The sequence below is a fragment of the Zingiber officinale genome, chromosome 8B (genome assembly GCF_018446385.1).
Source record: "Zingiber officinale cultivar Zhangliang chromosome 8B, Zo_v1.1, whole genome shotgun sequence".
NCBI classification, from domain to species: Eukaryota; Viridiplantae; Streptophyta; class Magnoliopsida; order Zingiberales; family Zingiberaceae; genus Zingiber; species Zingiber officinale.
The window spans coordinates 91,283,186-91,355,274 of record NC_056001.1 but is presented as its reverse complement, the minus strand read 5'-3'; positions in this window follow the sequence as shown (position 1 = coordinate 91,355,274).

Genomic DNA, 72,089 nt, shown 5'->3' with positions numbered 1-72,089 from the left:
CCCACTACGACGAGGCACTGTCTATGGTTGTGTATCATGTGTGACACGTGTTGCAGTCTCTTGTGGTACTTCATCTTGTACTGTTGGTACTAAATTTGACGTGTCCTCTCTTAGTTCTTCTAAAATAACTTTACTACTAGGCTTGTGATCCATTATATAGTCTTCTTCTAAAAACTGCGCATTGGTGCTAACAATGACCTTCTGGTCTTTAGGACTATAAAATAAACCACCTTTCGTTCCTTTGGGATATCCTACAAACACGCGAACTTCTGTACGAGATTCTAACTTATCAGCATCTGGTTTCAGCACATGTGCTGGACTACCCCAAATCCGAATATGTCTTAGACTGGACTTTCGCCCATTCCACAATTCTATGGGAGTAGAAGAAACTGATTTAGAAGGTACTAAGTTCAGAATGTACACTGCTGTTTCCAGAGCATATCCCCAAAACGAATTTGGTAATTCTGAATAACTCATCATCGATCTAACCATCTCCATAAGAGTCCTATTCGTTCGTTCTTCCACACCATTCTGTTGGGGTGTATCAGGTGCAGACAGTTGGGATTGAATCCCAGGCTCTAATAAGTAATTCCTAAACTCTCCTAAGAGGTATTCACCACCACGATCAAATCGTAGTGTCTTGATACTTTTACCTAATCATTTTTCCACATCAGCCTTGTACTCTTTGAACTTATCAAAGCACTCGGACTTGCGGCGCATTAGGTAAATATATCCGTATCTTGAATAATCATCTATAAAAGAGACAAAATATTCAAAACCTCCTCTTGCCTGGACAGACATAGGACCACACAAATCAGAATGAACCAATTCCAACACTTCTTTGGCTCTATACCCCTTGGCCTTGAACGACCTCTTGGTCATTTTACCTTCCAAGCAAGATTCACAAGTTGAAAAATTTTCCAACTCTAACGAACTCAAAAGTCCATCAGCTATAAGCCTCTGAATCCTACTTAAGTTAATATGACCAAGCCTTAGATGCCAAAGATATGCTTGGTTCATTTTCGAAGGTTCTTTTCTTTTATTAGAGTTAGAAGATGAGTTATAAATTTCCATATTTTGCCTTGTGGAAGAAATTGGATTTAAAGTATACAAATTGCCAACTAATGCACCAGAATAGATAATCACTTTATTTCTTTTAATAACTACATCGTTACTGAAAGAAACTGAATATCCATCTAAAAACAGTTTAGAAACTGAAATTAAATTCTTTCTAAAACTGGGTACATAAAGACAATTTCTTAAAACCAAATTTCTATTTCTACTAAAAGATAAGTAGACGTCTCCCAATAGCCGCCACCTTAGTAGCATTGCCCATGTAGACGGTAATCTCTCCTTCAATTAGTCGTCGGGTTTCCTGGAACCCCAGGAATTGCAGACATGATCAATGGCTCTCGTATCTACACACCAGGTCTGGTAGATAACACCGCTAAACATGTTTCAACAACTAGAGCATGAGATATACTTTTGTTGTTCCGATTCCTATGAGGACAAGCCTTCCAATGCCCTGACTGCTTGCGGATGAAGCACTTGCCCTTGGCTTCTTCACTCCGACTTTAAATCACGTACTGAGTTTTATTCACTTTCTTTCTTTGAGCCGACTTGTTTCTTCTTCTTCTTTCCTCTCGGTTTAGAAGTAGAACCATTTTCAGCATAGTGAATTTGAGAATTGTGATGAAATAATCCTTCTGCTGCTTGAAGTTCTGTCAGTAGTTCCGCTAATGAATAAATCCTCTTATTCATATTATAGTTCTGGCAGAACTGCTCAAAACTTCTAGGTAGCGTTTGGAGGATCATATCGATCTGGGTTTCCCCATCAATTTCTCCTCCAAGGATCTGTATCTCATTCAGATAAGCCATCATCTTTAGGATATGATCCCTCACAGAAGTACCCTCTTGCATGGTGGCTGTCATTATCTTTCTCATGGCTTCTTGCCTAGAAGCCCTATCCTGATGACCAAAGAGTTCCTTGAGATTGTTCATAATATCATAGGCTATTGATAAATCTTGATGTTGATGTTGCAATACATTTGACATTGAAGCCAAAATGTAACACCGCGCCATCTCATCTGCTTTTACCCATTTCCTACAATATTCAATCTCTTCTTGGGTAGATTCACCAGTAGGTGCTTCAGGGCACGGCTCAGTCAGAACAAATTCTTATTTTGTAGGCATCAAAGGATCTTAGATTTGGATCTATTTGGACCGAAATTGGGCTCGAATCAGAGTCCAAACAAGAAGATCAAGCTTTGAAGCATTATGGACCGTTCATCAAGAATAGGACAGATCTGAACCATCCGTTGAAGATCTGGCCGATCCAACCTAATGGGGAGCAGATCTAAGCCATTGATGAAGATCCAGAAGTTTTGATCCAAATCTGAGTTCATCCAGCCATTGATCCAGCCGGATTAATCTGGACCGTTCAATGAAGACTGTGCAGATCCGGGCCATCCAGTGATGATCTAATCGATCCGACCTACGGGAGGGTAGATCCAGACCCTAGATCAACATCAGTATAATAAGATCAGAATTTGGATGACTTTTCACCGTTAATTTAGCCCGGAATCATCTTAGCCGTCCATTTCAGATCCAGTTCTGATTTAAATCTGAGAAGCTACAGTGAGCTTCTTCATCGATCCCCTTCGCGCAGCTCAGTCCCGGCGCGCATCTTCCAGCAGATTTCGGCCCCGATTCTTCCAACAATCAATCTATCAAGCTTCAACTTCATTGTAGAGCTTCACGGCAGCTCATCCCAATCATCTGGAGCCTCCGGCGGGTGTTCCCTCCGGCGAATTCTGCGTTTCTGTCCTTCTCTGTTCCTCCAATTGGCGACTCCGATTCCCATCAGCGACGTTCGGCGGTGGTCCTCCGACGTTCCTGAGCTCCATCCGACATCACACCAACATTCATAGCATCATTCCAGATTCAGAGTTGGGAGGTTGCAGAAATCCAGATTTTCGGCCATTCTTGGGGTTTTGGGTTGTTTTAGCTCCCTGGGGGTGGTCCGTCGGTGTAGCTGAGCATTCCTTGAGCTGATACGCTGCTGAAGTTCTCCACTGAGGTCCAAAGTTGGGTGGTCTCAACTTTGGCACTCTTGTGTGATGGCAAGAGTGTGAAACTTGTATGGATTGGTTGTGAGTTGGATTGGTTAGGATTTATTTCGTTTTATTAGTGTTTTATTAGTGTTCTTATCATTGCAATTTAGCATTTCTTTGTTTTGTTGAAGTTTAATTCATGTTTGGTAGTTGTTTAATTCTTGTTTGATGCTTTGTAAAATACCGGAAAATAGGCGAATATTAATAAGGGAATTTTCAGGAATTTTTGGAAATTTTTTGGGAATTTTTCGGAGCTCGTATGGATGAGTTAACGGGGATGAAAACGGGGCCCGGGGAAAAGCCTGTTTAGGCTACCCATTTATGTGAGGAAAAGTTTATTTTCTTTTCTTTTTCTAATTCTTTTTCTTTTTATTCTTTTTCTGAATTCTCTTTCGTTTCAATCTCCTCGCGCGCGCCGAGCCTTCTTCCTCACGCGCGATCTCTGTGCCCTAACCGCCGGCCCGGCGGTTTCTTCCTCGCCGAAGCCTTAAACCCCTCGGCCACTTCCTCTTCTTGTTCTTCCTTTCCCCGAGCCGAACTTCTCTCCTCTTTGCCCTAGCGTCGGCCCGCCGTCGAGCCGCTCTCTGCCAATTTCCCTACTCTGCCCTAGACGCATCTTGCTGCTGTCGAACGGAGCAGCGCCGACCGCGATTTCCTTTCTTCTTCGGCCTCCTTTACACGGCAGAGCACCCAGCAGAACGCCCCCTCTTCTGATCAGGAAATCGTGCCCTACTCTTCCTTCTCACCGCGAGCCCCCGCCGGCTACCAGATCTGATTTAGTGCTGCCGCCACCCGTGCCTTAGCATCACCAGCATCTGATCACCAGGTTCTGCCAAGTACTCAGTCTCACCTCCCGTGCCCTAGACTCATCACCGGGATGACCTTTTTGTCCACTGGTTGCCGGCAAAAGGGAACGAGAGGCACCAATTCAGTGCCGACAATAGATTTGTGGCAACAAAATCTTCCGGTTAGCATTGTCCCACATCTGTATCTCCTGGCAGTGTGTCCACAGGGACGACATTGTACTAGGTAAGGGTTGTAAATTGTATTCTGATTTAGCAAAAACAAATTAATGTTGTATGGTATGGGATAATTGACTCAGATTGAGGTAATTAAGGTTAAAATGTGGGATCTAACTTAAGTTCAAGTTAGATCCGACTTATGATGTTAACAAGAGGGATTAGCTAATCAATTAGTTATTATTTTAGAAATAGTATTTCAGTTTAGCTATTTAGTTATAATAGAACTTAGGTAAACTGTATGATTTATTTCAGGACTGTGACTCGAGACGAGCATCTCGACGTTCGAGTTGGACCGGACTGATCTTATTTTCCTATTGGAGGCGGGTACTTTGACTTATGTCTTTTGATATGCATAATAAAGTGTTTAACATATAGCAATGATTGTGTTATCCTTTTGATTCGGATGGTCACTACATGATCTGTTACATGTTATTTGTTTATTTATTATGCACTGCATGTTATTATTGACCTGACCATACATGCTTTCGGTAGTGACCCAACCATGTGATACATCATGTTCAGGACCTAGGGTTTGTATGATACCCTATCTGTTTGTGTACCTTCCATCCGATACATTGACTTGTGGTACATCTTTTATTTATGTATGGATCTTGCTATGCTATTCATGAGATTTCCATGCTTAGTATCATGCATCATGTTTGCATGCTGTGCGATTGTCGGCTCCACTATGGTTGAGCCCATCGCCAGTTACATGTACTGCACACACCACCACCCATGGATTAGTGGTATATCAGACAGGTGTGTGGCGGTTCTGCTGTTTGGCTCCGTTAGTCAAGACTCAGGCGTGGTGTGTTGCAGCAGTTGCTCTGTCAAGGGCTCCGTTGGTCCACTCATGGGTTAGTGTGACTCAGCGTGGTAGCCAGAAGGATTCCTCCCGTCATTGTGTACCGGGAGATGAGAGCATTGAGCTCCCCCATTTATGATTTGGGGCCAGAGGAAAGGAGTACTCCGACAGCATTCCGTCCACTCAATCTTTGTCAGGAGCAGTGATGTCCGAGTGCACGGTCACCATATGCATTTATTGCATTTTATTGTTGTGATTGCTGCACTTATATGCTGCATTTGTATGGATGCATTTGATTGACATGCATACAGGATTATGATTTCTTCGGTCTGACGACCTGTTACCTTTGTACCTTGATTCCGGTTAGTACAGTTATCTCCTGATTTCGTTTCAGTTGCATTTATTCATTCTCGTATTCAGGAGATTGTACGCATGATTAGTGTTGTCTGTTATTTGTTTTATTTTGCATATCAGTTGTACCTGCTGAGTGTTGGACTCACCTTGCCTCCATTGTTGATATTTTCAGGTTGAAGCTGTCCGGAGGAGTTCCAGTCACTGGCCCCCCATCTGCACGTAGAGCCAGTTCTCTACTAGTTCGTTATTTGTTTTTATTTGGCCTTTTTCTATATCAGACTTTGTTTTAGTATTGTCTTTGGATTTTTCCTATGGATATTGTATGGAGTGATACCTTTTGATGGATTTTTGATATGATATTGGATTTCATTCTACTACGTGATGGCAGAAGAGGTGAGTTCGTTGGATTTGAGCTTTACGAGTGTAGTGGAGTAGGGTGGATTTCGAGTCAGAGTCCTATTGTTATTGATTACTATTATTAACTGCATGGTTGTGATAGCCAGAGGCTGAATATCTTTATAAACTGCGTGGTGTTTGTTTTTATTTTTGTTATCATTCCAGCCGCTTGTGGCTGATGTATATGTGATATGTAGAAAGTTTCATATTGTCCGCCGTACAGGGGAGATGCTGCCGGAATTTCTTCGGACAGAGACTCCTCTAGGGCGTGACAATTTAGTGGTATCAGAGCAGGTATACGATACTTGCTGTGTGTTCTGGATTTATATGATCTTTGTTTTCGTATTATGGATACTTTGAATAATCTGATATCAGTATATTGGGTATCAGTGCGCCAAAGTTTGGCGATATTTATTTGATTTCCGTGTGTTGGATTTTTGAGATTTATCTGATACCAATTTATTGGTATCAGAGCAGGGTGTGATACCTGCTTTTAGTATTTTGGACATTTTTATACTAGCCCTAGTTGCGAGACAGATTAGTCTGGGCAGTTATTTTGGGTTGCACGGATTTTCCGTTTCGATTTTGTTATGGATTTCCGTTATTGATTTATATGGATTTCCAGTGTTTGTTTTCTCGTACGGAATTTCGAGGTCATTTTGGGGGCTGGACAATGATGGAACATCTCCAGACAGCAATTAGGTATGGTGTCATTTTGGTAATTGTTTATACCTGTAGTAATATCTGTAATATAATTTAACAGATATGAGGCGATCTACGCGTATTGATGCGAGACGTGGTGCTGGACGAGCACGTGCGAGGACTGCAGGATCTCTGGATATACCAGAGATGCCTACCGAGGCTGAGCCTGTCGGTCAGGGACAGACTCAGCATACTGCGAGTGCGGCGGGCCTTCAGACTCCGATGGCTCCCTTAGAGGTGCCTACCTCAGTTGCACCGACAGTATCCACTGCTCCTGTATTTCCGGTACCACCAGGGATACCATTAGCATATCCGACACCAGCTCCAGCTCAGTCTATTGCGTACTCGGCACCACCGCCACCTGGGCCTACAGTGTACCCGGCATCAGCGGCGCCTGTGCCCCCAGTACCTATCGTGTACGCAACAGCTCTGGCATTAGGGATACCGGTTGCTTCACATCCGGTACCAGTGCCTACTGTATCTCCAGCCGAGGCCACCTACATTCACCCTACAGTGCCACCGACAGTATATGCTCCCGGTTACCCAGCAGCACCGGGAGTACCTCCTCCGGTTCATGCAGCGGTACCACTGGTAGCACCAGCTCCAGTGTTTCCGCCCGTCCCGACAGCCGTTCCGACACACCTCACTGATATTGCCGCGGCACGAGCCAGGATTCCAGTATTGGCAGAATCGATGAAGAGTCGATTCACACTCTTCCGAGGAGACAGAGATCCGAGTGTGGCTTTGTCTTGGATTGAGACTATGGAGCGGACTTTCTTTTATATTGCTTGCTCCGAGTGGGAGAAAGCAGAGCTGGCTGCTTTTCACTTACGGGACGCGGCCGACACTTGGTGGCTTACCCAGCGTTCTATCATCGGTGAGCAGAACATCACTTGGGCCAGATTCAGAGAGGCTTTTGAGAGCCGTTTCTTTCCACGAGCTTATCAGATGGCTCGCCGGCAGGATTTCCTGAGTTTGCGACAGAATAATCGGACAGTGACTGAGTATAATGCAGAGTTTGACAGATTGGCCAGGTTTTGTTCAGGATAGTTCACCTATGCAGCAGTTCATTCAAGGGCTGGATGGACATTTGCAACTAAGACTTGTCGGTCTTGGTATCACATCTTATGCGGAGATGTTGGACAGAGCCCTCATTATTGAGTCAGCTCAGCAGAGAGTTTTTCCGGATAGGAAAAGGAAGCAGCCGAGTCAGACATCTGGACAGATCCAGCAGCCTCAGCAGAGAAGGCGTAGTCGATCAGATCAGGGTACATCTGGGGTATCACGTAAACCTCAGAAATCAGGGCAGTCTTCTTCAGGACGTTTTCGGTCTTCCCAGCAGAGCCAGAAACAACCCGCCAGTGACATTCGCTGTTTCATATGTGGGTCCAGAGATCATGTCACTTCAGCCTATTCTTTGGGACAGTCAGTTTGCTTTCATTGCAAACTGCCTGGGCACCAAAGTCGAGATTGTCCGCAGAAGACTCAGCATATGACTTCCGGAGGGTCTGATCATGGAGGACAGTGTCGATCCAGTACTTATCGAGGAGGGCGTAGAGCCCAAACTTTGCCGGTAGTGCTTCACTGCGGCATTTGGTATGCTTGGGCAGAGTACTCGATGCTTCCATAGGAGTTAAATTGTATTATCCGAGCGATGTCGAATCGACCTCGGCCTATAGGTCGATGCAGACTCGGTCGGCCAGTACCTGATGTCGATCGTCGTCCTCGGTCTTCTCTAGCGCGTTATCCGGCACATCCTCGGTGGCGAGCTTACCGGCCGTGGCGTACCTCCTCCTCCTCACTTGAGACCGGGCGTTCATGCGATGACCGAGAGGATGCGTGGCCGTGATCCGTTTTCCAGCGGTATGATTTCTATTTATACCTTATCTGCAGATATACTGATAGATACTGGTAGCTCGCATTCATTTATATCTCGCACTTTTATACGGGAGGTTGGTAGATTACCCACTTGCAGACCCCAGCGATTGATCGTCTCCCTACCGTCCGGTGATTCATTGGATGTCACCCAGGAGGTCCGAGGTTGCCCGTTAGATTTTGACAACCTAATACTTGCAGTGGATCTTTTAGTATTAGAAATGGTCGATTTTGATATTATTCTTGGCATGGACTGTTTGTCAGCATATCATGCCACAGTTGATTGCCAGACAAGGGTGGTCACATTCCGGCCTCGAACCAACCCTCGTGGGATTTCAGCATCAAAGACAACGGCTTATCGATCATTTCATCTGAGCTCGAGGTTCTTGTCACATGGTATCGGGTTTCTGTTATCTTTGATCGATCGAGGGCGATTCGCGACTCTCAAGCGTTCTGTAGTTGGGAGTATCCGATGTATTTCGGTGCCGGGTTTGCCTCGGAAGGCCGGTGAAGTTCGCTATTGAGTTGATTCCGGGATTCCCAGCTCCTTATCGTATGGCACCAAAGGAGTTGAATGAGTGAAGGTTCAACTCCGGAGCTTTTGGATAGGGATTCATTCGCCTAGTGTTTCTCCATGGGGTTCTCTGTTGTTGTCAAGAAAAGGACGGCACCATGAGGTTATGTATTGACTACGGGCAGCTGTGACCGTCAGAAATAAATATCCTTTACCACGGATCGAGGATTTGTTTGATCAGCTCAGAGGTACATCGATGTATTCTAAGATTGATCTGCGATCCGGATATCATCAGTGAGAGTCGAGACTCGGATATTCAGAAGACGCTTTCCGTACTCGATACGGTCATTATGAGTTTTTGGTAATGTCATTTGGGCTTACCAATGCTCCAGCGGTGTTTATGGATTTGATGAACCGCATATTTCTGGAGTATCTTGATCAGTTTGTTATCATTTTCATTGATGACATATTGGTCTACTCTCATTCCGAGGAGGAGCACGCACAGCATCTTCGCATAGTCTTGGAGATTCTTCGACGACATCATTGTCTGTGAAGTTCGGCAAGTGTGCGTTACGCTATCCTCGATCGGTTTTCTGGGACACGTGGTTTCTAGTAGAGGTATTTCAGTTGATCCTCAGAAGATCGAGGCTGTCACCAGTTGGGAGCAGCCGAAGTCAGTTCAGGAGATCCGCAGTTTTCTGGGATTGGCCGGATATTACCGACATTTTGTCGAGAGTTTCTCGCGTATTGCTATGCCACTGACACGCCTTACCAGGAAAGGGGTGAAGTTTACGTGGACCGAGGATTGCGAGACCAGCTTTCAAGAGCTGAAGCGGAGATTAGTGTCGGCTCCAGTTTTGGTTTTACCTTCTGGAGAGGATGGATTTGTACTTTACACCGACGCATCTCTTCAGGGTTTGGGCGCTGTTCTGATGCAGCACGGCAGAGTAGTCTCTTATGCTTCTTTTCAGTTGAAGGAGCATGAGAAGAACTACCCAGTTCATGACTTGGAGTTAGCTGCCATCATTTTTGCTCTGAAGCTTTAGCGACATCATTTATATGGTATCACATTTGAGATTCTCACTGATCATAAGAGTCTCAAATATATTTTCACTCAGAAGGAGCTTAATCTCCGACAGAGGAGATGGATGGAGTTCCTGAAGGACTACGATTGTACCATTAGCTACCACCCAGGGAAAGCTAATGTGGTTGCCGATACACTCAGCAGGAAGTCCAGAGCGACTTTGGCTTGCCACCGGACTTCAGTCACGGACTTGATTCAGAGTTTTTCTGAGTTAGACTTGGAGGAGCAGGGATCTACAGAGCAGGGTATTTTGGTTACCATGGTTGCTCAGTAGTCGATCAGGACGAAGATCCGAGAGGCTCAGGCTGGTGATCAGCATTGTCAATTCATTGGCAGTCAGATAGCTTCCGGGCAGCAGACCGAGTTTACACGAGACGAGGAGGGTGTTATATATTTCCAAGGCAGATTATGCGTACCTCAGTCTCATCCGGTCTTACAGGAGGCTCACCGATCTCGATTTACGATCCATCCAGGCGGGACCCGTATGTATCGAGACTTGAGACGTTCCTACTGGTGGAACGGCATGAAGAAAGACATCGCGGATTTCGTAGCTAGATGTCTTGTCTGTCAGCAGGTGAAGGCTGAGCATCAGAGACCTGCAGGATTACTTCCTATTCCCGAGTGGAAGTGGGATCACATTACCATGGACTTTGTGGTAGGATTGCCGAGGACACGACGAGGCCATGATTTGGGTAATCGTTGATCGATTAACCAAATCTGCGCATTTCTTAGCGATTCGAGGACTGATCCCTGGATCGATTGGCGGATCTATATTGTCGGGAGATCATCGACTACATGGTGTTCGTTGAGTATCATTTCGGATAGAGATCCACGGTTTACGTCTCGTTTCTGGCAGAGTCTGCAGCAGGCCTTGGGCACACAGCTCCGTTTCAGTACAACCTTCCTTCCACAGACAGATGGACAGTCAGAGCGGACCATTCAGACTCTAGAGGACCTGCTGAGGTCATGTGTTATGGATTTTGGAGGCAGTTGGGAGGACCATCTGCCGTTGGTAGAGTTTGCTTACAACAACAGCTTTCATTCGGCTATCCAGATAGCACCGTTTGAAGCGTTGTATGGTAGACCTTGTCGGACACCCGTCCTCTGGGATGAGGTTGGAGAGGCCCAGTTGTTGGGACCTCATAGAGTTCAGCAGGATGCAGAGTTGATCTGTACTATCAGACGGAGGATGTCAGAGGCGCAGGACCGTCAGAAGAGTTATGCTGATCGGAGACGCAGACCACTAGAGTTCTCTGTTGGTGACCATGTATTTCTACGAGTTTCACCCACGAAAGGGGTGAAGAGATTTGGCATCAAAGGTAAGCTAGCTCCGCGGTATATTGGCCCTTTCGAGATTTTGGAGAGGATCGGAGCAGTAGCTTACCGACTGGCACTACCACCGTCCCTGTCAGGCGTCCACGATGTATTTCACGTATCTATGCTGAGGAGATACGTACCTGATCCGACGCATGTGCTGACAGATATTCTAGTTCCAGTTCAGCCTGACATTACTTATGAGGAGGTTCCGGTACGGATTCTCGACCGGAAGGAGCGTCAGTTGCGGAACAAGACTATCCAGCTGGTTAAAGTCGGATGGCAGCATCATTCAGACGAGGAGGCTACTTGGGAGCTTGAGGATACGATCCGAGCTCGATATCCCCATCTTTTCACTTGAGGTATGTGATTTGTTTATCGTTCAGCATTTATACTTTCTGTCTATTGTTAGTACTTGCTGATGGTAGATAACGAAATTTGGGGACCAAATTTTTATTAGTGGAGGAGAATGTAAAATACCGGAAAATAGGCGAATATTAATAAGGAAATTTTCAGGAATTTTTGAAAATTTTTCGGGAATTTTTCGGAGCTCGTATGGATGAGTTAACGGGGATGAAAACGGGGCCCGGGGAAAAGCATGTTTAGGCTACCCATTTATGTGAGGAAAAGTTTATTTTCTTTTCTTTTTCTAATTCTTTTTCTTTTTATTCTTTTTCTGAATTCTCTTTCGTTTCCATCTCCTCGCGCGCGCCGAGCCTTCTTCCTCACGCGCGATCTCTGTGCCCTAACCGCCGGCCCGGCAGTTTCTTCCTCGCCGAAGCCTTAAACCCCTCGGCCACTTCCTCTTCTTGTTCTTCCTTTCCCCGAGCCGAACTTCTCTCCTCTTTGCCCTAGCGTCGGCCCGCCGTCGAGCCGCTCTCTGCCGATTTCCCTACTCTGCCCTAGACGCATCTTGCTGCTGTCGAACGGAGCAGCGCCGACCGCGATTTCCTTTCTTCTTCGGCCTCCTATACACGACAGAGCACCCAGCAGAACGCCCCCTCTTCTGATCAGGAAATCGTGCCCTACTCTTCCTTCTCACCGCGAGCCCCCGCCGGATACCAGATCTGATTTAGTGCTGCCGCCGCCCGTGCCTTAGCATCACCAGCATCTGATCACCAGGTTCTGCCAAGTACTCAGTCTCACCTCCCGTGCCCTAGACTCATCACCGGGATGACCTTTTTGTCCACTGGTTGCCGGCAAAAGGGAACGAGAGGCACCAATTTAGTGCCGACAATAGATTTGTGGCAACAAAATCTTCCGGTTAGCATTGTCCCACATCTGTATCTCCTGGCAGTGTGTCCACAGGGACGACATTGTACTAGGTAAGGGTTGGAAATTGTATTCTGATTTAGCAAAAACAAATTAATGTTGTATGGTATGGGATAATTGACTCAGATTGAGGTAATTAAGGTTAAAATGTGGGATCTAACTTAAGTTCAAGTTAGATCCGACTTATGATGTTAACAAGAGGGATTAGCTAATCAATTAGTTATTATTTTAGAAATAGTATTTCAGTTTAGCTATTTAGTTATAATAGAACTTAGGTAAACTGTATGATTTATTTCAGGACTCTGATTCGAGACGAGCATCTCGACGTTCGAGTTGGACCGGACTGATCTTATTTTCCTATTGGAGGCGGGTATTTTGACTTATGTCTTTTGATATGCATAATAAAGTGTTTAACATATAGCAATGATTGTGTTATCCTTTTGATTCGGTTGGTCACTACATGATCTGTTACATGTTGTTTGTTTATTTATTATGCACTGCATGTTATTATTGACCTGACCATACATGCTTTCGGTAGTGACCCAACCATGTGATACATCATGTTCAGGACCTAGGGTTTGTATGATACCCTATCTGTTTGTGTACCTTCCATCCGATACATTGACTTGTGGTACATCTTTTATTTATGTATGGATCTTGCTATGCTATTCATGAGATTGCCATGCTTAGTATCATGCATCATGTTTGCATGCTGTGCGATTGTCGGCTCCACTATGGTTGAGCCCATCGCCAGTTACATGTACTGCACACACCACCACCCATGGATTAGTGGTATATCAGACAGGTGTGTAGCGGTTCTACTGTTTGGCTCCGTTGGTCTAAGGACTCAGCGTGGTAGCCGTGATGGTCTCTCCGCTGCTCATTGGCATTTAGTGTAGAATGCTAGGCAGACGGTGGACTCTGTTGGCTCCGTTGGTCGGAGACTCGGTTGTAGCCGCAGAGATTTCCTCCCGTCATTGTGTACTGGGAGATGAGAGCATTGAGCTCCCCATTTATGATTTGGGGCGGAGGGGGAGTACTCAAGACATTCCGCCCACTCGATCCTTTGTCGGGAGCGGTGATGTCAGAGTCGCAGTCACCATATGCATTTATTGCATTTTATTGTTGTGATTGTTGCACTTATATGCTGCATTGTATGGATGCATTTGATTGACATGCATACTGGATTATGATTTCTTGATCCGACGACCTGTTACCTTTGTACCTTGATTCCGGTTAGTACAGTTATCTGATTTCGTTTCAGTTGCATTTATTCATTCTCGTATTCAGGAGACTGTACGATTAGTAGATCATTATTTGTTTTATTTTGCATATCAGTTGTACTGCTGTGTTCGACTCACCCGCCTCCATTGTTGATATTTTCGGGTTGAAGCTTCCAGTCGCTGGCCCCCATCTGCACGTAGAGCCAGTTCTCTACTAGTTCGTTATTTGTTTTTATTTGGCCTTTTTCTATATCAGACTTTGTTTTAGTATTGTCTTTGGATTTTTCCTATGGATATTGTATGGAGTGATACCTTTTGATGGATTTTTGATATGATATTGGATTTCATTCTACTACGTGCCTGCCTGGACGGCAGAAGAGGTGAGTTCGTTGGATTTGAGCTTTACGAGTGTAGTGGAGTAGGGTGGATTTCGAGTCAGAGTCCTATTGTTATTGATTACTATTATTAACTGCGTGGTTGTGACAGTCAGAGGCTGAATATCTTTATAAACTGCGTGGTGTTTGTCTTTTATTTTTGTTATCATTCCAGCCGCTTGTGGCTGATGTATATGTGATATGTAGAAAGTTTCATATTGTCCGCCGTACAGGGGAGATGCTGCCGGAATTTCTTCGGACAGAGACTCCTCTGGGGCGTGACATGCTTAGTTAATTGTTTAGTGTTTAAGTTCTAAGTTAGGGTTTAAATTCTGCTTAGATTAGATTTTATTTCTGTCTTGTTATTTCATATTTAGTTTAAGTGTGTTGATGGATTTATCACAACGTAGTGTGACAATGCGTAATGATTTGTTCATTGGCACATAGTTAGGTTTTAGTTATGCTTTAGATTAATTTCTTTACCGCTGTACTTTTCATTTGTTAGATTTAAATTCAAGTTTAATTCCCCCCAATTCCATTTTTATATCGAAAACCCCAAAAATAGGAAATAAAGACAATCCTAAATTACATTCTACCGTTGGTTCCTCGGATCGATCCTGGGCTCGTTACTACAACATTATTGTGAAATTAAGGGGTTCAGTGAATATAATACATTTACTAATTTGATTAGCGGATGTGACAGATTTGCTATATCAAATTTTGGCGCCGTTGCCGGGGAAATTGTAATATGCAATGTTTAGTAATTTTAGGATTGTTGTTTTGATTGCTTTCATGATTATATATTCATGTGTTGATTTTATTTGTTCCTGAGTCTTCTGATTTTATTTGCTAGTGTTTCAGTGTAAGAACAGGAAATTCATGTGACCATGGATCCATATCATCAGTATTTTGGAGATGGGATGGAGAATCATTATTATCAGCCTTAGACTGAGATTTATGCGCCTGAATATCAGTCCTACCTACCTATGGAGCAACGAAATAGGTATGAGGATGCACAAGAACAAATTGAAGAATCAATGTGGAAATGCAATGAAGTTATGCAACAAATGAGAGAGCATCAAGAGCAGCAATTTGCAAGGATACAGAATATACAGAGTCAGTTAGATCAGATAGCATCATCTATTAATCAGTTACAAAAACAAAGAGCTAGTGAAGAGGTGGATTGTGGAGATCTTGTCAGGCCTGACACTACTTCTATTTCTTCACAAGAATTTTCTAATATTATTTTTGATGATGATGTAATTGTTCAAATTGTTGATTCTACTGATGTTGTTGCTTTAGATGATGTGAATGATGCAGGTATTGTTGCAGAAGATGATTTAAGTGTAAGGGAATGCTTACTGGAAGCATTACCTCAAGAATCACCAAGAATAGAGGATGTAAGTGTAGGGACTTGTGTTATGGAGCCAAGCACCCAAGAATCACTACATGAAGTTGAACATTCACCTGAACTGGAGTCTGAGCATTTATTTGATGAGAAAGAGGTAATAAACACCACTCCAGGTACCTTTCTAGATGACAAGGTGAGTATTTTGTGTGATTTTTCAGAAAATTTTATAGAGGTACCATTTATTGATTTTATTAGTTGTGATTCATTTCTTGATATACTTTCTACTCACACTAATATTCTCCTATTTTATTTTTACCCCACATGCGTGTGGGAGGTATTTTCTTTTATTGATGTGGTAGGAGAACATGAGCTTCCGGAGTGGGTATTAAAACTGAACCGCCTACGACCTCCGGAGAGAATTTTAAAAGGAAAAATGAGTAATAAGACGAATTTGTGTGGAACTATGATTACTCCACTTCTGGGGTGGATTGTACTTCTAAACCTTCTTCAACCACCGGGAATGAAAGGGGAGTTGGTTCTAATTTAGCTTTCTCTTGCATTTTAATTCATATCTTGTTAATAAATTCTTTATACGTTTCTTTAGTTTCATACTTTGCATTTTGCATTTTACTTTCATACTTTGCATTTAGTTTGGTATACATAGCATGTCATTTGAATAAAAGTCTCCATGAATTGTTTAGTAATATTTTTAAGATGGTAAAAGTGCCTTAAATTTGATCATCAATTTTAGGTCACTTGGCATGATTGGATGCTTTTCTTACATGATATTGGTTAAAATGGTGGTGGATTCCAATTTGATTAATTAAGTTAGATTGCATGAAAATTACCTAGAGAGGACCACTTTAAGCCTATACACTATTATTTTCTCTTGTGTGGCATGCACTCATAGCAATTGAAACTCTAGAACTTGCTTAGTTTCTTTTCAAAGTCACAATAGTATTGGTGTGCATGGAAATTGAGGATTTTGTCAATTTTGTTCCCCTTCATACTTTCCAATTCCTTTCCTCACAATTTTCTTTATACATTCTCATCTAGCATTTTAATTCTTGATAATCCTTGCTTGTCACTCTTTAATTGAGTGTTGGTTGAATTCTTGATGAGTTAAATTGTGTAAGATGACAAAGTTTTAAGTGTGGGGGAGATGTATAGAGCTTTTGAATGCTTGGATTCATTTATTAATGGATAGGATTCAAATTCAAGCCAAAGATGAAGTTTTGGGAAGATGTAATGGAGTTAAATGTTTAAGGTTTTTTAAGTTGGGATGCTACTGTGCTAGAAAAGAAAATGCTGAAGATATTGACATGAATGAAGTACTCTTAAGATTGTATGCTAAATGAATTCATTTCTTGAGTTTTATCATGTCAAGAGCAAGTTACAATTGCTTTGAATTTTAAGACTTGATACTTTGTGATACATTCAAGACTATGTGGCAAGAAAGTTTTGGAAATGCTGAAATCTTGACTACTGTAGGAGTTGCTGATCAAAAGCAAGGATCTGGTTCACCTTGTCATGTTGAATTTGCACATTTTGTCGTGTTCAGAAAGTTCAATTGCAATCCTCAAATTCTGATTTCACTTGAATTTATATTGTGACTCATTTCTGCATTTAGAATTTAAGAATTCAGAAATTTAAGTTAATTGCAGCAACAGATTCCAATTAAACTGCAGGCTAGAATCACTTTAGCTATAGCTTTGATTTCAAAAAAATCTCAATTTGGAATTCAAGCTACTAGAATTAACAACCAGCAAGTTCTTTATCAGATTTTACTGTAATTTCAATTGGAAGTTTTGTGTGCCAATTGCAATTTAATACTTCAAAATTCTGTCCAGAATTCAATCAAGTTCATTTCCTTAATCTCAAGGCAATTCCACACCAAATCCTTAAGATGAGATCTGTGATGGCACATTTAAATCTGCTACACTGAATTTGGCAGTGGCTACTAATTAGAACTTAGCATCAATATGCATAAGTGGAGTTTGAATGGATTCTGAAATGCTGAGCTTGTGTCCTCTTTATTGCCTGTCTTCACCTTGCTGTGGTTGCTTTAGAGGATGTTTAAATGGAAATTAAATGCTCAACATATGTGGCATTTCAAAACTTCTTTAATTCAAAAGTCTCTACTGAAATTTCTAAGTATGGAAGGGAACGAGAACCACTGAAATTGCTGTTTATGTGGAAGCTGAATGCTGAGGTTTTTTTTTTTTTTGTACCAAGCTTTTGATCAGTAAGGTCCAATCTCAGTTGTGCTAGAAGTTGCAGAGATTAAATCCATGTAGAGACCTCTTAATTGATGATGGTAACATTGCTGAAATTTTGAAACAACAAGGTAACATTGCTAAAATTCTGAAACTAAGGGAAGCACACGGAATGAAGACTGATTTCAGTAATGAAATTCTGAAGGAGAGAATATGATTGCCACTTCAGAAATCAATTTTAAAATCTGTAGGGAATTGGATGTGTTGAAGTGAGGGAATGAAAATGGTTTTTAAAGCGCTGGAATTTCAAAGAATGTGCAGTGGTGTATCAGTTGTGTGTCAGATTTTGTTATAAGCATTTGGTTTGTAAAAGTTCAAGTAAGCAGGTTCTTGATGTTGGTGCAACCTTAGATCAAGGATGACCTGGTTGACCAGACTCGAGTTGACTTGACTCGAGTTGTGTTTTGATGTTTGACGAGTTATGTTTGACAATGTTTGACGTGAACAGAAAAGTTGTATCTTGATGTTTTACAAGGATACAAGCTTGGGAGATTGTGGGTGCAACCCGTGGTCAAGGTTGACCTGGTTGACCCGAGGTGAGTTGACCTGACTCAGAAAAGTCCAAGCAGGGAGCTTGGCATGGGAAAAGTCCAAGCAGGGAGTTTGGCATGGTGAAAAGTCCAAGCAGGGAGCTTGGCACGGGAAAAGTCCAAGTATGGAGACTTGGCACGGAGAAGTCCAAGTATGGAAGCTTGGCACATGAGAAGTCGGAGAGGGCTCGGTAGCTCGTTCTCCGAACTGTGGTCAGAGAGGGCTCGGTAGCTCGTTCTCTGGACCAGATGTGGAAAGTCCTGGTGAGTGAAGCCAGGCAGATGGATAAGTCCTGGTGAGTGAAGCCAGGCAGTGTGAAAGTCCTGGTGAGTGAAGCCAGACAGTGGGAAAGTCCTGGTGAGTGAAGCCAGGCAGTGGGAAAGTCCTGGTGAGTGAAGCCAGGCAGTTGGAAAGTCCTGGTGAGTGAAGCCGGGCAGATTGGAAATCCTGGTGAGTGAAGCCAGGTGAAAACCCTAGTGAGTGAAGCTAGGTGAAAGTCCTGGTGAGTGAAGCCGGGCAAGGGAAAATCCAGATGGATCAAGGGTGATCGGACATCTGGTGTTGAGAAGGTCAAGTAGGTCAAAGGAGTGACCGGATACTTGACACGAAGAGAAAAGTCCAAGTGGGTCAAAGGGATTGATCGGACACTTGGTGGGGAGTCTTAGCAGGTCAAGGGAGTGACCGGATGCTAAGCATGATGTACCAAGAGGTCAAGGTTGACCGGATATTGGTCTGGACTTGGTTTGGGCAAAAACCAAGACCTGGATCAGTCTGGAGACCGATCAGAAAGCGATCAGTGTGCCTCTGTGAGCTTACTGATCGGTCTGGGGACCGATCAGCAGGAAGCCTGATCGGTCCCCGGGACCGATCAGGGTACGCACAGAGAGTTGGGCAACTCTCTGTGAAAGCATTCTGATCGGTCTGGGGACCGATCAGCATAGAGCCTGATCGGTCCCCACGACCAATCAGATCAGCCCCAGACCGATCAGGGTGATGCCTGATCGGTCTGGCCCTAGCCGTTGGCTCACAACGGCTAGTCTTCTGTCTTCTGTTCTTCGCAGGTGCAGTGCAGGTTGAGTGCAGGATATAAAAGGAGTTCAAGGGTTTCTACAGTGGCTCCTTCTTCTTCTTCCTACTCCTAACTGTGATCGAGCTTTGCTGAGCTCTGAAGCTTCGTGTGAGCTTCTTTGACTGAGTTGCTTGTTGGCATTCGTCCGTGAAGTTGGTGCTTCATCCGGGACATCAGTCGACGAAGAAGGCAAGCGAGTATTCGTACATTCATTGTGTATTTTGTTCTTGCTCTTCTTTGTATTTCCATATTGCTGTTGCAAGCTATTGTGGCGAGGTTTCTCCACCCACAAGGAGTATTTATTAGCCGGTTCTCCGGGGACTCATCCACCGATGGATTGATAGGCTTCGTCCACCTTACGGACACGCCGAGGAGTAGGAGTTTATCTCCGAACCTCGTTACATCGACAAGTTTGAGGTTTGCTATTCTCCGCTTTCGTTTCTATTCATTATATTTCCGCTGCGCTAACCCTAATCGTAGGAAGAAACGCGAAGATTTGGGGTCGGCTATTCACACCCCCCTCTCTAGCCGCGACCATCGATCCCAACAAGTGGTATCAGAGCAAGGTCGCTCTTCGCCGGATTAACACCCGAGGGAGCACAAGCTAGAGATGGATCAACTCGGAGAAGACATCACCATTCCACCTTTCTATGACCGCGACGACTTCGCGTATTGGAAGGTAAGAATGAGGTATTTTCTTATGACTAACCTTGAAAATTGGAGTTGTGTTCAATTAGGTTTCAAGCCTCCAATGGATAAGGAAGGAAAATCACTCGAGAAGAAGAAGTGGACAAGGGAACAAATTCACCATTCCACAATCAACGATGAGGTAATGAAAGTATTTGAATTCTCATTACCTAATGACATTCTATGTAAGATAGGTGGATACAACAATGCCAAGGAGTTGTGGAACAACTTGGCTAAGTTCCATGAGGGGAACTCCACTTCAAGCCATGAAGAGGAGTCAAGTGAGCCAAGGAGTTCACTTCATGGAGGAATGGATTTAGAAGTTGAGGGTCACTCAACATCTAAAGAAGAAGAGGAGGAGAGTTCTTCTTCAAGTTCGTAGCAAGAAGAAGAAGCTTCTACCTCCGGAAGGGATGAAGGAGAGAGTGTTCATCCATCCTCAACTCTAGGTAACTCAAGCCATTTAGTTTCAAATAAATTACACATAATGTGCTTTGAGTGTAGGGAGTATGGGCATTACAAGAGTAAGTGTCCAAAGAGGGTTAGAAAGACTCCACCGGCGCCAAAGGTCAAGGAAACCGGAGTCCCAACACGCAAGGGCAAGGAGCACGTGGTGTGCTTCCAATGTAAGCGAAGGGGACATTATCGGAGCCAATGTCCGAGGGGGAGGCAATCTCACAAGGACAAGAGACCGAGCACATCGATAGGGGGAGCTAAGGCAAACCCTAAGGTAATCTCTAAGGCACATTATTGCAATACTAGTAAGATGCATGCTAGTAGTTTGATTGCAATTGACAATAATGATAAGCATGATAATTATAGAAATCGATACACATGCTTAGGTGCCAAACATGTTAGCTTGAATAAGGACAACTCTAGAAATGTCAACCCTAGGATTAACTCATCTAAGGTTAAGGAAAACCTAGATAGAAATCCCAAATCATCTAGACATATGCCTAGGAATACCTCAAAGAAAAATGATAAATTAAAGCTTGAGGTATTAGAGAAAGAAAATCAAGTCTTGAGGTCAAGACTTGACTCTCTAGAAAAGGCTCTTGAGGATTTGACTCTAGGATCTAGGGGTCAAAAACCCAAGTCCAAGGACAAGAAAGGTTTGGGTCACAAACCTAAGTCCCAAGTGGTCAAGCCCACTTACCATGATGTTCCATTCGATTATGGAACAAAACCTAGGACTAGGAAGACCATCACCAAGGTCACAAGGGGAGTCACCCCTAGAGTTGATCTTGATGAGTCCCAAATGACCAAGGCTTCAAAGCCTAGGAGGGTCATTAGGAGGGTTGCTAGGGAAGTCATCCCTAGTGAATATTTAGTGAACCCAATGATCTCAAATAGGTATTGGGTTCCTAAGAGCATGATTCCATCACGCTAGATGGATTAGAGTGTGCCAACCTTAATTGAATAGGTAGTTAATCTATTCATGACAAAAGGTGGCACTTTAGAAATTTTCAAGGTGTAATCAAGCTTTGAAAATGAAATGAAAAGTTATTCCTAAGGTGATTAGGATGTGCCAATCATATTTGAGAAGTGGTCTAGAGTCAATCTAATTGGCACATAGTGATCTAAAAATCTTTGGTATAAGATGCTAGGTCTATTACACTTAGGAATATAGAACCTATGGCAAAATGATCAAAACTATCAAAAATGGCAATTAAGGCTAAAATTAGGTATCTTCTATACCTTTACATGTTATTTGCCATATATTGTTTGCCATATGCCATGTCATGACATCATATTTAATTTATTATCATTTGAAATGTCATGATAATGCTTAGGTTAGTTAGATGTCATGCTCTATTTAAGTTTTCGTACTTTATGCCATGACATCATGACATTGGCACATGTTTTTACTTATGATATCATTTTATGCCATGTCATCATTTCTTGCATTTATAATCAATGAAATTGATGTAAGGTTAAAAACATAATTTGATATGGAGATCAAATTGATGTTTAGAAAATGCATGAGACCTTAGCCTAAGAAAACCTAAACTAGTATCTCACATCAAAATTGACTTGGATGTGTTTGATACACCTTAGATGTATGTGAGATATTAGGATGATGAGTTAGGAATAAGGTGCATAGTTCTTGTACCTAGATGAGCCTAATTCAAAATTAGGGATCATAGGGAAAGCTTATGTACAAGTCATGTACATTTAGCCCAAAGATTGTGGTCCTAAATTAAATGGTTTAAAATCATTTCAAAATTGATTTGAAAAACCTTGATGAAGCTTTTCTAGTGATAGCATTCATCATTGAGCAAAGTGATACAAAGATGAGTTAACTTTGAGCTATTTCAAAGACTTTTGAACTTTGTATCAAGATTTGAAAATGGAACTTATTTTCATAGAAAACTATTTTTCCATGATAGTATATGTTATGAGGAGTGTATTCTCAAAATTTTACAATTTTTAGAATTTTCTGTGATTTTCTAGAGGTTTCTGAATTTCGGGAGAAGAAATCAGAAATCAGAGGTCGTGGACCGATCAGGAGGTTCCCTGATCGGTCCAGGTCTGTGTGGATCGGTCACTGGACCGATCCAGAGGGAGCCTGATCGGTCTGGTGACTGATCAGGGCGTGCCAAATTGCTGAAATTCGACTGGTTGTCTGAAATTTCAGCTCGGGAGTTGGTATTTTGAAGGTTTGAAACTCTCCAAGACATTGTTGGTGCAATGGTCAAGGGGGAGTTGACCTTTAGGGGAAGTTTTTACCTATTAGTCAAGGGAGAGTTGACTTTTAGGGGGAGTTTTTACTCCTAAAGACTTGAGTGATATGGGATTATCACTAAGTTAATTGTTGACCTTAGTATCAAGGGGGAAATTAAGGGTTTCAATGAAAGGTATGAGACCTTCATTTGAAAAAACTCTTGACCTTGATTCACTCTTTTTGATGTGTGTCAAAAAGGGGGAGAGTGTAGGTTTGAGGAGAATAGAGAATGTTCAGGGAAGAACATTGGAAAACCTAAGTTAGGTTATCGGGTTAACCTAACTTGATTATGGGTTTGATTATGGGTTTTGTCAAACATCAAAAAGGGGGAGATTGTTGGTGCAACCTTAGGTCAAGGATGACCTGGTTGACCAGACTCGAGTTGACTTGACTCGAGTTGTGTTTTGATGTTTGACGAGTTATGTTTGACAATGTTTGACGTGAACAGAAAAGTTGTATCTTGATGTTTTACAAGGATACAAGCTTGGGAGATTGTGGGTGCAACCCGTGGTCAAGGTTGACCTGGTTGACCCGAGGTGAGTTGACCTGACTCAGAAAAGTCCAAGCAGGGAGCTTGGCATGGGAAAAGTCCAAGCAGGGAGTTTGGCATGGTGAAAAGTCCAAGCAGGGAGCTTGGCACGGGAAAAGTCCAAGTATGGAGACTTGGCACGGAGAAGTCCAAGTATGGAAGCTTGGCACATGGGAAGTCGGAGAGGGCTCGGTAGCTCGTTCTCCGGACTGTGGTCAGAGAGGGCTCGGTAGCTCGTTCTCTGGACCGGATGTGGAAAGTCCTGGTGAGTGAAGCCAGGCAGACGGATAAGTCCTGGTGAGTGAAGCCAGGCAGTGGGAAAGTCCTGGTGAGTGAAGCCAGGCAGTGGGAAAGTCCTGGTGAGTGAAGCCAGGCAGTTGGAAAGTCCTGGTGAGTGAAGCCAGGCAGTTGGAAATCCTGGTGAGTGAAGCCAGGTGAAAACCCTAGTGAGTGAAGCTAGGTGAAAGTCCTGGTGAGTGAAGCCGGGCAAGGAAAAATCCAGATGGATCAAGGGTGATCGGAGATCTGGTGTTGAGAAGGTCAAGTAGGTCAAGGGAGTGACCGGATACTTGACACGAAGAGAAAAGTCCAAGTGGGTCAAAGGGATTGATCGGACACTTGGTGGGGAGTCTTAGCAGGTCAAGGGAGTGACCGGATGCTAAGCATGATGTACCAAGAGGTCAAGGTTGACCGGATATTGGTCTGGACTTGGTTTGGGCAAAAACCAAGACCTGGATCGGTCTGGAGACCGATCAGAAAGCGATCAGTGTGCCTCTGTGAGCTTACTGATCGGTCTGGGGACCGATCAGCAGGAAGCCTGATCGGTCCCCGAGACCGATCAGGGTACGCACAGAGAGTTGGCCAACTCTCTGTGAAAGCATAGAGCCTGATCTGTCCCCACGACCAATTAGATCAGTCCCAGACCGATCAGGGTGATGCCTGATTGGTCTGGCCCTAGCCGTTGGCTCACAACGGCTAGTCTTCTGTCTTCTGTTCTTCGCAGGTGCAGTGCAGGTTGAGTGCAGGATATAAAAGGAGTTCAAGGGTTTCTACAGTGGCTCCTTCTTCTTCTTCCTACTCATAACTGTGATCGAGCTTTGCTGAGCTCTGAAGCTTCATGTGAGCTTCTTTGACTGAGTTGCTTGTTGGCATTCGTCCGTGAAATTGGTGCTTCATCCGGGACATCAGTTGACGAAGAAGGCAAGCGAGTATTCGTACATTCATTGTGTATTTTGTTCTTGCTCTTCTTTGTATTTCCATATTGCTGTTGCAAGCTATTGTGGCGAGGTTTCTCCACCCACAAGGAGTATTTATTAGCCGGTTCTCCGGGGACTCATCCACCGACGGATTGATAGGCTTCGCCCACCTTACGGACACGCCGAGGAGTAGGAGTTTATCTTCGAACCTCGTTACATCGACAAGTTTGAGGTTTGCTATTCTCCGCTTTCGTTTCTATTCATTTTATTTCCGCTGCGCTAACCCTAATCGTAGGAAGAAACGCGAAGATTTGGGGTCGGCTATTCACACCCCCCCCTCTCTAGCCGCGACCATCGATCCCAACACTTGAAAATGTCCAGTTCTATTGTAGTGTAAGAAATCAGCAAAGTGGAATGATAGCTACTGCTGAGAAAAGCTTTCTAATGCTAGTGCAAGATCCTAACATTTGGAATGAAGGGAACTAGAAGCTTAATTAATGGAATTTAAATGTTATGGAATGAATTAATATTTTATGGGCAGCAATTACGGAAATAAGAGCCATTTGATGTGTCCATGGAAGCCATTCTGTATTGCCTCTAAATTTCTGAGAACACAAGAGCTTAATTTAATTTACTTATGATTGCCTTTTAATGATCTTAATCTGAAATTGAGCATCTCAACTTCTACAAATCAAGTTTGCAGAATCAGTTTTAATACTTTAAAGCAACTGCTTTTCTCAGAAATGAGGAAACTGACAAGTGCTTACTAAATTGCTGAAATGTAGCTATTGAGTTTTCTGCTGGAGAAACTGAATTCTGCACAGCAACTATATCATCTGTCTAAAGGGTTTTCTGATCAGAATGAAGAGCAAAGCTTGAAGTTTAGCAGCTTCGAATTGTGGGGCTAGCTGTTTGCTTGGAATTTGTCAAGGTTTTTCTTACATGGAAATGTGGGCATCCTGATTTTCATGTATTTAGTTCTGAATTGCCATTGCTGATGTGAATTCAGTTACTATCAAGTTGTTTAGACAAAGGAACCATAGACTTCAGCACATCCACAATTCAGTGTCGGTATACATACTTGATAGTAACTTCGGATGGAAGTTGGTGACACAAATTCAGCAAACTAAGAACAGTTTCATGATACCCCTGTGTAGAAGTTACAAGTTATCAGGAATTTAATGTGTTGATGAGGAATGGGTGAAATTCAGAGCATGTGATGAATCAAATCAAGGAATTACATATTCGATGGGGAATTTGAAGAAGTTGCAGCTAAGGAATGGCAGGAACAGAATTTTAGTTGCTAATTTCAGTTTTTGTAAATTGAGGATGTGAAGCTATACAATCTGCACTGGAAATGAAATGATAAGAAGAAACAGATCCAGAGAAGATGTGATTGCATTGCATTCCTTCTAATGCCGGTAAGAAATCAATATGCCATCTTGTCAGTAACAACTTGGAGCTCCTGCTGAACTAGTATTGAGTGTATTCTTATGAAAACTGAATTCTTCATGTGTTAAGAGAAGACTTCCTTGAATTTTAAATTCTGAACTCAAAGTCTGAAACTAAAGATAATGTTCGTACAAGTTGGTATGCTGGAAGCTTAACAACAGAATTGAATATTTAAGTTGATGTACAAGCTGTACCAAATGATGTTTCTTCTGTTGAGTCTGATTTCTGAATCTGACCAGCATATTTTGGTGCAAGAATTCAGTAGGTTGGCATGAGTTGGAATTGTCATAGCTCTGTTTCGGAATTGCCCGTTTAGATGGAAGTCTGTAACTTAGTAATATAAGTTAAATTCTGTTCTGCGAAGAGTTGAAGCTGCTGGGGATAAGTTCATGAATTCCTGAAATTGCAGAGTTCAGTAACAACTTTTGCTTTAGAATTTGAATTCGAAGAAGAAAAGAAGGTTGCTGTTGGACAGGGAGTCAAAGTCTGGATTTGAATACAGATTTCTGTTTTCTGCTTAATGAGTGTTTCAAGCAAGTGTTTAGAAGAGTGCTATAATATGATTTATTGCCCGAGACGGACAATGCTTTAAGTGTGGGGGAGGGAGCTATTTTCCTAATGTGAGTTTGTTTTTGTTCCAAATTGCTGAAATTGAAGTGGAAAAATAGTGAAAGAATTTTTTTTTGAAAATTGGCACATTCAAGAGAGTATCAAAAGGAAGACAATGTATCAAGATTCTATATTGGCATTCAAATTGAATGGGAGGTTAGCTTGATATTTTGAATTGGTAATGACAAATGGTATTCATCTCTTTTCACATCAAAATGGTCAACTCATCAAGTATATTCCTCCAATACTCTCATCTTCTCATTTTCTTCATTAAATATTTTTCTTTTGCCTATTTCACTTACTTTCATTGTTCTTCTTACTTCCATTTCAATTCTTCATGATAAATTCCTTTTGATTCATGTATGCTATGTTCTATGGTGGTGGAGAAGTAGAAAATAAGCAAGCTTATGGTAGTGAAATGTTGTGAGTTGCATTGAGTGTTCTCCACTTATACACATGCTTGAGTGTGAGAGATAGATTAGGTAAATCCCTTGTGAGATTGCAACTTGCTAAATTTTTTCGATTGGATTGAAACTACCATACCTACTGATTATTGTTTGGATTGTATTTATGATTGTTTATGATCTTTAGATGGTCTTAGTTAAATTCTTTTTTACTATCTTTTAGATATTGCTAGGGAATTTTCTATGGAGATGATTTTAGTTTTCTTTACTTGCACGGGACGTTCAAGACTAAGTGTGGGGGATTTGATAACCATGATTTTACTGCATTATTTTGATTCATATATGCATGGTTTGATGTTGATTTCATAGTTTAAATCATGGTTATATCACATTTTATGCATAGTGTGTATTTTTGGACTTAATTGTAAATTATATTATTTTTGGTGTTATTTAATGCTAATATTTAATTCTTATTTTGTATGCATCAAAGGATCTTAGATTTGGATATATTTGGACCGAAATTGGGCTCGAATCAGAGTCCAAACAAGAAGATCAAGCTTTGAAGCATTATGGACCGTTCATCAAGAATAGGACAGATCTGAACCATCCGTTGAAGATCTGGCCGATCCAACCTAATGGGGAACAGATCTAAGCCATTGATGAAGATCCAGAAGTTTTGATCCAGATCTGAGTTCATCCAGCCATTGATCCAGCTGGATTAATCTGGACCGTTCAATGAAGACTGTGCAGATCCGGGCCATCCAGTGATGATCTGATTGATCCGACCTACGGGAGGGTAGATCCAGACCCTAGATCAACATCAGTACATTAAGATCAGAATTTGGATGACTTTTCACCGTTGATTTAGCCCGGAATCATCTCAGCCATCCATTTCAGATCCAGATCTGATTTAAATCTGAGAAGCTACAGTGAGCTTCTTCGTAGATCCCCTTCGCGCAGCTCAGTCCCGGCGCGCGTCTTCCAGCGAATTTCGGCCCCGATTCTTCCAACAATCAATCTATCAAGCTTCAATTTCATTGTAGAGCTTCACGGCAGCTCATCCCGATCATCTGGAGCCTCCGGCGGGTGTTCCCTCCGGCGAATTCTGTGTTTCTGTTCTTCTCTGTTCCCGCGCCGATTTGGAGGTGGTCTTCCAATCGGCGACTCTGATTCCCATTAGCGACGTTCGGCGGTGGTCCTCCGACGTTACTGAGCTCCATCCGACATCACACCAACATTCATAGCATCATTCCAGATTCAGAGTTGGGAGGTTGCAGAAATCCAGATTTTCGGCCATTCTTGGGGTTTTGGGTTGTTTTAGCTCGCCAGGGGTGGTCCGCCGGTGTAGCTGAGCATTCCTTGAGCTGATACGCTACTGAAGTTCTCCACTGAGGTCCAAAGTTGGGTGGTCTCAACTTTGGCACTCTTGTGTGACGGCAAGAGTGTGAAACTTGTATGGATTGGTTGTGAGTTGGATTAGTTAGGATTTATTTCGTTTTCTTAGTGTTTTATTAGTGTTCTTATCATTGCAATTTAGCATTTCTTTGTTTTATTGAAGTTTAATTCATGTTTGGTAGTTGTTTAATTCTTGTTTGATGCTTAGTAAATTGTTTAGTGTTTAAGTTCTAATTTAGGGTTTAAATTTTGCTTAGATTAGATTTTATTTCTGTCTTGTTATTTCATATTTAGTTTAAGTGTGTTGATGGATTTATCACAACGTAGTGTGACAATGCGTAATGATTTGTTCATTGGCACATAGTTAGGTTTTAGTTATGCTTTAGATTAATTTCTTTACCGCTGTACTTTTCATTTGTTAGATTTAAATTCAAGTTTAATTCCCCCCAATTCCATTTTTATATCGAAAACCCCAAAAATAGGAAATAAAGTCAATCCTAAATTACATTCTACCGTTGGTTCCTCGGATCGATCCTGGGCTCGTTACTACAACGTTATTGTGAAATTAAGGGGTTCAGTGAATATAATACATTTACTAATTTGATTAGCGGATGTGACAGATTTGCTATATCAGTCACACAAATAATAGCAGTGACTCCGATGGGGAGGATACTATTAGATGTGTCCAAGTGTATACCATTACTTGACACTAAGTCCATTAATAAGATTATGCCCCTTCCGTTGGGGAAGATCACACGCTCTTAATTAACTTCCTATAGTCATCCAAAAATGGAAGTCTGTTCTAGTGATCTGCAAACAAGCTCATCCGTTATGGATGAAGGCACTCAGAGCCAACGCGCAAGCTTGTTTGCATCACTTACAAACCAGTAATGGAGACCATGGGATTTACTTAAAAATCCATCTCCCACTTAGTTATTTATAAATGAGGAATTTTAACTATGCTAGCCTACTAAACTTGTAAACTAACATGCACACACAGCATAATATAAAAGCAATAAATAGAAAATCTAATTTTCAATTATTATGGCTTTTATCTCTAGTTGTCCTCCGTGTGTTGTCATCCCAAGCTGCTGCCATATTTGGCCACCGCCACCGGGTCTAGCTGTCACCTCCATCTTGCTCCTAGTTCCGCTGCGCCTCTGGTCCTTAGAAGGTTCCATGCTTTGCAAGATTCGATCCGCGACATAAATAGAATTTTATATTTTTGATCCTATATTCCATAAAAGGAATGTACATGTATCTGGATCAAAAATAAAATCCTAATAAACTAAATACAGCTCCTGCTGTATTTTAATACAATCATGCACACACATATAAATGCCCTTGACATGTCCAAGGGTCCAATCACACACATAATAATTAAAAGTCATAATAGTTGGATCCTGCATCCACAAAATTAGCACATCCTACTATTAACCTGCCTAAATTATGTATGGCATGTGCATAATTAACCTAATACCAAATACACAGAGGCAAAACCCTAACTCTGATACCAATTGTTGGTTGCTACACGGAAAACCTATAGGTTCCACTGTACAAAAATTTTGTACAAAGGTCTGAACCTTTTCCTAGCTACCATGTGTTCTTTTAAATTAAATTTTGGATCGCCTGCGGAACTTAACACGTTTGATCCAAAACTTAATCTATTTGTTCTTTTAGGTTTTGACTTGGATCTCCTGCGGAACTTAACACGTTCGACCCAAGTCACCTTAAGTTATTAATTCCATTAAATATTAATTTCCATAATTGGTTCCCAGTACTGACGTGGCGAGGCACATGGCTTTCTTGGATATTGGAGCAACCACCACCGACTAGACAAAACCTTTTATAGAAAGCTAATATTTAATTTCCTAAAATAACTTTAGGTTAACCGAAAAGAACAATCAAATCACAAGGAAAAATAAAACAAAAGAACACAACATCGAAAACTATATTCGAAATACTAGAATCGTAAGTCTCTTGTATTTGGTATTATTTCCAAAAATAACTAGTATGATGCGGAAAGAAAAATTACTAGTTATACCTTTTAGAAAAACCTCTTGATCTTCTACCGTATTCCTCTTCTAACCTCAGATGTTGTGTGGGCAATGATCTTCCGAGATGAGAAACCACCAACCACCTTCTTCTCCTCCTAGCTAGGTTCAGCCACAAAGAAGCTTTACCAAGGATGAAGAACAAAACATCAACCAAGCTCCAAGAGATGCAAGCTTTCTCTCCTTCTTCTTCTTCTTCTCCAAGTAGTATCCGGCCACCGCAAGAGCTCCAAGGGGAGAGAGAGGTTCGGCCACCACAAGAGGAAGAGAGGGAGAGGATGATGATGATGATGGCCAGCCACACCAAGGAACAAAAAAGGGAGAGAAACAATAGAGGTTGTGTCTTATGAAGGCACCCTCACCCCTTCTTTTATATTCATTGGCCTAGGCAAATTAGGAAATTTAATTACAATAAAATTTCCTTAATTTCCTTGACATGATTTAATTGAGAAAAATAAAATAAAATTTCCCCAATTAAATTCTAATGGCCGGCCATATCATGAAATCAAATTAGACAAGTTTCAATCAACAATTAAAACTTCCTAATTTGTTTCCGGAAATTTTAAAATTAAAATTTCTCTTCAAAATCTCTTCATGGTTGATAAAAAGAAATTTCCATAATTTTAATTTTACAACATGTGAATAATTTTTAAAGAGAAAATAAAATATCTCACCAATCTACAAATAAGGAAAGAGATCTAATCTCTTTCTTTAATCTTTTGTAGATCTTTTACAAGAGAGATAATTTAATTTTAATTCTCTTTAATAAATTATATCTTCCACATAATAAAAATTAAAATTAAAATTCTTTTTTAATTTAATTTGGCCGGCCCCTCTAGCTTGGATTCAAGCTAGGGTCGGCCACCCCAATTTATACCTAGGCCGGCCCTAGCTTGGCCGGCCCCCTTTGGGTGGGTATAGAAGGTGGGTATAGGTGGGTATAGTACTCTATAAATAAGAGGCCACGATAGGGACCGAGAGGAGGAATTGGTTTTGGTCTCCCGATAAAATTAAGCATCCCGTGTTCGCCCCGAACACACAACTTAATTTTATCAATAATAATTCATTCCACTAGAGAACTATTATTGAACTACCGCACCAATCCCAAATTACATTTTTGGGCTCCTTCTTATTATGAGTGTGTTAGTCTCCCTGTGTTTAAGATATCGAATGTCCACTAATTAAGTGAGTTACTGACAACTCATTTAATTAATATCTTAGTCCAAGAGTAGTACCACTCAACCTTATCGTCATGTCGGACTAAGTCTACCTGCAAGGTTTAACATGACAATCCTTATGAGCTCCTCTTGAGGACATACATTATCAACCTAGTATCTCTAGGACACAGTTTCCTTCTATAATCAACAACACACACTATAAGTGATACCATTTCCCAACTTATCGGGCTTATTGATTCATCGAACTAAATCTCACTCATTGATAAATTAAAGAAATAAATATTAAATATATGTGCTTGTTATTATATTAGGATTAAGAGCACACACTTCCATAATAACCAAGGTCTTTGTTTCTTTATAAAGTCAGTATAAAAGAAACGACCTCAAATGGTCCTACTCAATACACTCTAAGTGTACTAGTGTAATTATACAGTCAAGATAAACTGATACCTAATTACACTACGACCTTCTAATGGTTTGTTCCTTTCCATTTTGGTCGTGAGCTACTGTTTATAATTTATAAGGTACTGATAACATCATCTTCTGCATGTGGCATCACATACTATGTTATCTATAGTATAAATTAATTGAACAACTACAACTAAATGTAGACAGTTTGACCAAATATGATTCTTTCTTCATAATGAATGTTTACAAAGCTTAGGCTTTCAGTATACACTCCAACAGTGGTGCTATTGGAGGACCAGAGGCGCAGCGGAAAAAGGAAACTCGATGGACCCGACGACATGAACCTGAGGGCTGGCACCACGCTAAGGACAGTGATGAAAGAAGTCATAATAGTTAGAAAATTAATTTCCATATTTATTGCTTTTATTTACTGTGATGTGTGCATGTGATATATGCTAGAATAGGTTAAAATCCTTAATTTTAAATAACTAAGTGGGAGAGGAATTTTAATAAATTCCACGGTCTCCATTACTGGTTTATAAGTGATGCAAACAAACTTGCGCGTTGGCTCTGAGTGTCTTCCTCCATATCGGATGAGTTTTTTTGTGGATCACTAGATCAAACTTTCATTTTGGATGACTATAGGAAATTAATCAAGAGCGTGTGATCTTCCCCATCGGAAGGGGCACAATCTTATTAATAGACTAAGTGTCAAGTAATGGTATACACTTAGGCACGTCTAATAATATCCTCCCCATCGGAGTCACTGCTATTATTTGTGTGACCGAAGGAAAACCAACTATTAATTTTATTTGTCAAAAGTTAGGATGGCAAGAATAAAATTAATGGGTAAAACCTCCTCTTACAAATGTTTGATTTTGTATACGTCCACACTATCGTGGCATACAAAATTCACGGTGATTTGAGGTGTTGGTTAATTTAAAATAGTATTGTTTGAGGAATCAATATTATTCTAAATTTAGAGTCCTGACCAAAGTTTATTTTGTGATTCTTATGATGACTTTCAACCCACTATACATTATATTGAAAGAGAACAGACTTACTGGTCCCAACTATATAGATTGGAAAAGAAACCTGGATATTGTCTTAACTGCTGAAAGCTATAAGTTTGTACTGTCAAAGGTATGCCCAGAAACACCTAATAATGATTCTACCCCAGAGGAGATTGAGTATCATAAGAAATGGATAAGGCAGATGAGATGGAGCGGTGTTACATTTTAGCTTCAATGTCAAATGTATTGCAACATCAGCATCAGGACTTACCAACGGCTTATGATATAATGAACAATCTCAAAGAACTCTTTGGGCACTAGAGTCGGACTGCTAGGCAAGAGGCAATGAGAAAGTTAATGACAGCCACCATGTCAGAGGAAACACCCGTTAGGGATTATATTCTCAAAATGATGGTTTATCTGAACGAAATACAAGTACTTGGAGGTGAAATCGATGGAGAAACCCGGGTCGATATTATTCTCCAAACGCTACCCAGAAGTTTTGAGCAGTTCCGCCTGAACTATAACATGAACAAAAGAGAGTATACGTTGGCGAAACTTCTGACAGAACTACAGGCAGCAGAAGGTATATCTCGTAACAGTGCTCAGATTCACTATGTTGAAAATGGTTCTACTTCTAAGTCGAAAGGCAAGAAGAAGAAGAAGAAACAAGTTGTTTCAGCAAAGAATGTGAGTAAACCTCTAAGGACATGACAAAAAACTGGAATGAAGAAGCCGAAGGGCAAGTGCTTCATCTGCAAGCAGGCAGGACATTGGAAGGCAGACTGTCCTCGTAGGAATCAGAACAATAAAGGTATATCTCATTCTCTAGTAGTTGAAACATGTTTAGCAGTGTTATCTACCAGCACCTGGTGTGTAGATACGGGAGCCACTGATCATATCTGCAACTCTTTGCAGGGGTTCCAGGAAACCTGACGACTATTTGAAGGAGAGATAACTATCTACATGGGCAATGCTACTAAGGTAGCGGCTGTTGCAGTGGGAAACGTCTACTTATCTTTTGATAGGAATAGAAGCTTGGTTTTAAGAAATTGTCTTTATGTATCCAATTTTAGAAAAAATTTAATTTCAGTTTCTAAACTGTATTTCGATGGATATTCTGTTTCTTTTAATGACAATGTGGTTATAAAGAGAAATAAGATTATTATCTGTTCTGGTGCATTGGTTGGCAATTTATATACTTTAAATCTAATTTCTTTCACAAAGCAACAAATGAAAATTAACAACACATCTTCTAATTCCAATAAGAGAAAGGAACCTTCAGAGATGAACCAAACATATCTTTGGCATTTAAGGCTTGGTCATATTAACTTAAGTACGATTCAAATGCTTATAGCCGATGGACTCTTGGGTTCATTAGAGTTGAAAAATTTTCCAACCTGTGAATCTTGCTTGGAAGGAAAAATGACCAAGAGACCTTTTAAGGCCAAGGGGTATAGAGCCAAAGATGTGTTAGAACTAATTCATTCTGATGTGTGTGGTCCTATGTCTATCCAGGCAAGAGGTGGTTTCGAATACTTTGTCTCTTTTATAGACGATTATTCGAGATACGGATACATTTACTTGATGCGCCACAAGTCTGAGTACTTTGATAAGTTCAAATAGTACAAGGCTAATGTGGAGAAACGTCTTGGTAAAAGTATCAAAACACTACGGTCTGATCGTGGTGGCGAATACCTCTTAGGAGAGTTTAGGAATTACTTATCAGAAGTCGGGATACAATCCCAGTTGTCTGCACCTGGTACACCCCAACAGAATATTGTAGCAGAACAAAGGAATAGGACTCTTATGGAGATGGTTAGATCGATGATGAGTTATTCAGAATTACCAAATTCATTTTGAGGATACGCTCTGGAAACAGCAGCGCACATTCTGAACTTAGTACCTTCTAAATCAGTACCTTCTACTCCCACAGAATTGTGGAATGGGTGAAAGTCCAGTCTAAGACATATTCAGATTTGGGGTAGTCCAGCACATGTACTGAAAGCAGATACTGATAAGTTAAAATTTCGTACAGAAGTTCGCGTGTTTGTGAGAAACGAAAGGTGATTTATTTTATAGTCCTAAAGACCAGAAGGTCATTGTTAGCACCAATGCCCAGTTTTTAGAAGAAAACTATATAATTGACCACAAGCCCAAAAGTAAAATTATTCTAGAAGAAATGAGGGAAGACACATCTACTTCAGTACCAACAGTACAAGATGAAGTACCACAAGAGACTGTAACACGTGTCACACATGATACACAACCACAGACAATGCCTCATCGTAGTGGGAGGGTTGTGAGGCAACCTGAGAGATTCATATTTTTGGGAGAGTCTTCGGACTTGATCCCAGGTAAACATGAACCTGGTCCCCGGACATATGATGAAACACTCCAAGATATAGATGCAGTATCTTGGCAAAAGGCAATGAATTCTGAAATAGAGTCTATGTATTCTAATAAAATCTGGGAGCTTGTAGAACCACTAGATGGTGTAAAAGGCGTTGGATGCAAGTGAATCTACAAAAGGAAAAGAGGGGCAGACGGGAAGGTAGAAACCTTCAAGCCAAGCCTTGTTGCGAAAGGGCATACTCAGAAAGAGGGAATCGATTATGAGGAGACTTTTTCGCTGGTAACTATGCTAAAGTCTATCCGGATACTCTTATCCATTGCTGCTCATATGGATTATGAGATTTGGCAAATGGATGTCAAGACAGCTTTCCTTAACGGAAGTGTTGAAGAAAACATCCATATGAAGCAACCAGAGGGGTTCATTGAAAAGGGCAAAGAGCATCTAGTGTGCAAGCTGAAACGGTCTATTTATGGACTGAAGCAAGTTTCAAGATCTTGGAACATCCGGTTTAACGAAGTAATCCAGTCATATGGATTTATTCAGTGTCCGGATGAGTCTTGTGTATACAAGAAGTGTAACGAAAATGTGATGGTATTTCTTGTACTATACGTAGATGATATTTTGTTAATCGGTAACAATGTCAAAGTGTTATCGAACGTAAGGGTATGGTTATCCAAACAATTTGGTATGAAGGATTTAGGAGAATGTGCACACATTCTTGGGATCAAAGTCATAAGGGATCGGAAGAAAAGGATGTTGTGTCTATCTCAAGCTTCATGTATATATACAATCCTTACTCGTTTTAGCATGCAGAACTCCAAAAAGGGTTTTCTACCTTTTAGACATGGAGTAGCCTTATCTAAAGAGATGTCTCTGAAGACATCAAAGGAGATAGAGGACATGAAGGCAGTTCCTTATGCTTCAGCTGTAGGAAGCCTAATGCATGCAATGTTATGTACGAGATCAGATATCTGCTTTACCGTAAGCATGGTTAGCAGATATCAAAGTAACCCTGGACAGGGACATTGGACTGCTGTAAAGCATATATTGAAGTACCTTAGAAGGACTCGAGACTATATGTTAGTTTACCAAACAGATGATTTGCTCCCTGTGGGTTACACGGATTCGAATTTCCAATCAGATAGGGACAACAGTAAATCTACATCAGGCTACGTGTTTACTTTAGGAGGTGGAGCCATTGCATGGAGGAGTGTTAAGCAGAAATGCGTTTCAGACTCAACCATGGAAGCTGAGTATGTGGCAGCCTCTGAGGCAGCCAAAGAAGTTGTATGGCTCAGGAACTTCCTAATGGACTTAGATGTGATTCCTGGTTTGTCCAAAATTATCACAATTTATTGTGATAATAGCGGTGTAGTTGCAAACTCGAAGAAACCACGAGCCCATAAGACGAGTAAACATATAGAGCTCAAGTACCACCTGATAAGAGACATCGTCAAGCGAGGAGAAGTTGTCGTCGTCAAAATTACATCAGCAGATAACCTGGCAGATCCTTTCATTAAAGTCGTTCCGGCGAAAATTTTTAATCGGCATATGGAGGGGATGGGAATCAGATGTATGGCAGCAGATATGACGCCTTAGTCTTTTAGTATAAGTGACAGATTGTTAGAGTGTATACTAAAAGTTTAACTTTTATAAATATTTATTTTTGAAATAAAAGAATCACATTGGTCAAATGTCTACATTTTATTTGTTAAGTGTAGTTGTTCAATTAATTTATATTGTAGATAACATGGTGTGTGGTGTCACACACAGAAGATCATGTTATCAGTTCTTTATAAATTATAAACAGTTGCTCACGACTAAGATGGAAAGAAACAAACCATGGGAATAGTCGTAGTGTAATTAAGTATTAGTTTATCTTGACTAATAAATTACAGTAGTACACTATGAGTGTATTGAGTAAGACCATTTTAGATAAGTTCTTTTTATACTGACTTAATAAAAGAACTAGACCTTAGTAATTATGGAAGTGTGTGCTCTTAATCCTAATATAATAACAAGCATATATATTTAATATTTATTTCTTTAACTTATCAAAGGGTAAGATTTAGCTTGATAAATCAATAGGCCCGATAAGTTAGAAAATGATATTGCTTATTGTGTGTATTGTTGATTATAGAAGGAAACTGTGTCCTAGTAATCTAGGTTGAGAATGTCCCCAAGAGGAGCTCATAAGGATTGTCATGTTAAACCCTGCAGGTGGACTTAGTCCGACATGATGATGAGGTTGAGTGGTACTACTCTTGGACTTAGATATTAATTAAGTGAGTTGTCAGTAACATAATTAGTAGACATTCGTTATCTTAAACACAGGGAGACTAACACACTCATGATAAGAAGGAGCCCATAATGTAATTTAATATTAGTGCGGTAGTGCAATAATAACTCTATAGTGGAATGAGTTATTATTGATGAACTTGAGTTGTGTGTTCGGGATGAACACGAGATACTCAAAGTTCATCAGAAGGCCAAAACCAATTTCTCCTCTAGATCCCTATCGTAGCCTCATTAATGTCTCAAGTCCATTCATAAAAAACCCATCATGGTGTCCAAGAAGGGGTCGGCCCATGGCTTGGTGACCAAGCCAAAGGGGCCGGCCATATTCTCCTTAAGGTGACCAGCCATATACTTCTTTAAGGGGGCCGGCCACATATTTCAAATAAGGAGCGGTGTTTTGAATTTTTAAAATCTTCTCTTTATAGATATCTACAAATTTTAAAAGAGAATTTTTAAAATATAAAACTTTCCTTATTTGAATTAGGCCACATGGTTTAAAAGAAATTTTAAAAGTTTTAAAACTTTCCTTTTTTAACCATCCTCATGGTTTTAAGAAAAAAGGAGAAGTTTTAAATTTGAAAATTTTCTAACCATGTTAAAAAAGGAAATTTTAGAAGATAAGTTTTAAATTTTAAAACTTGGCTTTAATTTTTAAAATTTTCCTTTTAACATTCACTTTAGAAAATTAAAAGAGAGCTTGTAAAATTTTATAAGAGTTTTTTCTTTGCTTATAAAATTTTACAAAGGATATTTCTTTACTTTTGTATTATGGTCGGCCACCCTTGCTTGGTGCCCAAGCAAGGGGCCGGCCAATCAAGCCAATCACTCCTTGTTTGGTGATTGAATCAATTAAGAGGAAAGAAAAGGAAAAATAAAAAAGGAAAAGGAAAAACAAGAGGAAGATTTTAATTTTTGTAAAAAAATTTCCCTTATTTGCCTTGGGCAAGTAATATAAAAGAAGGGGAGGGGAGGTCTCATGAGATAACAATTCTTATTCTCTTATTGGTGCTCCTCTTGTGGTCGGCCTCTCCCCTCTTCCTTTTCCCATGCTCTCTTTTCCTTGGTGGTGGTGGTGGCCGAAACATAGAGAAGGAGGAGAAGCTCTTTGGGTGGTGTTCATCTTGGAGGATCGTCGCTCACACAATGTCCAAGGCGAGGCGAGGAATACGACAGAAGATTTCGAGTTCATTAGCATACAAATAGAAGGTATAACTAGTAATTTTCTTCCGCATCATGCTAGTTATTTTTCTTTGTATGAATTCCAAACACAAGAGGCATTAGATTCTAGTTTTTCGAATTTGTTATTCGAGTTTGTGTTTTTTTATTTTTCAAATTTGTGATTCGATTGTTCCTTTTGGTTAAACCAAGAGTTATATAAGGAAATTAAATATTAGCTTTCCTTAAAAGACTTTGTGTAGGAAGTGGTGGTTGCTCCCATATCCAAGAAGGCCTAGTGTCTCGCCATATTTAACCTGGAAGCCAATTTTGAAAATTAATATTTAATTGAATTTATAACATAGGTGGATTTGGATCAATAGTGTTAAGTTCCGCTTGCGACCCAAGTCTAAACCATTAAGAACAGATAAGTTAAATTTGGAATCAATAATGTTAAGTTCCGTTTGCGATTCTTAATTTAACTTCTAAAGAACACAATAGGTTATTTAGGAAAGGTTCGACACTTATACAAAATTTTTATACAGTGGAACTGGTACGATCTTCCTAGGACTAACCAACAACCGAGCCCCACCTTGAGCCCTCGTCATCTGGACACCCGCAGCCGTCCGGACATCCGGAACCTGTTAGGCACTCTTTTGCCTATGGTACGGGTCACTCCAGATTTGATTTTTCTGATTTCCGCGCCTCTCTAGACTCACTTCACGAGAAGCAAGAGGCCCAACGAGTAATGTTAGAGGGACGCTTCACTTTGTCAGATGACCAGTATAGAGAGGTGCGAGATCATTTTCAGTTCACGAGGAACTTTCAAGATCAAATGGCTGAGTTTGTCCAGGATTATGATACAGATCACGCTAGAATGAGAGATTTCATAGAGGGCATGAGCGTTATGCGTCAACAACTTGACGCCCTCTACGAATATTATATGATCCTTAGTGAGACTCTTGACTTTCCTAGTTTTCCTTCTTACCGACCACGTAGGCCTCTATTTCCCCGCCCTCCTCCACCACCACCACCACCACCACCATATTGATTTCATCGAGATGATGAAAAGTTTAAGTCTGGGAGGGTGTTTGTAACTTGAAATTTCTATATTTTCTTTTACATTTTCAATTGTTCTGCATTTTATTTGGCTTTACTTGTTTTCAATCTTTGCTTATGTCTTGTATTTTTCTTTGTTTTGTTTGCTAGATTTGGTTTGGACTATCACTTAACTGTCTTTTAAAACATTGTGGTATACGGAAAACATCATTCCTCACTATTGTTGACTTGTCTACAAGCAAAATTATTTGCATGTTTATATCTTGATTCATGATGCTGTGGATATAATGCTAGTATATTTAGTGTACCTCTTTTCTCTATCTTAAATAGCATGATATGAGCTAAGTATTGTACGGAAATAAATTTGAATTTTGACTTAACCTTAAGGATTCTATTATCACTTTACTTGAGCTTGAATAGTTGATATCATTGGAATAGTCATGATTCATCCTATTTGTTTAGTACTTAGTTCCTATGGTGATTTCTCAAAGTATAACTTGGTTACTGGATGATGCTCAAGTCATGTAAACTCATTTGAAAAAATCAAAATATCCCAATATTTGCACTTATATGCATTTATGTTCAAGTGTTGCATCTTGCAATCACTAAATAAAAAAATGAATAAGGGATATAAAAAAACATTTGTGAGTGAAAACTAGCAAATTACCCCTTTGAGACCGAGTTAGGTTATTGGGGAAATAACTCCTATGTTTCTCTTGATATCGAGCACGCCTTTGAGACCTTGGGTGGATTAAGAAATATGAACCAAGTGTGTGGCAGGTAAGTGTCTATCACCGGGAACATTAGGAACTCAATTGGATGACGACTTAACTAGGACAAAGATTGAAACTTGAAGAGTTTGGGTCACTTATTGCACTGTGCATAAGAAACTTATGCTTAGGCCATACTTGAATTATTTCCACGATCATGCTTATCAATGAAACTTGTAGATAGAGTTAGGAAAGTGCACTAAAAATTATGATGCATTATAGAGCACATGAGTTTATATTGCAGCATTTTACTTGAGGACAAACAAAAATTTAAGTCTGGGGTGTGATATGCGTAGATTATATATACTTAGCATATTTTGACGCACATTCACATATTTTACGTATACTTTGTCTATGTATTTTCATACTCTTTATCTTATTTTTAGCATTTTCTTTATTCAGAGATCTTCTCTTGTGTATTTTCTATTTACAGGAGTCGAATTTGGAGAGGAAATGATGTTCATGGTCGATCCAGTCAACAAACGAAAGAAGACAGCACTGGCCATGCCAAAGAAGCAAGGAGGAAAATGACTTTGGTCGTGTGGTGCAGACAGCCCGTGTAACTTCACCAGAGGAGGAGCATGACATGACCGTGTGGATTCATACGGTCGTGTCACCCCAGCAACGTATCCAGAACACGGCCATGTAGATCTACACGGCCGTGCAACACTTCTAGAGAGAAAGCAAGTCCAGACCGTGTGTGCCACACAACCGTGTAAGATTTCCAAAGGCCAAGATTGGCTAGGCCCACTACAATAAATATGGCTTTCCGTAGTGTGCAAATATGCTCTCCGCTGCGCACATTGCACGCTGCATAATTGCAAGCTGTTGAAAGTCATAAGACATTCACAGCATGCGTAGCACGCTGCGGTTAAAAGCATTCGCAGCGCGCGACACACGTTGTAATTAAAAGCATTCGTAGTGTGCGACGCGCACTGCGGTTAAGAGCATTTACAGTGCGCACCGCGCGCTGCGGTTAAGAGCATTCACAGCGCACAACGTGAACTGCAGTTAAGAACATTCATAGCACGCACCGCGCGTTGCGATTAAGAGTATTTGCAATGTATAGTGCGTGCTGCAATTAACCACCTACAATTATCACCAACATTTATTTAAAATATATAACTTAAATTTGAAATTTAGACATCATCTCAATTTATTCATCACTTAAAATGGAAATAAAATTTTTTAAAATCCGATCAAAATGTGAATACATAATTTTTATTCATCTAGTAAATATTTATATCAATTTACATATGAAACTAATATAATATTAGAAATGTGATCCATTAAAAATTTGAACATTTCTTAATATAAATTAAGCCTTCACCAAATAGCTAATATCATTCATGGTTTTGTCAAAAGCCAAGGAAATCCGATTCTTTCCAAGCATCTTTTATCGTAAACAACTAAATCAATCCATCTAGTAACATCGTCTTTATTAACCATTGCAAGGATCTCTATGTTTACTTCGAGGACACCTATACATGATAAAACAAACAAAATATCATCAAAATCGTGTAGCATGAAACATAATTTATATTAGTGAATTATAAATTGAAATGGTCATAGAGAAAGCACAAATAAAGAATTATGATTATATAAAACATCAATATTTTGTAGAAAAATAATATTTAATTAATAAAGTTTTGAACTGGTTGTTATAAGTTCCACGAATTAGTTTGTAGTTTGTAATGCCAACAAGAGAAGACACTTAATATGAAAACTTATTATAAAATGAATGAATAAATTCAAGCTTTAAGTCATATATTGAGTATCAAATAGATGAAGTTAATAAGTTGTCCCCTATCCTTATACAAAAAATGGGAATAGGTACATACTAATGATTTTTCACAGTTACGTTCCAAGGTAGAATCACACAGAGTCCAAGTATCCCACACATCACAATTATGGCTTGCAAATACAAACTCCATTCTCTTGTTGATATAGTACCATGCAAACCATGAAGATCATGGAAGTTGTGAATTTATAGCCAAAGCAAACACTCGTCAACGTTGAATTAATTGAAAGCTTGCAGACATTAAATGCAATTTCTAACTTATAAGAGTTTTCCACCAAAAGATAAAGATCGCAATCCGATTATGCCTAGGAGATGGTAAGTGCTAATTCTAGAGATGAAGTAGCATTTAAATCAACAACACTAAAACTATTTTTGTATATAAGTCACTCACATTGTTAAAAGCAAAATTCACAAAAAGTGTACCGTATTGAATGTCTCACTGCATGACGCTGAAATACAAGGTGTATGATGACTACAGTAGAGAAAGGCCAAAATTTCATGACTAAGTCCTGTGATAAAGTCTAAAGGTATTGTCATAGCTCTCACCCACACTCTCCCACTTCTTTATTCGTCCTTTCATTGCTTGTCTAGACCCTTTAAGTTATGTAACTCACCCAATTAACTTGTCATACCAACTATAATTAGCCTAATTCAAATTAAATAAATCAATAATCACTCCCTCATAGTTCTATAGTTGCTGAAAGGATATTCTGATGATACCGTGTCATATGTGGACTACAAATTTGTAGGACACTATTGGATGGAAGCAAAAGTTGTACTTGTGCATGGAGTTTTATCAATCTGGATAGAATGGGAAGCTAGAAAGTACCATATAACCAATTTTAAAATGTGCATGAAGGGCGGACGCTAGTTCTCTCTTTCAGATTTCATCGACTGGTGCATCTCTGATAGAATTAGAAAAAGTAGTATAAGTGAAACATATGTAACCATGGTACAAATGAGCATAAGAGAAGTTGCATCTTTCAGCAGTTGAGTCAACTTATCATCAAGTACAGTTCTAATTTCCTCGAGTGCAATAATGGCTCCACTTGTACAACGTCATAGGAATTGGATCATTGTTATATGCAACAATCACCTGCTGAACCATTCCAGATTAAAGACTTAAATATTCTTTTTGATGAGAATTAATCTTTCATGAAAAGACAAATGATTAAAAAATAATGAAGGAATAGAAGCTGAGTAAGACCAAGCTCTAGTGATCACTAATCAAAAACTCAAGTTCTCACTACAAAAAACTATAAAACATGTTGAAACTAACTTTTAGAAAAAAAAAAAAATAGCTTGAAACAACAACACCATCTACACAGGCAAATCAAAGCCAAACATCAATCTAGCACCTACCGATCCAAAATGTTACCATTAGAATACAACAGCACAAAGCAAACAATACTATCAACACCAAACCTAGGAACCCCATGTAAATCATAGTCATTGCCGGCAAGAAGAGCAATAGGAATAAGTTGTTTTCTTTTTAAACCAAGGCCATCTTCAACATCTGATATACCATTGCACTCAAATGGTTCCTAATAAAATGTTGCATAGCCGAACAAAAAAAAAGGAATTATTAGCAGAAAATTGTTCTATGCAAACAATAAAACAGTGAGAAAGTAATAGTGACATGGATGTAACAATTATGTTAAGAAGAAAAAAAAAGTCTAGTCCTTACATTAGAATTATAACTTAAGCACTTTACAATGCATTTTGCTCCAATGAGAAAGAAAAGTGCTACTAATATGGTGAAACTTTCTTCAGAAAAGTATACCACAAACCATTCCTTATCCATTTTGTATACACCACTAATTAACAAATTATTCGCTAGCAATTTTTCTAGTTATAGTGAAGTTAAAACAAGGACTGATAAAATTTCACAAGGTGACATTGTTGGTTTTCTCAAGTACACATAAAAAAAACCTAAACAAATTCCAAAAGCACTATCGGAAGATTCCTTCTAAAACTATAATGGAAAATTGTCTCTTTTTAAAATGTTGATTTTGTCCATAGAGATATTTCTTCTATCAGAGATAATTTGGCTATGCTATTCTGCAGTACTTAAACCAAACTTCTTGGTTTAGTCAAATTCTAATTTCTTGTCTCCTCAAGTATTCAATCTATTTTCTTGAGTCATAAATTATAAACCAATAATATTGAAATAATGAATATGGTTATAACAAAATATGGAAATAGCATCCTGCGGTGCCATATAAGAAGCAACACTTGGGGAAGAAGTAGCCACTTAATAACAATGCATACATTCAAAACTAAGTTGAAAAATAATGCTATTCACTGAAAGAATTCACAAGTACATGCTGAGCAAATAACAAAGAGCAAGATTGTCGAATAACACAACCAAACTAAATCTCACAAGAATAAAACATCATTAACTCTAAATAAACAATGAGGAAAGGATTATACTAACAACTCACATGAATTGCCTAAGGATAGTGCAAGTACTTGGGTCAGCATATACACCGCCAAATCTATTTTTTTTTAGTGACATAACTTTCTTAAGCCCCTTCTCTAAAGTTGATGGGAATTGCAACAATCTTAAAGTATGACTAGTTGGAGTTGTATCCAACAACATAATGGACTAATCTGCAAATAAAAAGAAAGAAAGAAGATGTTTTTTAGCAGTTCATCCCCTTAAGTTTTGGCTTATATACATCATTCAAGAAAATAAAAACTTCTTCAAAGATGATAAGCATAAGAATTCACACCATATAACAATCTTCCCCATAGAACACAAGCAATAAACATTATAAAAACAAGCCTCAAAGGTTTGTTCATAAATGAATTGGCACATAACTTATCAAACATATAAAACAAACTTAGAAATGATAACCTAATCATATGGACTTCTGAAGAGCACCTAAAAAATTTATCAAATATGCAGAATGGGTTTTGTTACAAAATGCAATCTGCCCTTCTCATAAGTTATATGTATTCATAACTAGGAGCATCACGCCGGAATGTTATAAACCTCCATGCTCATAATGAGAGTAAAACCTTGCTCAGAATCCGCAAAGAATTAAAGCAGGATCTATCAATCCAAGCCCGTAAAGGCTTCAGGTAAGCCATTAGACAAGAGAGAAAAGGTTTAAAATTGCACATGATTGTACGACTTCAATTATACCGCATCATAGTCCAAAAGCAACAGATTTTGAACAAAAAGAAACTCACTTGAGCATTTCAATGAAGATCATGGCCTCGTTGACTCCAGGGATCACATTCGTAAGATTAGAAAGAATTATGTTCAAGCCCTCATCAAACAAATTGTCACCCTCCACCAGGCAGTTGGCAGGCGGCCAGTTCGCACAGCCAGCGCTCGCTGGGATTTTATTTTAACGAGAAATAAAAAATTTAGGATTACCTTGAGCTCCTCCTTACTACAAAGAGCGAAGAACAGCTTGTTGAGCTCCTCTTGCTTTCTACGGAGAGGGAAGAGCTGCGAAGAGGAAAGGAAATTTGAGGAGGTGAGATTCACTTAGAGATAAGGCATTCCCTAACACCATCGGACTAGCGATCTCTATCGAGACCTTCTCTACAATGGCGGAACTACAGGCTACAACCTGCAAGGGATGGTGACATGGATGCGTGAGCGTGGGTGAGAGGAAAGGCGGCGACGAGCACGGGTTAGGGATTGAGGAGAAAAAGAAACAGCATAGTATGTAGAAAAAAATAGGATTGAAGGCGATTAGTAGGGGTGTCAAAAATAAATTTGATCAGACGATTTAATCTGAATCGATCCAAAAAAAATCAGGTTCGAATTGGATATTTTTGGATTCGGGTCATATTCGGATTGGAGGGTTGGAGAGTTAAAAATTTTCGTGTTGGATCGGGTCAGGTTCGGGTTGACCAGGGTTGACTTAAATATAGGGATTTGTGGATTTTTTTAGGGTTAAATCAAATTTTATTTTAAAAATTTAGATATTTTTATGTATATTAATATCATGTTTGTATGATAATGATGGAGTATTGAGATAAAAGCGAAGAATTATAGGGAAAATAGCCTAAAAAAGTCATTTTGAATCGGATTTTCGGGTTCGGGTTCGGGTTCGGGTTTAGGTGTTTTGGGTTGAACTTGGGTTCGGGTCGGGTTCGGATTGGGTTAAAAAAAAATTCAACCCGATCCAACCCGATCTGATCCATCCGAATTGACATCCCTAATAATTAGGTTATTGGTGGTATAATACGGTGACATTGATAGAGTTTGTCACAATAAATGGTAAAATATGATATTTTAATTTTTAAAATAGCCTTTTTTTCATAAATATGGTTAAAAATTATTTATAATAACATTTTAAATCAAATGTCATTAAGAAAGTACACTAATAGGTCATATTTCTAATAGTGACAAGAGCCTTTATATGTCAAGAGAGGTTGGAGGATTAAATCGAGATACATCCCTAAATCAAAAAATAATGATGAATATTAAAAACCCTAATAGCAAATCGCTATTAATGGCGCATATTGCATGCTATTAAAATTTTATAATATTTATTTGCAGCGTGTATTTTTTGCTCCGCGTGCCGTTAATATTAAGTTTTAACAGCGCACTTTGCACGCCGTAGAAAAGTTTATTGATAGCATACTTTTTATACACACCGTTATTTGTATAAATATTATACTATTCGCAGCGCACATAATTGGGTGCACCGTAAAAACTATTTTTAACGGTGTGCTTTAACTATGCGCCATTGATCATGCGTTGCGGAAAAGTCACTTTTGTTGTAGTGGTCATGTGAGTCACACGACCGTGTAAGCCATCCAGAGACAAAGCAGGACACGACCGTGTAAAGGCCACACGGTCGTGTGACCCTAGCCGAGAGCAAAATGGGTGAGGTCGTGTGAAGGCCACACGGTCGTGGCACGGGTCGTGTGGTGCCCATGCCCAACTCTATATAAAGGGGGTTCATCCTCTTTCAAAAAGGGAGAGGCTCTCCCTTTGGGGAGATCCAATTTGGGGTTGTTCTTCACCTTCTCTGGCCTTGATCCGGTGATCCAAGACCATCTCCATCTCCGTATCGACTCCAAAAGCTAAGAATTGGTTCCGAAGATCACTCATCGTTTCTAGATAAGCATTTCTATTCTCTCTTCTCGATTGAGATTGAAATGTTTGTAATCTCCTTGTCTTCATATCTCTATCTTTATACTATGGAGTAGATTCATTGTTCTAGGATCAAGGGAGTATTTGTGGTGTGATTTGATGTAAGATCTCATGGATATGTCAATTTCCTATCTAGATGATGTTGATGTGTTTTGTATCTATTTGATCTTGTGTGGATTCTTGTGTTTGGACCTAATTACTATGTTTGATTGAATGTTTGTGATGCTTGTGGATCTCGTAGAGGGATACCCTAGATCGTATGACTGAGGGACGTTGATGACAGGTTGCCCCGCTAACGGGCGTCTAGGGGGTCATCTTGAAAGGTAAAGCTAATCTCTACAAGGAGGTGGGATAGTTGAATTTGTTTAGTTCCTACACCTTTATATGGATTGAGTGGTGATGTGTTTCTGTGTTGTATGACCGAAGGACGTTGGTGACAGGCTATCTCGCTAACGGACTTCATAGAGATTATAACTATTTAATCGCTAGAGGTGTAGATCAAAGTCCCTTGTCGGTTGTCTTTTGCAGGAGAAAACCGACAACTTTCTACAAATGCATGTCAATTGAGGATATGAATTGGAGAACCATGATACATCAATGAATATCACAATGAAACCGAATTCCTAGAACACTTACAAAACCAAATACTTCATTTACTTTCTATTTCTATTTCTAGTTGCTTACTTAGTGCATTCTCTACCTTGTTAATTATTTAGCTAATTCTACGTGAGATGTCTCTTGTGCTTATAACCAGTCTCTATGGGATCGATAATCTTTTATTACTGATGATGAAATCGTGCACTTGCGATTGAGTAACAGTATCATACATCATTTAAATCCTGAAAATTTTCTAGAAAATTATGTAAGGTTATTTCTCCAATATCATTTATTATTTAATTATAGTATCTTACAGAAGTATTTGTTGCTCCGTTACAAAAAAAAACCTCTATGTCTCACCATAATTTAGAAGTCAATTTTTAAAATATACATTTAACTGACCAATTATTAAATCTAAATCTAACTTAAATATCAATCAATCATTAAATGTCAAATTAACTGACCAATTATTAAATCTAAATCTAACTTAAATATCAATCAATCATTAAATTTCAAATTAAACAATAAAAATAAAATTAATAATCATTTTACAAAACCTATAAGGTTGTCTATTTGAAAACTTAAAAAAAAGTGTAAGATGACTTTTAGGACTAATTAGCTTATTCAATTTAGAACTTAATTAATCAAACTTAAACTAATTAATTAAACCTAAACTAATTGATTAAACTTAAATCAATTAATTAAACTTAAACTAATTACTTTAACTTAATTCAAAATAAAAAAAAACTAATTTACTTAAATTAACAATTATTTAATATTTGACTAAATTAATTAAACATAATTTAACTTACCTAATCAAACTTAACTAAACTTAAGTCTAATTTAATTTAAACTAATAAAATCAAATGAACTAATTTATCTGGCTTAAATAAACTAAGTTAACTAACTAACTAATTAAACTTAAATTAACCTTAAATTAAATTAAAATTTAAACAAATTAATTTAATTTAAATTTAAAAAGTCCTTTAACAACTTAAACAAAATTATTGAAAATAGTTTTAAAAAACCATGTCGAGACGTCTGTAAGTAATACAAGCGCTTAGAGTTCATCTAGGTGCCCTAAATCATTGTCTAAAATTGGCCACTGTTTCACAAAATTGCCTATAGTTTTGGGATAAGGGTGTCCCGATTGATTCTAGGCACTAGAAATGCTTCCTATTCGAGTGCCCAAAACCATCTCCAAGCTCTTATATTCTGTCTATATAAGGCACCTTCCTATGTTACCTAGATATGATTTTTTTTTTTTTTTTGGGGGGAGAATACCTACTGTGACTCAATTCCGATTCGTTACACTTAGGATTTAGGACTATGACCTATATAGAATCCTAGTCCTACGTATTTTTCTTATGACTACCGGAGATATTGCCATGATGCGACCATTCCATTCCTTCTTACTTTATGCATTGTTTCATAGATTTTATATAGATATCAATCTATATATGCTCCATGTCATCATCTATTCAGCCAGTATTAGCACTATAAGAAGGGTTCACATGCCTTACTGCAACATTCTGACCTCACTTTTAGCATCATTAGGTTTTGATATAACCTTAGGTGATGTCATAAACCTAAATGAGTTTGACATAGTAGTGCCCATATAGATAATGATGGAGTTATGTCATAGAGGAAAGAGGACCAGTATCAACCTAACCTAAAGGATCCACCATAACTTGACCCAAATCTAGCCTTAGCATAAGAGGAGGATCTGCTTGATGTTCTTGATGATCTTTTCAGTTCCTCCGCCTCCAACCCCTCCCACCCTAGAAGACAAAGTCATTAGACTTGAGGAGTCCTCCACTATTCTTGAGGAGTTAGTGACTGGTATTAGACAGTGGATACATAGTCTTAGAGAGGAGGAGCAGACTCGACACCTCCAGCTAATGGATATGCTCAAATCTTGGAGATCAAGCCCCCCTCCATCTTCACAATAGACTATCAGATTTTATATCCTGATACTGATCTGTATTTTTTAGTTACACTGACTTAGCTTTGACTTTTGACTATAGTTGACTTTGACCTTTTTAACTATCTTTAGTTTAAGTTTGACTTTGACTCATACTTTGCTCCTAATGATTGACTCATACTTTTCTAAATTTTTAGTAGAATAGGAGCTATACATTATTTTTTTCTAAAATCCAAAGTTATTTCAAAATTCATATTTTTTTGAAAAATTCTAAGGTTTTTACTTGTATTCTTACTATTATACTAAGTAAAAAATTTACATTTTTTTTGTTTTATTTCAAAAAAAAAGACTTAGCCTAGGTTTCCACATAGAAAGCATGAACCTATAGTTTTTGGCAGCTAGTATCTCACAAGCACATTATGATTATCTTACTTGCGTATTAAAAATACTTAAAATTGTGTAAAATTCTTTGGACTAAATTTGGATTTCAGATTCTTATATTAGTGTATCATCACAAGTCTGGGCTATAAATATCAACTCAAATTGATCAAATTAAGTAATCACTCATAGTAAATGTTAGTGAAGTGAAAATGGTTTGTAGAGCTAGATAGGAGGGATGAATATCGACCTACAAAAAAAAGTTACAACTTTCTCTTTCTATCAAATTACCAAGGGCACACACTATTAATATATAAAATAACATGCAAAATAAAAGAGGCTAGAGAACAATTTTTTACTTGGTTTACAACTAGAATATTTCTAGCCCAAGACTATGAAGCACACGATGAAGATCTCCTTCTTCGACCACAAGTCAAAGGTGAAAAAGCCCCTTACAGTGATTAAGCACGAAAGCAATAAGACTGGATGAAAGTGAATACAAGTGTTTTTTCTTGAACTTTGAGCACAAGCCCTCCTTTTATAGCCTTTATCTTTGATATGATCATTTATTGATGTGACAAATTTTGGGTGCCTGTAAGTGGTCCAAGCCCCTGGATTCGACAAACTCTATCACTTTGGCAATGGTTCGCTCAACGTCTCAGGATGACTTTTCCCAATCTAGGTGCCTGGAAGCAATCCAGGCACTGATGTGGAAAATTGCAAATGCACGATTCTGTCATCCAATAATAAAATATCGATCCTCAGGGACTGTTGATTAAGCACTAGCTGAGTTCACAAAATAAGTTATCTAGACAATCAAGGTTGTGCATGGTTACAAGAAAGGTTGATCAAGTAGACAAAAAGAAAGCAGAAAGAAAGCAGAGTGATGTGCATAGATTATATATGTTATTTTATATTATTTAACGCACATCTTTCTGTATTCATTGCCTATGATCTATGATTTTACATCCTTTATCATGTTAATTTTAGCATATTTACATTTCGCGCCCAGAGATCTGCTCGGTGCTTATTTTCATTTTCAGGAGTAGTTTAGAGTTATTCAAAGCACGCAAAAGAAGATCATTTGAAGAAAGACTAAGACCCAGCCATGCCCCAAGGCATGGCCATGTCTCCCTCATGGATGGACTTTAGGATGAAAAGGATGCCTTTCAAAGCAAAAAATAAATGAAGCATACACTTTGGAGCAACTCCAAAAGAAACAAAAACAAGCAATCATGTCCAGCGATATTACCATATTTATCGGAGCATATTGGGGTCTAAACAAAGTCAAAATTAGCTCAAATTTCACCCACATGATCATGACTTGATGAGGAACATGGCCATGGGGAGTTTTAGGGCAAAATCACATGGTCAAAAGGCACAGTAGTGCCTTTAAGCACAGGCATGCCAGATTTTAGACTTTTGCATGAATGCAAAGTAAAACAATCATAACTTTTCATTTGGTTGGGGTCATGAGTCGTTCCAAGTATCAAAATGAAGATAAATTTGAGCTCTACAACTTTACTTTAGACTTGACCATGAGATTTTACATGGATGTGCCCCTAATCATGCCTCAAAGGAACAATCATGTCCTAGGGTGTGCATCTAAGAAGCAGCAAACAAGGGGTAGTCGTGCCTATAGGCACGGATGTGCCTCTTGTTCCAGCCAATTTTTGAAGGGGGTCATGCCAAATGCCATGGCCAAAAGCCAACCCATGTAATTCCCATAGCATAATTGAACTTGATCGTGCAATGAGGGACGACCATACTTCTAAAAGTCACAAAGATGCAAGTTTAAAGATCAGGTCGTGCCAAATGACACATCCCAAAAGGCCTAAACAGAGCAAGCTCTACTCTAGTCATTCCAATTAGCACGACCAAGAAGCCAAAGATAGCTCTGTCTGAGCCTAATGGCATGACCATGCTATTTGGCCATGCCAAGAGGCACGACCACCCTATGCCCTCACCTCTATTTAAGGGGCACTTCATCCCCTTTCCAATAGAAGAAGATCTAAGACGGGAGGAGACCCTCTAGGTCAAATTCTTACATTTGGAGATGTCATCTGGATGATTCGAGGTCACTCTACTACTCCATCCTCATCGGCACCCCAAGATCTACATCTAAGGGCTTCACTTGACATCAAAGGATAAGTTTTCTCCCCTTCCTTAGGGTTTTTGAAGTTTCTATGATTTTGAATTATTATATTATATTTCTTCAAATTATGGAGTAGATCTGTATTGTTCTAAGACATAAAAAGTAATTGTAATGTGTGAATGATGTAAACTCTATTGAATTACCAATTTTCTTGTTTGATGAAGATTGTATGGTACTTGTTCTATTTGATGAAATGCTTGCAAGTAGACTTTCTCTATGAACATAAATTTATCTATCTAGATTGCATTTCTATATGAATAGATCCAATTTTTGAACTAGATACATTGCTATGTGTCTATATCTGAGCATGAACCTGAATTTTCATTGAATAGATGCATAGATTGCTACCTCTTTTGAGTTTATGCTCCAATATAACTCGGCATGACTTTAGGATGCTTATTTAATATTGAGTATCTAAGGTAACTATCCTTCTATATGGAATGTAACATCCTAAAGGAGAACAATTATATATATGGATGAGTCTATCACTTGATCTAATGGGCCCTCCCTAATCATATGTTATGTAAGTGACCTACGTAATCTAGAGACTTAAACCCAAGAGAGGCCTTGTGACAGGAGGGTACTCTACTAAAAGCCAGGACTCTGTAAGTTACTTCTTCACTTGATGGCATACTTGGTTACTGGCAAGGGAAGTACTCAGATATACCGTCGTGGGGTGTTTTTTGATAGTAATTTAGACCGTCTTGCAAATATATTAGTGGAAAACTAGGAATGGGCGAATTCATAGCGCAACATTCATCATTACAATGAAACCAATAGCTTAGAACATCCTCTGAATTTAGGACTTCTTCAGTTATCTTTCTTTTATTTTATTTTCACATCTTAGTCAAAAACCTCAAATCAAATGATAATCAATTCTGTCTAGCTAATTCAAAGTGTAAAACTAATTAGCATTTGATCCTCAGTCCTCGTGGGATCAACTTATATAAATTTTATTACTTGACGATATCCATACACTTGTGGATTTATATCATAGAGAGATCTTAGAAAGAAGACAGAGATATCAAGATAAAGAGATTTTAGTAAGAAGGCAAAGAAATCATAGAAAAAAGACAAAGTGATCAAAGTATAAGGAAGAGAGGTCATAGTAGGAAGGTAGAGTGATCATAGTAGAAGGCAGTGATATCACAGAGAGAATATAGTTAACTATCAGTAAGAAGGCAAAGATCATCAAAAAATGTTTTGTGGGTGAATAGGTTTCACCACAATGATTGTCATTACCTAATCTATATTTGGTTTTCTATTCTCAATAGTGGTACATGTAGGTAAATTATCCTATAGTATTCGATGTAAACTTTTGGAACTACACCGATGTATCAATTCCAATTCACTGTCTACTTTCAAAGAGGCTAAAATTAAGGATTGCTTCCCTAAGAAGACCCTATCACGAGATCCCACGAACCCTAAATAGCCCTTCTCCTATTGTTTGATGATGAATTGGGATTGATCCATTAAGATCTATGACAATCTATTGCTCCTCGTGGCATACCAATCTACTTTCGTAGCTGACTCTCCATGTCTCGGGTTTCTATAGGTCAGAGGATTTGGTTCTCCATTCGGTTCATCCCTTAATCCTCATGTGATATGAATCTCACACTTTTGGCATTAAGATTGTGTATACATAGTAGGCTCAAACTATAAACACACATTTCATCGAACGAGTAATATGTAAACTCAATAGATTAAATAGAATCGTATTTACATATCAAAGGGGCTATTCTCTAATCCTAAAATCAAGAGAACTACTCCATAATAAGGGAATTACAAATCAAAGATACTAAAATAAGCATTCATATAATCTAAATCAGAGAATAGAGATAAAGAAATACTTAAGGAGAAGATTCTTGGTGTCTTCAGAATGATCCCTTGCTCTGGAGGTAGAAGGAACATTGAAATGGATGAAGATGATTGTTTTAGGGTTTCCCCTAGAGAGAAACACCCTCTGCCATGGAGGGGGATAGAGTGTCTTTGGTCCAAGCTCCTCAAAGCAAGGGTGTTTTTGATCCTTTTATACTTCCCCAAACTGTCCAGATTTGTAGATTTGATAAGCTCTACTAAAATTGATTTTTCAACCCTTAAACCCAATTTTATTAGATTGGATCCTGAATCAAAGATGTAAATCTTAAAATTATATACATTTTCATAGGTGGTATGACTCGTGGCTCAAATTGAGCTAAAAGTTATTATTGTTCAAAGTTTGGTCCGCAATGCAGTCCAAGGCTAACATGACCCTATGTCAGCTGGCATGGGTGCCCATATTTAGCTTTGGAAAATTGCCATAAATGATATGGGTCATACCCACCAACATGAGTGACCATGGTGAACTTTGTTGATGGACATTTTAGTATTATTTTAAGTCTGATTTCTTCCATACGAACAATCTTGTGTCATGGGACATTATTGTAACATGTTCCTTGACTAAAAGTTTATTTTGATGGTATTTTGAATTCGTTTTCTTTATGGGCACTTTATGTGTTCGGATCAATAATGAGGCTCGATGATAAGGCATGATTAGCCCATGTTGAGTCTTTTTCAGCCACATTCTTCATCTTTTTTTGCTATAGGAGCACGCCCATGTCATGGGACATGGTCAAAGCGTGCTCCTTTCTCCAACTTCACATTCCAAGGGATTTATGCTATAAAAATGGCATCCTATCAATGAAAATAAGCAAAGAGCCATTCTCTAGACTAAAAGAATAAAAGTAACAAAATGAAACATAAATATATGAAAACATGATCTATATACACATGAAATGGACTAAAATGTGTATCAAACTATGATAAAAAAAACCTATATAAAATGCACACATCAAAATCCCCCAGAATTATCGTTGCTTGTACTCAAACAAAACATGCAATTTAGATTTGTATGTGTAAATAACGCTCATAATCCCTAGTGAATCTGTCTAATCTTATCATATAATTTCATTGATGAGCATGATACAAAATTATTTGAGTACGTCATAAGTAAAAGTTTTCGGTGGTCAATGTAATGAGTGACCTAACTTTTTTAAGTATCAATCTCCAAACCTAGTTAATTTGTCATTTAACAATGTTCCTCATACCTCCGATGATAGGTACTTACCTGCCACACACAAAGTTCATCTCTCTCAATGTCTACACAAGGTCTCAAAGGAATACTCGATATCAAGAGAAGCATAACAGTTATTTCTCCAGTAACCTAACTTGGTCTCAAAGAGGTAACTTGTTAGTTTTTACTCATAACAACTATTTTTTATCCCTTATTCTTTTTTTTTGCTAAGTGATTGCAAAGTGCAATACTTGAACAAACACTTTTTTTCTCTTATTTTTTCTTTTAGGATTTTGATTTTTCTTAATAAGTTGATATGATCTAAGTTTATCCAGTAACCAAAATATAGTTGAGAGATCACCTAGGAAATAAGAGTACTAGTCTGGTTTTATAAATCCTAACTATTTCAGAAATATCTACCATCAAAGTCAAGCATAGTGTAATGAGATCCTAAACTAAGCCAACACTCAAACTTCTCCGGTAAAAATAATGCTCACTTCATGTTACTAGGGATAGAAGCAAATAAATCACTAGGCATACTAACAAACATAATGTTGGTTCAAGAAGTACTAGATGATTGAATCTAAGTTTTCATAATGGTAAAGAATTTAAAGTTAAGAATTATTATGGTTCTAATAAATCTGACTGAGTGTGCAGGAAAGTCATAAGTGAGTTTAGGCAAGAAAAAGTCCTAGTGAATGATAGGAAGGTGGAAAGTCCTAGTTGTAGTTAGGCAAGAAAGTCTTGATTAGAGAGACTAGGCAGATGTCTTAGCAAGTCAAGGACATTGGGCGAAAAATTCTATGGGTCAAGAATAGTAGATGAAAGTCCTGGAGGTCACGGACACCAAGCGGAAGACTAGATGGGACATGGATCGGACGTCCAGTAGAAAGTCATAAAGTCTCGGATGTTGAGCAAAAGGCCAAATGGTCTAGAGGACCAGTTTGACATCAAGTAAACTCTCTTGAGAGGAGTAGTTAAGGGCGTGTTCCCCATTGAGGGAACAGTAGGCATTGGTTTAATCTAGGATTTTATTGAAATATGAAAGTTAGAAATAGATAGTTTTGAGATTGTTAAATTCATTCAAAATGACATATTTTGCTTGTTGTGCTAACTCTGTGGTGCAGGAAATTGAAGCTGGTCTAGGAGACAAGGACTGGGTCCAGGCTACCGAACTAGGTCTAGGTGCCCGAACGTCTAAGTGCCTAGATTGGGTCCAGGTGCTTGGACTGGGTCTAAACACCTAGACTAGGATGAACTCAGGCACCCGAGTATAGCTGAGGTGGTGCTCACTAATTAGCTAGCACACATCAAAGTCCAAGTGCTTGGATAAGTCCAAGCGCCCGAACAAGTCTAGGCGCCCAGACAGGTCCAAGCGCCCAGAGATGGATAAACTTTGACGGATAGAGCTTCATTGAGGTCACTCCATGTTAGCTTGATGGGGACGCCCGGGACTGGTCTAGGCGCTGTAATAAGCCTATAAAAGGAGGGGTTAAATAGCACCTCAAACACAACTTTTCATTCATTTTCATGCTTGCGTGCTATTTCAAAAATCTCTCCATGATGCCTGAACATTGATCCGATGACAAACACCAAAGCTTCTATTCTTTTTGAGTTGTCGGTATAATTGTCTCTTTATTATTAATTGCATTTCATTACGTGTACTCGAAGTTTCTTTATAATTATAGAATTACTAGTGCATTACCGAACGAAATTGATCGTCGATCGCGGACCTTGGAGTAGGAGTTTCCATAGACACCCAACAAAGTAAAACCAAAAGTGTTAATATTGTCTTATTTGTTCTTCGCTTAACTCTTTCTTCCCACTGTGATTCCTCAATAGTTTTAACGAAAATGTAAAAAAGTCATGAGCACTATTCACCCCCCTCTAGCGCTTTTCAATCCTACACATAATAACAATAACATAAATATCTAGAACTACCGTGTTAGCATCTTGCTATAAGGAACAAACAAATAGTGACATGATATATGATGCAACTTGAAGAAAATTTTATTATAAAAGGAGAAACATGACAAAACTAACTAACAACACAACATATATACCTTTCCCCAGACTTAAATTTTTCAATGTCTCAAAGATAATCACAACTCTAATTCAGATGAAGTTTAGAGTGAGGGTAGTTACTAAGTGATATGTGTCAAACGTTTGAATCATTCATGTACTTAAGACACCCCTCTATCTGGTATTCACATTCCTTCTCAACTTTGAATCCTAAAAAAAGAAAATTAGACAAGAAAAACCAAGTAGGGGGTTAGGGTTGGGAAAAAAAAAGAAAGAAAGGAGATTAAGGGAGGCACAATCTATTAGAGTAGGTGCCTTGCAAAACCAACTATTGGTTAGGGCTTTATTGACTCTTGTAAATAAACAACCTTTATTTTAATATAATTTAATTCAGTTTGACATTACTTTATCTTTGTACCTATGCTATATGTATAGATAAAGTCCTTGAATATACTATAGTGAGATGTGGTGGTACATATGATGGTCATCATGAAATATATCAATATTCATTGTATATTCTAAATTTGTTCCTAATCAATTGGGTCACCTAATAAACAAGGATAAAAAGCTGCTTGAGCTAGAGACTAGCATCTGTGATATAGTGTACCATGTTTCATTGGTAAGGACATAGAGATGTTCAAACATACAGATGGGTGATCATATGATGAGTTCATCGAACATCCCTCACACAAACTTCCAAGCGGTTATCATTTATCGAGTGGATAAGTCTTTGGTTGTAGTTGTACACTAGTAGTCCTTATGACTTAGGATAACACTGAGACTCTATATGCTAAGGTTACACTTTGACTCATTTATCAACTCTATTAGGGTCATCAAGTGGTGAGATTGAGTGTAGTAACGAAACATATAGAAGTCAGTGTATTGTAGTCAGGGATTTGTTGGATTTTTCGGGACGCAAAAACCGTTTTTTGTGTTACGGAAACCCCGAAACCCCAGCTACCGGATCCGTGCGAAGATAAAATTTTAAAAATATTACGAGTACGAGTTTCTTACACTAGTTCTAAACTAGATCTACAAGGAGAAGGAATTTACCCTTGTGGTGAAGCCCTTCGCAATCCCGCTCGTCCTCGGTTCGCCGGATCTCGAAAGTGTCAAAGTAGACACTTCTTTATGTGTATCCATACAAGCAAGAGATGGAGAAGAACCTCTAAGGATGTGCTAGCAACCTTAGAGATCAGTAATGGAGGAGAGGGAGAGCAAGAAGAAAACTAGAGAGGAAGAAGATGATGGAGTTACTCACACAAGCACACAAAAATGCACTAACTCCTCATCAAAAGTGGCCGGCCACTTTAAGGGGAATTGTAACCTCCATGGGATGCCAAGAGTCACAACTCTTGGTAACTCCCATGAGGTGGCATTCCACTTAAGCAACCATGATGATGTGGAGCATCATCATTGGACCACTTAATGTCAACTCACCAATGAGGTGGCAAATAGTCAAGTCAAAATTGACCCTTCATCTTCCTCTCAAGTTAAGTCAAACTTGACCACTTCTCTCCCTTAGTTGATCTAATCTAACCATTGGTTCAAGTCAATTTTAATTTAATGAATCTCTATTCATTGAATTAAATTGATTAAATGAGTCTAAGTCCAAATTAGACTCACTTAACACATGAACCAAATTGAGTCCAACTCAATTAGCCTACTTTGGATTACTCTTAATCCAATTTGGTTCATCATATGAACCTAATCATTTAGGTTCATCAAATGAACCTAATCTCCATCTAATTTCCCTTTGTGTGTGGCCCTATAGGTTCTTGTAACGTTGGCAATGCTCCTAAACCCATTTAGAAGCATAAGTAATGAGCGGTATCTAGCAACACATCATTACTACCCAAGTTACAAGAATGTTGAGATCCAACATCACCTTGTTACTACTAATTGTGACTCCTCACAATATATGACATTGTCCTTCTATCCTAGACATCTAGATTGATCAATATGAGGCATAGACTGTGTCATCCTCTAATCAATCTAAATCTTGAACTCCAAGTAGACTCACTCAATCAAATGAGCTCAATATCTCATATTGACTCATTTGGGCATGGCCATGCACTTCGTGGTCTCACTCTATCAAGAATATCGATGTCACTCCCGTCATGTAGGAGGGATACATCCCATCTACATCACTCACATCCCTCCGCATAATTTGTTACATACTCAGTAATCGCCTTTATAGTCCGCCCAGTTACGGATGACGTTTGACGAAGCCAAAGTACGTAACTCCTTATGTAGGGAACCATGGTGACTTCAGGTCCAAGGACTAGTAGTCATACTAATAGCCACATGAGAAAGTATATGACACTCATATAACGATCCATGATATTTTCTCATGGCGGGTCATTCAATATACATTCTCCAATGCATACCCATGTGTCAACTTGATATCTCTATATCCATGACTTGTGAGATCAAGTCATCGAGTTGACCTACATGCTAGTCTCGTCGCATTAACATTGTCCCTGAATGTTAATACTCGACTAGGAATGATTAAGAGTAGTGTTCCCTATATCATCTCACTATCGGTTCAACTAACCGATTGATATAGGTAAGAACCCTCTACTCAAGGACGCTATTATATAAGTAAGTATAATAACCAAAACAAAAATGTCTTTATTTATATACAAGAATATGATACAATGAGTCCATACAACAATCATCAAAAGATTGGCTCTAGGGCTCTAACTAACAGGATTCACCATACACCCATAGGTGTGGATATCCTATGTATTATATTGTTTTATAGTGAATGAAGTCTCTGATCAAAGCTGTAAGATGTGCTTTACGAAAGGATTTTCCTAATTACATATGCGATATCACTATAAGATATATCACATGGTTGTCGAATCAATATACAATCTTCGATGTACCAATGGTTCCAGATTCAACCGGGATATATGAGATGAAGGGACCGGATTGTACGTTATCCATGATCGACTGGTTCTTACAGGCACTATTCAGTGATGCCTAGGGAATCATGGGGTGGTGTTGCTAGATACTCTTACCATGATTCATTCAGTGTTAATCAGAATTAGTTCTGACGTCCTATAATTACAAAGTTGATCATAGGATGGGGCTTTTAAGGGTATGCCCAAATAAAGGACAAGTATCGTCCTAAATCACAAAGAGTTGTGAACCCATTGCTAGTTGTATCCCTGATCCATTGAGGGTCACACAAGTATTGGTTTCCCTATTTTTTGTTGAGGAAGTCAAATTTAAGTAGTTGAATTTGATGAATACAATTTGATGTGATCAAACAGTGTGTTGACATATAAAGTTTGATATGATCAAATGTTAGAGTGATTTCCAGTCAATAGAGATAAGGAGGGCGGAAGAGTTCCACATAAAGTCTATAAATTAAATTTATTTTATTATAATAGTGAGCAAATGTATTTGTCGCATCAACAATATTGGATCTTTGATATGATTACAATGGGCTCGCATTATTGGGTTCTAAAAAAGTTTCAAAAATCCAATAGACCAAGATGGAAGAGATAATAGATTTTAAAAGTTCAATCCCAAGAAGAAATGTAATACATTAATGTTTGCATCATGAGGAAATGCAATACATTAAATATTATATCATGAAATAAATAAAAATTGGAAAAATGGGATTTTGCTTTTCAACATGACATGAAAAAGGAAAAGGAAAATTTGTTTTTCTTTTACCCTTTTTCTCCACTTTTCCCAGTTACCCATCTCCATCCACATTTTTCTTGCTTGAAGAGTTGAGTGCAAGTTTTCTTCCTCTTTTTGGAAAACTTCGGCAGCTACATTTTTTCTTCCTCTACTTGGAGTACTTGGAGTTTGAGAAACCACTTCACCTCTCAAGTTCTTTGAAGAAAGAACTCGATAGCAAGTTTTTGACAGCTACTCCTAAAAGAAAGAAGATAGAAATCTTCCCCTCTCTTCCATAGAAAAGTCTCATCTCCTTGTTGTTTCTTCTCCTCTTCGAGAAGCATTGTTGCCACCCACCTTCTTGCAGAATTTTAGAAGGCGTAGCCCCTTGTTGATGGCTATTAGACATCCCCTTCCTCATCTTTGAGGAAATTGTTTTGATCATCTCGACGAAAAATGACACTTGATCTCTAGTGTGATCAAGTGTTGAAAAGAGGACTCCGATCGTGGACCAGATTAGACGAAGGAAGTATGAGCTCGTGATAACAACGAGGAGTTATTTCGCTACAACCGAAATAGTTGGAGTCATCCCCAAACACAGGTTGTTTAGAAGGTATGTTTATGTTTATACTTTGATTCATATGTTTATTAATGCATTTTTAATAGTTTTATTTAGGTTTTACTTAAATGATCTAATACATTTATTTAAATAGTTTAGCATGTCTAAATAAAATGATTAAATAAGCATTAGATGAATCAATCACATGATAGTTTATCTTTGTTATGATTTTAGGACCTTACTTATAAGGTTAGATTGTAATGCATCTTTAGATAAAGATCATGCTTATGTTTGTTTTTAAAATCATACAAATACTCCTTTGATTTAATTGTTAAGTCACAAATAAAATTTTAAATTTCCACTGTGCATAGAAGTGTAGAAACATGATCATCGAATTTTGAATTTGATTCCAATAGTGGTATCAGAGCCAGGTTATCATTATTTGTGGTATGGAATTTAAGACAAAAGTATATATGTTCTTGTTAATTAGTTTAACCACGTAAAATATTTGATAACATATTATAGTGAAACATGATTTTACCTATAATAATTGGTTTATCAAATTGATTATAGATAAATTGATTTATCAATTTAGTTGATAATCTTGCGGTCAATTTAAAGAAACATAAATTGATTAATTAATTAATTGATATAAAATATTTGATATTATGCATACGATGCAAGAAGGATGATTAAATAGCTCTCACTGATTACTCATCCTTATAATATGATATATTTGATATATAGTATTAGATATATATATGCATGTTATTGTATAACATAGTTGCTTGAATCCGACAAACATACATAAAACATATTATATTTTTCGAGTGATGATATAAATATTTAAATTAAAATTTCTCATTTTGAATATGATTCAAAATTTATATCAAGCCATAAAGAGAAGAATAAAAGAGTATATTTTTCACTACCTTCCATCAACGGTGGTTGCATGATGAAAGCTACCCGCGGTCAGTGTTTGGCTCATATCATTGGGAAGGCATGACCGCTAGAAAGTTGTGTCTTCCACTGACATAAATGATGTGGATTGGGTGGAACTCCCATGACTTTGACTCATATCATTGAGGGAACACATAGTGATCGTTCATTGCAATCTAACATTGATGGGCTGGCTTGACACGCAAAGATAATCGGAATCATATTATTGGGCCCTTATCAAACATGAGGAGAATTACATAGAGGTTGCATATGATGGAATTAAGTTCTACCTTTTGGGAATTATGATCAGCTGATATCATTCAGGGATCATAATTGGCTAATTGGGCTCTATGTACTCATTAAAGAAATATAATTTCCCGTTTTCATTACAAGGTGATGGAAATGTCAAAAATAGTGAGAGGTAATTCAAGATATAAAAGTCCACATATTTTATCTTATGAATTATTTAAAATAATTAGTAATATTAATTATCTATTTTCTTTTCAGTATATTTTCGATATGGCATCTCAGAATCCATCATCTGTGATACTTGAACAGAACAAATTAACTGGACATAACTATTTTGACTGGCTAAGAAATTTAAAGATTGTTCTGGTATCTAAAAAGATTGCATATACATTGGATAAGGCACCGCCAAAAGAGGCTCCTATTAATGCCACCCTTGATGAGTTGGAAAAGTTTGAAAAATAGTCGGACTGTTGGTGCAATCGACCCAAGTTTGATTGGTACGATGATGGTTTTGATGTGTGTGTCAAAGAGTTTAAGTTAGGATTTCATATGTGTTTGATATGTGTGTTTGAGTCTTGCAGGACTTAGTGAAACACACATAAGGAGCTTGGTGTAGCTAAGCTTGGAAAGCTCATCCTAGGGCTCGGATCCTTGAGTCGGTGAAGGATGGTGTGGAAGGCATCCGAGGGACCGCTGGACAAGGAGCAACGGAGTGGAGCCAAGGGAAGTGGACTTCAAGGCAACGTGAAGGATGGCATGGAGAGGAGTCGTGGGCTCGGGTGCATCTAAGGGACGAAGGCCGAGGAAGAGGACTTCAAGGGCGACTCCGGAGAGGATAAGTATGTATGTGCAGTCTTTGCAGTCTTAGCAGTTGAATGCTAGTTTTAGCAGTCGACTGCTAGTTTTAGCAGTCGACTGGCTGCGAACAGAAACATTCTGTTCGCTCAGCAAACAACTACCAGTTGACTGCTAAAACTGATAGTGCTGCAAAGTAGTGCTGCTAAAACTAAGTATGTAAATGACCGTTGGCAGACCGTTAGTGCTGCAAAGTAGTCGTTGGCTACCTCCAACAGTAGCACCAGTTGAATGATGGTTTTGCTAGTTGACTGGTGCCGAAATGAGTTGATATGATGATCAACTCTCTCCTCTTATTTATAGAAGCTTTGGGGCTTGAAGGAGGTTACTGATTATTGTTGAATCACTCCTTAGCAATTGTCCAAAGCTTCCAAGCTATTCTCTTCCTCCCAAAACCTAAACTTCATCATTGTAAAGAGGAAGAGAGCCTTGTGAGAGGTTTGCTCCACCGAGAAGGAGGTAAGAGCTAGTCGGAGATTGCCGGGGACTGATCCACCAAAAGATCAAGGATTCGTCTGTTAGAGTGTATACTAAAAGTCTAGCTTTTGTAAACATTTATTTTGAAATAAAGAATCACATTGGTCAAAAATGTCTACATCTATATACTAAGTGTAGTTGTTCAAGTAATTTATATTGTAGATAACATGGTGTGTGGTGTCACACACAGAAGATCATGTTATCGATTCTTTATAAATTATAAATAGTAACTCACGACTAAGATGGATAGAAACAAACAATTGGAATAGTCGTAGTGTAATTTGGTATTAGTTTATATTAACTATAAAATTACATTAATACACTCTGAGTGTATTGAGTAGGACTATTTAAGGTAAGTTCTTTTATACTGACTTAATAAAAAAATAAGACCTTAGTTATTATGGAAGTGTGTGCTCTTAATCCTAATATAATAACAAGCATATATATTTAGTATTCATTTCTTTAACTTATCAAAGGGTGAGATTTAGCTCGATAAATCAATATGCCCGATAAGTTGGGAAATGGTATTATTTATGGTGTGTGTTGTTGATTATAGAAGGAAATTGTGTCCTAGTATACGTCCACACTATCGTGGCATGCAAAATTCACAGTGTTTGAGGTGTTGGTGAATTTAAATGATATTGTTTTGAGGAATCAATATTATTTCAAATTCAAAGTTTTTGACCAAATATTTGATAGACCAACTATTAATTTTATTTGTCATAAAGTTAGGATGACGAGATAATAAAATTAATGGATAAAATCTCCTCTTTGATTTTGTATACATCCACTCTATTGTGGCATACAAAATTCATGGGGATTTTAAGGTGTTGGTCTTGACCAAATTTTTTTGTGATTCTTAGGATTTAAAATGTCTGTCAATCCCCTAGTTGTTATACTATAGAATAGACTTAGTAGTCCCAATTGTATTGATTGGAAATAGGACTTGGACATTAAGGTAGACTATCCTCTTAAAATTAAGAACAATATAGGTGTATTTCATTCATTAGTTAATACATGATTAGTGGTGTTATCTACCGGTACCTGGTGTGTAGATACGGGAGCCACTAATCATGTCTGTAATTCATTGCAGAGGTTCCAGGAAACCCGATAACTATATAAAGGGGAAGTCACCGTCTATATGGGCACTGCTGCAAAAGTGGTAGCTGTTGCAGTGGGAGATGTTTATCCTCTAATAGGAATAAAATATGGATTTTAAGAAATTATCTTTATGTACCAAGTTTAGAAAGAATTTGATTTCGATTTCTAAACTATCGAAGAATAGATATTCTATCTATTTTGATAACAAACTTGTTATCAAGAAAATATTAAAGATATCTATTCTGGTACGTTGGTTGACAATTTATAAATCCAATAACTCCCACAATGCAATAAATGGAAATTAGTAACACATCTTCTAACTTTAATAAGAGAAAGGAACCTTCGGAAATGAACCAATCACATCCTTGGCAGTCTAAGGCTAGGTTATATTAACTTGAGTAGAATTCAAAGGATAAAAACCAATGAACTCTTAGGTTCATTGGTAGTGGAAATCTTTCCAATCCTGCGGGTCTTACTTGGAAGGAAAAATAACCAAGAAGCTTTTAAAGTCTAAGGGATATAGAGCCGAGGATGTGTTGGAATTGGTTCATTCTGATTTGTGTGGTCCTATGACTATCCAGACAAGAGGTAGGTTCGAATATTTTATCTATTTTATAGACAACTATTTGATATATAGATACATTTACTTGATGCACCGCAAGACTTAGTGCTTTGATTAGTTCAAAGAGTACAAGGCTAATGCGGAGAAACGTCAAAGTAAAAGTATCAAGTCACTATTGTAATATCGTAGTGGCGAGTACCTCTTGGGAGAATTTAGGAGCCACTTATCAGAAGAAGGAATTCAATCCCAACTAACTACACACCCCAATAGAATGGTGTAGTGAAAAGAAGGTATGAGGCTATTATGGAATAATTAGATCAATGATGAGTTATTCTGAAAATTACCAAATTCGTTTTAAGGATATACACTGGAAACGGAAGTGAACATAGTACCTTCTAAGTCAGAACTCTCTACTCCCATAGAATTACAGAATGGGCGTAAGCCTAGTCTGAAACATATTTGGATTTGGGTGGTCTAGCATATGAGAGACACTGATAAGTTGGGCAGGAGTTCACTTGTTTGTGAGTTATCCTATAAAAACGAAAGGAGATTTATAGTCCTCAAAATCGGAAGGTCATTGTTAGCACCAATGCTCGATTTCAGAAAAGGACTATACAATGAACCACAAGCCCATAAGTAAAATTATTCTTAAAGAAATGACACGTCTAATCTAGTACCAACTGTACAAGATGTGATATCACAAGAAAACTGCAACACGAACACAAATGATACACATTTGCAAAAAGTGTCTTGTCGTAGTGGGAGGGTTGTTAGGTAACCTAAAAGATTCATGTTTTGGGAGAGTCTTTGGACTTGATCCCTGGTGGACATGAACCTGATTCCCAGACATATGACGAAGCACTCCAAGATAAAGATATGACATCTTTGCAAAGAGCAATGAATACAGAATTATAATATATGTATTCTAACAAAGTCTGGGAGCTTGTAGAACCACCAAATGGTGTAAAAGACATTAGGTCTACAATAGAAAAGGAAGGACAGACAGGAAGGTGTATACTTTCAAAGCAAGGCTTGTTGAAAAAGGGAAACCTTTTACCGGTAGCCATGCTTAAAGTCTATCCGGATTCCTTTATCTATTGTTGCTCATATGGATTATGAAATTTGGCAAGTGGATATCAAGACAGTTTTCCTTAACGGAAGTCTTGAAGAAAACATCCATATAAAGCAACCAGAAGGGTTCATTGTAAAGAACAAAGAAGCATCTTGTGTGCAAGCTCAATCAGTCTATGGACCGAAGCAAAGCTTCAAGGTCTTGGAACATCAAGTTTAATGAAGTAATCCAGACCTTTGGATTTATTCAGTGTCTGGATGAGTCTTGTGTGATGGAAGCGTGGTGGTATTTCTTGTACTATACGTAGATAACATTTTTGGTAGTTGGAAATAATATCAAAGTGTTGTCAGAAGTAGGGGTATGGTTGTCCAAGCAATCCGATATAAAGGACTTAGGAGAATGAGCACACATTCTTGGGATCAAAGTTATAAGGGATCGCAAGAAAAGAATGTTGTGTCTATGTCAAACTTCATATATAGATACGATCCTTGCTCGATTTAGCATGCAAGACTCCAAGAAAGATTTTCTATCTTTTAGGCATGGAGTAGCTTCATCTAAAGAGATGTCTCCGAAGACATCAAATGAGATAGAGGTCATGAAGGTAGTTCCTTATGTTTCGGCAGTCGGAAGCCTAATGTATGTTATGTTGTGCACGAGACCGGATATCTGTTTTACCCAAGGCATAGTTAGCAGATATCGAAGTAACTCAGGAATGGGACACTAGGCTGCAGTAAAGCATATATTAAAAGTACCTTAGTGGGACTAGAGATTATATGCTAGTTTACAAGGCAGATAATTTGATCCCTATGGGTTACACGAATTTTGACTTCCAATCGGATAGGGACAATAGTAAGTCAACCTCAGGGTTTTGTGTTTACTTTAGGAGGTGAAGTCATAACTATGGAGGAGTGTTAAGCATAGGTGTTTTTTCGGACTCCACCACAGAAGCTGAGTATATGGCAGCCTCTGAGGTAGCCATAGAAGCTGTATGGCTCAGATACTTCAAGATAGACTTAGATATGATTTCTGGTTTAACCAAAATAATTTGGTGCAGTAGCAAACTTAAAGAAACCATAAGTCCATAAGGTAAGTAAACACAATAGAGCGCAAGTACTACCCAATACGAGAAATCATATAACGAGGAGAAGTTGTTGAAGCTTAGATTGCATCAAGTGATAACCTGGAAGATCCTTTCACTAAGGCCCTTAAGGCAAGAGCTTTTGATGGGCATGTTGAAGGGTTGGGAATCAGATGTATGGCAGCAGATATGACAGCTTAGTCTTTTAGTATAGGTGGGAGATTGTTAGGATGTATACTAAAAGTCTAGCTTTTGGTATAAACATTTATCTAGAAATAAGAATCACATTGGTCAAATGTCTACATTTATGATAAATGTAGTTGTTCAATTAATTTATATTGTAGATAACATGATGTGTGGAGTCACACACAGAGGATCATGTTATCAGTACCTTATAAATTATAAACAATAGCTCACGACCAAGATGGAAAGGAACAAACCATTGGAAGGTCGTTTCTTTTTATACTGACTTTATAAAGGAACAAAGACCTCAGTTATTATGGAAGTGTGTGCTCTTAATCCTAATATAATAACAAGCACATATATTTGATATTTATTTCTTTAATTTATCAATGGGTGAGATTTAGTTCGATAAATCAATAAGCCCGATAAGTTGGGAAATGATATTACTTATAGTGTGTGTTGTTGATTATAGAAGGAAATTGTGTCCTAGTAATCTAGGTTGAGAATGACCCCAAGAGGAGATCATAAAGATTGTCATGTTAAACCCTCCAGGTGGACTTAGTCTGACATGACGATAAGGTTGAGTGGTGCTACTCTTGGACTAAGATATTAATTAAGTGAGTTGTTAGTAACTCATTTAATTAGTGGTTATTTGACATCTTAAACATAGGGAGACTAACACACTCATAATAAGAAGGAGCCCGAAATGTAATTTGGGATTGGTGCGATAGTTCAATAATAGTTCTTTAGTGGAATGAATTATTATTGATGAAATTAAGTTGTGTATTCGGGGCGAACACAGGAAGCTTAATTTCATCGGGAGACCAAAACTAATTCCTCCTCTCGGCCCCTATCGTAGCCTCTTGTATATAGAGATTTATACCCACCACATACCCACTTCTTACCCACCTTTATACCCATCCTATTGGGGCCAGCCAAGCAAGCTTGGAACCCAAGCTTGGGTCGGCCAAGTAAATAGGGTGAGTTGAGTTGGTGTGACCGACCCTAGCTTGAACCCAAGTTTGGTGTGGCCAGCCACATCACATTAAAAAGGGTTTTTAATTAAAATTATTTCTTATGTCGATATTATGGTTTTAAAAGATAGTTTGAAATTTAAATCTTTCCTTTTATAGCTTTCTACAAAAGATTAAGAAAAGATTTGAAATCTTTCCTTATTTGTAGATTGAAAGGTGGATTTTAATTTTAAGAAAACTTTCCTTTTTTAACCATGTTCATGATTTAAAAGAGAGTTTAAAAATTAAATATCTCTTTTATAAGTTTCTATAAAAGATTAAAAAAAGATTTGATATCTTTCCTTATTTGTAGATTGAAAGGGGATTTTAATTTTTAGAGATAACTTTCCTTTTTGAAAATTATCCACATGTTTAAAAGAATGATTTTAATTTATAAAATTTCCTTTTTATAATCCACCATGAAGGGAAAAATTATTGGAGAAATTTTTTATAAATTTCCGAAATCAAATAAGGAAGTTTTAATTTGTGTTTAAAATTTTATTTGCTTGGAGATTTGAATGTGGCCTGCCATTGTAATTGAAAAAAGGAATTTAATTTTAATTAATTAAATTTTTATTTTTCATGGAAAAAAATTAAGGAAGTTTTTATTTAAATTTCCTTATTTGCCAAGACCAAGGATTATAAAAGAGGGGGTAGAGGTGCCTTCATGGCTAACGACTCTATTCTATTCTTCCTTTCTATTCCTCCTTGGTGGTCGGCCCTAGCTTCTCCCTCTTCTCTTCTTCTTGTGGCCGGCAGCAACTTCTCTAGGAGCTTGGTTGGTGGCCGGATTTTACTTGAGGAAGAAGAAGAAGGAGGAGGCTTTGTTTCCTAGCATCCCTTGGAGCTTGGTGGTGGCCGAACCTCACCCTTTCATGGAGTTATTGTGGTGGCTGAATCTTACTTGGAGAAGAAGGTGGCTTAGGTGGATTCTCATCTCGGTAGATCGTTGCCCACACAACGTCCGGGATAAGAAGAGGAATACGGTAGAAGATCAAGAGGTTATTTGCTTACAAAGAAAGGTATAACTAGTAATTGTTTCCGCATCATACTAGTTTTCTTTGTATAGTTATTTTTGGAAATACCAAACACAAGAGGCATATGATTCTAGAGTTTTCTAATTTGTTTCGAAGTTGTGTTTCTTTTCTTTTATTTTTCAAATTTGTGATTCGATTGTTCTTTTTGGTTAACCTAGAGTTATTTAAAGAAATTAAATATTAGCTTTCCTTAAAAGGCTTTGTCTAGGCGGTGGTGGTTGCTCCCATATCCAAGAAGGCCATGTGCCTAGCCATGCAGTCCTGGAAGTCAATTTTGGAAATTAATATTTAATGGAATTAATAACATAGGTGGATTTGAATCAATAGTGTTAAGTTCCGCTTGCGATTCAAATCTAAACCATTAAGAACAGATAAGTTAAATTTGGAATCAATGATGTTAAGTTTCGTCTGCGATTCCTAATTTAACTTCTAAAGAACACAATAGGTTATTTAAGGAAAGGTTCGACACTTGTACAAAATTTTTATACAGTGGAACCGGTACGATTTTCCTAGGACTAACAAACACCAAGCTTGGCTTGGGCGGCCACCTATGGATGGGTAAGAAGGTGGGTTTAGGTGGGTACAAGACTTTATAAATATGAGGCTATAACAGGGACCGAGAGGAGGAATTGGTTTTGGTCTTCCGATGAACTTGAACTTTCCGTGTTCACCCCGAACACCCAACTCGAGTTCATCAATAATAACTCATACCACTAAAGAGATATTATTGAACTACTGCACTAATCTCATATTACTATATGGGCTCCTTCTTATCATGAGTGTGTTAATTTCCCTGGGTTTAAGATATCGAATGTCCACTAATTAAATGAGTTACTGACAACTCACTTAATTAATATCTAACTCCAAGAGTAGTACCACTCAACCTTATTGTCATGTCGGACTAAGTCCACCTGCAGGGTTTACATGACAATCCTTATGAGTTCCTCTTGGGGGCATCATCAGCTTAGATCACTAGGACACAATTTCCTTCTATAATCAACAACACACACTATAAATAATATCATTTCCCAACTTATCGGACCTTTTGATTTATCGAACTAAATCTCACCCATTGATAAGTCAAAGAAATAAATACTAGATATATGTGCTTGTTATTATATCAGAATTAAGAGCACAAACTTCTATGATAACAAAGGTCTTGTTCTTTTATGCAGTCAATATAAAAAGAAACTACCTTAAATGGTCCTACTCAATACACTCAAAGTGTACTAGTATAATTTTATAATTAAGATAAATTAATACCAAATTACACTATGACTATTCGAATGGTTTGTTCCTATCCATCTTAGTCATGAGCTACTTTTTATAACTTATAAGGAACTGATAACATGATCTTCTGTATATGACACCACACAGTATGTTATCTACAATACAAATTAATTGAACAACTACACTTAACATATAAATGTAGACATTTGGCCAATGTGATTCTTTATTGCAAAATAAATGTTTACAAAAAGCTAGGCTTTTAGTATACACTCTAACAAGCTCCTCAACGAACTAATCGCCAAGAGAGCAACATCATCAAATGGTCGTCTCAACCATTCATCCACCCAAGTTCGAAGGAGAATTCTCTTGGTGGAAGAAGAGAATGGAGGTATTTTTTTGAAACCGATTTTGACATTATGCTAATCATGGAAAATGGTTTCGAAATGCCTAGGGATCAAAACAATGACATATTAGAGAA